This window comes from Dreissena polymorpha, chromosome 1, assembly GCF_020536995.1.
Source record: "Dreissena polymorpha isolate Duluth1 chromosome 1, UMN_Dpol_1.0, whole genome shotgun sequence".
NCBI classification, from domain to species: Eukaryota; Metazoa; Mollusca; class Bivalvia; order Myida; family Dreissenidae; genus Dreissena; species Dreissena polymorpha.
The window spans coordinates 74,103,473-74,175,561 of NC_068355.1; the positions used below are offsets into that span (position 1 = coordinate 74,103,473).

Genomic DNA, 72,089 nt, shown 5'->3' on the forward strand with positions numbered 1-72,089 from the left:
GTGTTAAAAACGTTTGCGCTCCCTAAATTAATTTAAACACTAACAGTTCTCCCAAACAAAGATGGACACATATGAGTCACTCATGCTGGTCTTGTAATGATGACAAAACTGGTCCATATACATTTGTGTCTTGTTCTGATAAAACTGGGCATGATACATGTGTGTAAAGTGTCGTCCCAGATTAGCATGTGCAGTCCGCACAGGCTAATCAGGGACGACACTTTCCGCCTTAATTTGATTTTCGGTAAGGAGGGACTCCTTGAAACTAAAAATACCATAAAAGCGGAAAGTGTCGTCCCTGATTAGCCTGTGCGGACTGCACAGGCTAATCTGGGACAACACTACGCACATGAATTAAGCCCAGTTTTTTCAGAACAAGACACATTAAATAAGACCAAAATCCATAGCATAAGAGCACCTAAATTGCAGGTTTGTTCGGAGATCTAAGCACGAGTATGTGATGAGACTGTTAAGTCTGTTCCTATGATTTTCCAGTATGAATATTGTGTTTCGTTTTGACGGACTGACCGTACGACTGCTATTTGCCACAATACCGGTGACGGCAAACATCGTCAATTTTGTTTCTATAGCAGCGAACTTGCGATTGGGTGAAGGTTTTGTGAATTCAAAGTTAAAGCTATTTACAAATGTCTTAATCATACGATCAGGTTTGTATGCGCGTGTCTGCGACCCAGCTGCACTTACAATATGTATAATAATGTCAAATATTTTAGCTTTCCGTGTTGTGACTGGGATCGGTATGTTGAGTCAACGTATCACTACCGTCACCATGGTAACGTCTAAAATCATTTGCGCACATGAGTGTCTACGCCAGGTGGCGCCTACGTGCAGGATTGCACAATAAGACCGGGGCTAGCAAAGCTGCGCACTGTTCGGAAGTTTTGAACACGAAAAGGAGACAATGAATGGGAACTTCACGATCATTTTTAAAAACGCATCCTACATTTTGGAGTAAACTAACATTAAAATAATATCGCAACGGCAAGGAAATAGATCAAAGTACTGTTGTTGTTTTTTTTAATCTAAACGAGCATTTATCGGGAATGTGCGTTTTTTTATTGTAACGTGCTTGTCGGCACAAATGTGAAAACGATAACATAACGAATTTGCATTGTGTTGGGTGCATCAATTGTGTGGATCATGGATTTAACTTTTAACTTCAACATATTCACGCGTTTCGGCCGTCACATTTTCATCGAATGAAAAAATAACAAGCGATTTAAGCATGACTGTCTTTTGTTTAGACATTTTCGTGTTTAGATTTTTTTTCAAGTAACAATTATTAAAATTGTGTAAAACAAATGACAGCAACCGATTCCGTTCCAAGTAAGAGCGATGTGTCTACAGTCATTTCTTTGTATCACTCTGATGTCGTGAGTTCGAAGATTCGGTGGCTTTTAAAGTGTTTAGATAATATGCTTTGCTGTAGGGGTTTTATCATATAAATATATACTAATGCATAGTGCCAGTTACGCGGTCTCGGTAGTTTTCAGACTATTCTTAAGGGGTCAATATCAAAAACGGGGTCTGTATACAACCCCGCGTTCTAGGCACCTTTAATTACTATGATGTAGAGTTGTAACGATTCACTCATCACTCGATTCAATTTCGATACCAAATGGTTCGATTCGATTATTTTCGATTCGATTCAAATTAAACTATTTGCAGCTTATTTGGCATACTATTTCATGTTTGGTTTGTCCAGGGCATGAATTAATATGTTTGGTATTTGTTATTAACTTATGAATTCATTATGTTGTACATTTAAAGTGTTTAATTTTTGAAATAAAATTTAAAAACGCATATTGTTTTATAAGAAACAAATTTATGTAACAAAACTTCTTGTTGAGTTATTCTTAAATAACATTTAATGCACAATCTATTACATGTGTTTAACAGAAAAAACAAAACAAAAACAAACACGTAAGTATATAAACAACTTCCAGTTGAATTCTTAAAAGAATTCACACAGTTAAGTAAACTAACAGACTGACTGATTTCAACTTACATCAACAAAACACGTTTTGCAAGTTGCCTTTGCATCAAAACCTTCGCGAAACACAAAATTTTCCCATACTTATGATTTTAATTTTGAAGGTGCGTCTTTCAGCGTGGTTTAAGAAGCCATTTTACCGGCTGATGTAATGCTCAGCATGTTATTCCCTCATTCATTGGATGCCATATTGGCTACTGACCAATCACATGACGTATTACACATGAAAAAAATAAGTTTAGACGACGGATTGGAAAAGTAATGTTTAAAATGCGGATCAATCGAGAATTCAGCGAATCGAATCGATATTGGCCGTATTGTAATCGAAATCGACTCGGCGGCGTTTAACCGGTTTTTCGATGCATCGAACCGAAACGTTACAGCTCTACTATGAGAGGGGTGAAGGGGAGGTAATGTAATCAAATGACACAATAAGATCTTATATCGAAAACCACAATCACGTCTGAAATTTACATATTGTATACCTCGCAAATAATGTTGCTTTATATTTCCTTGAACGAGACGTTAAATAAATGACGTATCTATATATAATACTATAGTAGGTACCCCTATGTACCTAAATTCGTGTTAATATCGGATAAAAAAGGGTATGGAGATACATGTATATAAAGTGGGAACCCCATGACCTATTTCTAAATCAGAGACCCCGCAACTGGCGATAATTATATTTGCACTGCTAGTTAGCGATTTTTACCATGCAATATTGTCCAAATTTTAATAAAATAGTAGTTTATAAAATATAATTTTTTTAAATATTAATTTCTCCATTGTAAACTTCATCTACAGACTTGGATATTTATATATTTTTTTAATTAGAATAACTTATAGAATTCAATTAAAATAGTGATTATATTAGTTTGAACAAAATTTCATACAAAAAGTGATATTTTAGTATAATATAGATCAATTAACATGTAGCGACATAACGAAAAAATGTTTGCATTTTTATGTTGTTGTCATTGTTGTTGTTTTTAATATTGAATCTATTATTTATGATATATGATAAGTATAAACTATTATCAATTTTATTGGTTCTATTACTTTCGCTTCAGGTTTATCTGATTGTACTTTTAAATATGTATTCCAATCCATGGTGTATGTCAAACAAATTCGCTTTACAAATCTTTATTGATCAAACGCCCGTTTCTTTCAATAAACATGTAAAATGTATCATTTTGAGGGTTTTCAATGGCAGTTTTTGTCTTTGACGGGCCAATCTAATTACTTTATTATGTTAAAATGACCACAGCGTGAAATGGCATCACGGCAGTAAACAAGCTTTCTGGGTGGCCAAATTTGTTTTTTAAACTAAGAGATTAATGATGATTAAATTTGACATGAGGCCCAAAGCCCAGGAGCGCACTTCGGAGACCAAATATATATGCCTTATGAATGATAGTTTGAGAGAAAAAAGATGTAGAAGTTTTAACTATATACATGTCATTAAAACAAGTACCCCACGTGGTACGGTCGGGGAGATCCGATTTTATAACAAGGGCAATACTTTAAAATTGTTTGCTAAATGACCACGATTTAAAAACAGATATCTAATACCTGGACAGTGCTTTTTCAATGAAGATATAAAAAAGTATTGCGATTATAAGGCCTACACAAAATATTACTGTTGGGGATTCTCCAGTTTTGATCCCACGAGCATTATTTGCACATACAAATACCAAATATCGAGGCTAGGTGATTGAGATGTTTCATTATAAACATATTGGGGAAACAAGCAACCACAAGTACGGGGAAACAAGCAACCACAAGTGCGGGGAAAAGTGACTTGATTTGAACATATTTTATAAAAAGATTCACTTAATTTAAAATACAAATACCAAACCTCTGGGCTTGAAGTTTCGTGCATTGTTATTGCGTTTTCTGTATGCATATAATGTTTTATAATTAAAATAGCCTTTCCGCTAGTCAGCCTTTTTTGAAGGATACAAATAATTTGAACAATCTTGGTAGTGTTTCACCATACAAAATTTATACCAAACAATTTGAAAATAGTTTTTCTTACATATTGCATCACATTCACGAAAATAAGTACATTTCAGTTGCCTTAGCAACCAAGAATTATCAATTAAATTGAATTCTTTGAACAACTATACGAGCCTTGTCCTGAAAAAACTGGACTTAATGCATGTGCGTTAAGTGTCATCCCAGATAAGCCGGTGCAGTCCGCACAGGCTAATCAGAGACGACACTTTCCGCCTAAACTTGATTTTCAGTGAGGAGGGACTTCATTGAAACTGAAAAATACCATAAAAGCGGAAATTGTCGGACACTTAACGCACATGCACTATTCCCGGTTTTCTCAGAACACGACTCATATTGGCCGGCGCATTTCACAAAAGCTAATCAGTGAAGATAATTTTCGCTTTTATGACATCTTTCGTTTAAAGAAAGTCTGTTCTGTTGTTAGCAAAACTCAGGCTGAGGCTGACATTGTCGTACTTGATAAGCCTGTGCGGGCTGGTCAGGCTACCCTGGGAACACACGTAACGTACATGTATTAACCCGCATTTTTTTTACACAGTTAGGCTAATTTATTACTATTTTACACGCAGATTAAGACAAGAAAACGTCTGAAACATCTCACCTTACATCGACTATGGAGGAAGGGAGATGGTGATACACGCGGTACACAGCACATCTCCAAATTTTATCTTTGACCTGTAATCGTGACCTTCGCTTTAGAGGTAGGGGGAAGTTTCACACCGCTGAGGTAAGGAATGACCAAATAATAGTCCGAAAAATCTCCGTCGGAATAAAGAACGCACGCAAATCCATACACTCGACAATACAGACTACAGTATTGAGTTTTTCGCAAGTGGACACGACAAAAACATATGAAACATTAATATTTTTTTATTTAAATCAACACTCTAGATTCCACATAAAACAAGTACAAATCTGATCAACACATATATGAACTACCTACATGTCTTGCACAATTTCGTAGCATAAAAAATATAACTAAAATATTTTGTTCTATTATTAATTGGTACAGAAAAGTAAAACGAAATATCTTTTCATTATAATGCGTATGCCAAAGTTTCAGACTAGACTCTTTTAGTTTGGGTTTGAACATTAAAAAAACACATACCGACAAAATACTAATCAGGGATATAAACTAAATGTTTTACTTAAGTTGTCAGTGTCCTCTATTTAAAAGCGACTGCTCAAACTCTAATTTTGTATTTGTACCATTTTAGAGCTTGTTACTCAACGATAAAGACCAGTAAAACTAATGCCTGATGCATGCAGTAGGAGGGCGTAAATCAACGTAATATGTAATGAACCGTATTTATAACGTATCCATTTCCAGAACGGGCACAAACAATCGGTAATTCAACAACATCAACTTCTCAAGAATGTACGCAAAACGCAAATTTAGACTATCATATCATGTTTGGCACACAAGTGAAAAGTAACACAATTAATCGGACATCAATATTTCCGGACTTTAACCTTCATACGGATTCCGTTTTGTGACTTCAGTACCGCCGCCAACTGCCGTGCAACTTTATGATTAGGGTCCAGCTCGAGATCAAACCTGAAACAGACATCATTTTTATCCTTGAAATAATGTTTTGAAAATTAAAAAAAAACTTAGATGTATGAGTAAAAAAAAATCTGTTCAAAAAGTACGTGTTTTTAATAATATGGGCTATAACAAATGCTATATTCAAAGTTCTAGATATAACAGTTGACACTTCGTATTTTAGAATTTTACATCGGTTTCAGCATAGGCTCAGACTATAACTCTCACACAATTTTTCATGGTATAACTTTAGAGTTACTCAGACCGCTACCTTTTTCATTTTTATCATGGAAATTGTTTATCAAGTATAGAAAATTCCAAACAACTTGATGTATTATTCGTAAATCCAAATTCATTCTTTACAGAAAATTAATCTTCCTGTATTACAAACAGCATTACCTTCGTAAAATTCTAGCTAATATGGTTTTCATTTCGTTCATGGCGAAGTTCTGTCCAATACAGTTCCTTGGACCGGCTGAAAATGGCACAAAAGCGAACGGGTCCCTCTCGTCAATATTTTCCGCTGAAAACCGCTCTGGTCTGAATTCCTGAAAGTTATTAACAAGTCCAATATGTCAAAACTTTATCTGCTAATTCAACATAAAGAGCCATTTCTAAACATGTGTCATTCTTCAATCATAAATGCAATAAATATGGGACCGGTAAATAACATTTTATTAAATCTGGTTTACGGTAATTTCAAACAGTTTTAATCTTGAACCAGATAAAAGTTCAATGATTTTTTTTTTAACTTGATTAATTTCAATCTTCTTCGACGAAATAATGTATATTTTGAATACCACTTAAACTTAAGATAGGTTTATTATAATTTACAAACCAGTAAAAACTAAAGGAGACCATGGCATTGAAATAATTTACCTACCTGCTTAACCCATTACACATTGGGATTGAGGGCATTAATTTTACCTGCCTTCAAAACCCCAACGGACAACGTTGAATCGGTATAGTTTAACTAATTTAAAAACTAACAGAGACCGTGGAATTTATATACACTTGAAACCTTATTACGACCATTGAATTAATATAGTTAAATCTACCTTGGAAACGATATACCTGTGAATCATCCCATACAGTGGAATTGTTGAGCACGTTATAGAGGATGATGTTGATGTTCGTCCCCACGGGAATGTCATACCCTCCCAGCCTCAAGGGCTCATCTGTGACCCGCTGGATGAAGGGCACAGGCGGGTTGATCCTAAGTGACTCTTTTATCACCATGGTGAGATACGGCATGTTGGAGAGGTCATCCCTGGATGGAGAGGGGTGGATATTTTGTTTTTTCAAAATAAATGTAGGTAAATATGAAAATAAAATGTTTGTTTGTGGTAATTTCCAAACGATGCATACATGCACACAATTTTGTATAATTCAGCTTCCATAGCAGGCCCAACTGATGCAGATATGAGCTTTCAAATTTAGATTTAGAGAAGGGTATTTGAGATGAGAAGAATGTGAGGTCTTATTAATTGAAGAATTATCTGTCATAGGATTTTCAATAAAAAATACATTTATTCGCAAACTACATGTACTAAACTTTTATTCTCCGTCAGGCCGGACTGAGTGCTGGCCTGTGAATCAGGATATTGTTTGTTTATAAACTTTGCACCACATCTAAGGCCCTACCCCGCAAATATATTTGGATTAGCTACTAGCTTAAGCATAGCAACTTGGTATTGGTACACCGCTCATAAAGTCTTGACTTGTCCATGAATGATGTTATTAAGCTAACTAACCGCTGTCATATGACTAACATACTTTGTAAAAGGTCGCAATCTAAATAACAACAACAATCTGTTAAGCAGGCGCAGTCAGCCTATATGAGTGGTGTTCTGAGAAAACTGGGCTTAATGCATGTGTGTAAAGTGTCATCCCAGATTACCGGTAGCCTGTGCAGTTCGCACAGGCTAATCAGGGACGACACTTTCCTCTTTGATGACATGTTTCGTTTAAATGATGTCTCTTCTTAGCAAAAATCCAATTTAGGCGGACTGCACAGGCTTATCTGTGATGCCACTTTACGCACATGCATTAAGCTCAGTTTTCTCAGAACATGACTCATGTGGTCAACTAAGCCAACAGATTGGAAAATTCTAGAGAAAGATTAAGGTTGTATTTAATCAAGATCCTAAGTTACCATGTGATATCGTCTAATGCTCTGTCGCCATAGACTTCGTCGATTTCCTCAGTGCAGACGTCGTTGCACTTCCGGATGCCTCGCTATTTCATACAGTATCCATGAAGTGCCGCTTGTGGTCGTATCATGACCTAAGCGGATATCAAAATAAAGTTCTTGTAGGCATCATCAATTGGTTCTACCAATCTTCAGGGTGCAGGATCACGTGCCTTTTTGGGGTTCAACCTTTTAACTTTAATTGATTTAACACGACAGTAATCGGTGCTTTATTTCAAACAAGTTTTCTTAAGAATTTCAACTAGTGCATTAAAGACAGATTTGAATGCTGCTTATGGCAATGTAATATACATCAGAATTACTTTATTTAATAAGCATGTGTTCTTGTTCAAAAATTTCATTTTTACTGCATACATTGAAAACAATTAATGGCCGGATATGCTTCATGCAACATAAAATTTTGTCACTGATTTCAGTCTTATTCAAGGATTTATTCTTATACCTTTAGATATTGGCACAAACTGCAAGAAAAGCTGCCTTTTATGCACTATAGATTTTTGCAAATGTATTTCAATAACTTTGGATATTTGCAAAAAAAAGTTCTTAACGGTGTGATTATATTCTGATCAGCCCGTGTGTAAACTTCTGAAAACCGCGTTGATTCTGCACCCTGTCTTATGGTCTCCGACAAAGCTTTTTGACTGCGTTTAAGGCTGGTTTGACAAATGACAAGTTTAATCATCAGATGCATCATGTATTGAGTGTTTGAAAATACGAATACATGGTGTAGACACTTTGAAATGAGCTTCACTGTGTAAAAAGGGGAATCAAATGAAAGTGCATTAAGTGGTGTCTGAGATTAGCATGTGTAAGTCACACAGACTAATCAGGGTATACACTTTTCCTTTTCATTGTATTTGTTGTTTTAAGGAAGACTCTTCTAACAATATATTTAATAAAAGGGGAAAGCGGCATCACTAATTTAGCCTGTTTACTTTACACACATGCATTGAATCCTGTTTTCTTACATTGCATCTAAAATGGATATTTAGACATAACGCAACCTCTAGGCTTACTCATTTTGATTGGCATCAAATAAACCTGCAGAGAAATCGGAAAAAACGGTATACACTAAATTTGCATCACCAATTGACCTCGCTAATTATGCTAATGATAATATTTTTCACTCTTTAAACAATTAACATATAACTGGCATAGTAAGCTCACAACTACAACGTACATACCTTCAAAAAGGAAAGTATCAACTTCATTTCGAATCTCCATCGACGTCAGTCCGGTGCCAGTGTCGTCTTTAGCCGTGAGCAGGATACCCAAGAAATCCTTGCATTTTACTGGTTGCCCGCTCTCTTCCAATTCTGCCTTCAGAGAGCAAGTGGAATTACTTTAATTATTAATATACGGTTGCATCCATTGAACATTCAGCATTAGAGTAAATCATGGGGAATACGTCATAAAATGGATATTATAGTTATGCCATATACCGTTCTTACATACATGTAGGCTAAAATAAAGAATAAACAAGGGCTTTTTTGAAAACATGCATGCTGCCCATATGGGCTGTCAGATGTAGTGGCAGCCATTGTGTAAATACGTTTTTTGGTACTGTGACCTTGACCTTTGACCTAGTGACCTGAAAATCAATAGGGGTCATCTGCGAGTCATGATCAATGTACCTATGAAGTTTCATGATCCTTGGCGTAAGCGTTCTTGAGTTATCATCCGAAAACCATTTTACTGTGTCAAGTCACTGTGACCTTGACCTTTGACCTAGTGACCTGAATGTCAAAAGGGGTCTTCTGCGAGTCATGATCAATGTACCTATGAAGTTTCATGCTCCTTGGCGTAACCGTTCTTGAGTTATCATCCGGAAACCATTTTTCTAAGTTGAGTCACCAGGACCTTGACCTTTGACCTAGTGACCTGAAAATCAATAGGGGTCATCTGCGAGTCATGATCAATGTACCTATGAAGCTTCATGATCCTAGGCATAAGCGTTCTTGAGTTATCATCCGGAAACCATTTTACTATTTTGGGTCATCGTGACCTTGACCTTTGACCTAGTGACCTGAAAATCAATAGGGGTCATCTGCCAGTCATGATCGATGTTCCTATGAAGTTTCATGATCCTAGGCCTAAGCGTTCTTGAGTTATCATCTGGAAACCATCTGGTGGATGGACATACGGACGTACATACGGACGGACCGACATAAGCAAAACAATATACCCCCTCTTCTTCGAAGGGGGGCATAATAATAACATGACTGATTCAAAAATGTAGCGCACATTGCATGATTTATTTCTTGTTTCATAATGATAGCCGACGGTTATTTACATACTTATTTTTAATAAGCACACTGGACTAGTCCACACAGGGACTACACTTTCCACTTTTATGTTGTTTTTTCCCTTTTATGTTTTATGTTTTTCGTTTAAAAGTCTCTTCAAAATTAAAATTTTCTTAATTAGAAACAATCCCCAAGATGAGAGGAGAAATATTTATCTTCTATGCCCTACACTTGAGATACAAAGGAACTTCTCTGCTCATTGCAGCCCCAAGACATCATTAGAACAGATGTTCTGACCAAGTTTCATGCAGCGTGAAATATAAATGTAACTTTTAAAGTTAACTATAGCCATATTTGGATTTATTCCCCGACCCCTTGCGGCTATGTTTTTCAACAGACAGGAACTATTTTTTAACTGATCCAAGATAGCATTAAAACAAATGTTCTGATCAAGTGGTATGAAGACTGGACAATAAATGTGACTTTTAAAGTGTTAAGAAGTTTTTACTATAGTCATTTGTAGAAAAGTGCCCCGCACCCTGGGGCAATGTTTTTAAAACCTACCAGAACTATTTTCAAACTCATCCAAGATATCAAAGGGACAGATATTCTGACCATATTTCATTAAGATCAGACAATAAATGTTGCCTCTAGAGTGTTAACAAGGTTTTAATAAAGTAATAAATAGCCATATAAGGAAAAATGTCCGCCCCATTGAGGTCATATTTTTCAAGAAACCAGAACCATTTTTGATCTTGTTCAAGATATCATTAGAACAAATGTTCTGACCAAGTTTCATGAAGATTGAACAATAAATTAGACTTTTAGAGTGTTACAGATTTTGACTAAAGCCATAATAGGAAAAATGCCATGCCCCCTGGTGGCCATGTTTTTCAACCAACGGAAACCATTTTCGAACTCATCCAAGATATTATTGAGACAAATCTTCTGACCAAGTTTCATGAAGATGGGACAATAAATGTGGCCTCTAGAGTGTTCTATAGCCATGTTTTTCAACAGACCAGACTCATTTTGGAACTCAATCAAGATGTCATTGGGACGTATGTTCTGACCAAGTTTAATGAAGATCGGACAATAAATTTGGTCTCTAGGGTCTTAACATGGTTTTACTGTAGCAATATTAGGAAAAAATGCCCATGCCAATGGCAGCCATGTTTTTCAACCAACTGGAACCATTTTCATACTCGTCCAAGATATAATTAATTGGGAAAAATCTTGTGACCAAGTTTCATGAAGATCTGACAATAAATGTGGCTTCAAGAGTGCTAACAAGGTTTTAAACTGTAGCCAAATAAGGAAAAATGCCCCCTGGTGGCCAATTTTTTAAACCAACTGGAACCATTTTCGAACTCTTCCAAGATATCATTGGGACATATTTTCTGACCAAGTTTGATGATGATCGGACAATAAATGTTTTACTAAAGCCATATAAGGAAAAATGCCCTGCCCCCTGGGGGCCATGTTTTTCAACTAACGGAAATAATTTTCAAACTCATCCAAGATATCATTGGTTTGAATCTTCTGACTAGGTGTTTCATAAAGATCGGACAATAAATGTGGCCTCTAGAGTGTTAACAAGGTTTTACTACAGCAATATAGGGAAAAATGCCCCGACCCTGGCGGCCATGTTTTTCAAGCAACCATAACCATTTTCGAACTTGTAAGATATTGTTGAGACGAATCTTCTTACCAAATTGTATTTAGATTGGACAATAAATGTTGCCTCTATAATGTTAACAAGGCAAATGTTGATGCCACACAACGCACGACGGACAAAAAGCGATTACAAAAGCTCACCATGAGCACATTGTGCTCAGGTGAGCTAACAAGAGCTGTCAGAGGACAGCGCGCACGACTATTCGAGGGCTTGACAGTATAACGTAAGCCATCATGGGGAAACTGTTCATATTCAATAATTTATTAGACGATCTTTCAAAAATAAAAAAAGGAAAATAAAATTGGGGGGTAGGGGGGGTGAGAGGGAGGTATAATGTGGGGTGTGGTAATTAGTTAGATGATGTTAAAAAAAAATTGGGGGGGGGGTTGGAGGGGTTGGTGGTGAGAGGGGGGTATAATGTGGGGTGTGGTAATTTATAAGATGATGTTTAAAAAAAAATAGGGGGGGGGTTGGGGGGGGGGAAGGGATTCTGGGTAGGGGCGTGGAGTATTGTTTGGGTGGAATTCATTGTGGTATTCTGGTTAGTGTTGTTTTGTCAAAGTAATAATAAAATGTGATCATAAATAAAAAAGTAATTGCAATTTAAGCAAAATGTTCAATTATCTAAGTGTAAAAGGGGCCATAATTATGTCCAAATGCTTGATACAGTGGTCTGCTCTTGTTTATAGGTTGGGGTCATGTTGGTAAACAAGTATGCAACATATAAAAGCAATATGTCAAAGGATATAGGAAATATTTGGGGTAGTACGCAAACTTTAACATAGATTTATCAATAATATGCATATTCTAAGTATAAAAGGGGCCAAAAATTATGACAAAATGCTTGATACAGTTGTCTGCTCTTTATACAAGTATGCAAAATATGAAAGCAATACGTAAAGGGACATTGAAAATATTTGGGGTAGTACGCAAACTTTAACATTTGCTGCATATTCTAAGTGGTAAAGGGGCCATAATTATGAAAAAATGCTTGATAGAGTTGTCTGCTCTTGTTTATAGGTTGGGGTGATGTTGATAAACAAGTATGCAAAATATGAAAGCAATATGTCAAGGGACAATGAAAATACATGCAATTGGGGTAGTACGAAAACTTTAACATTTGCACGCTAACGCAGACGCAGGGGTGAGTAGGATAGCTTCGCTATATATATTTCATATATAATAGTCGAGCTAAAAATAGAGCATCCTTCATGCTGTATTTTATCCAACTTCTTAATTTCTTAAGCTTTATTATGTTGATAAGGTTATATCTTAAAAGAAAAATTAAACCATTTGCAATGAATTATTTTTAAATTGATTGATGAATGATGTTCCTTAGAGTGCGGACAAATCTTTTTTATGAACAAATTAATGTATTGGTCTGATCTTGAAGTTTAATCGTGACCTTATTAGCAGGATGACAGAAAAAACATACAACACGCCATCCTTAAATGTTGGTAATTTACAATAAGTTATTTAAAATTGCATGATAAATGGCAAAACTACAGATCTGACAAGATTATTTATTACAAATTTTTGACAAGCTTTCGTCAAATATACTCGACATAGTTATATAACTGTTATTATAAATTATTTTTATTTGGAAAGAGGTTCAATTCTTAAATATAGGAATAATGATATTTCAATGTACTGCCACATTAACAGTGCTACTGAAATTTTAAAATTGCATGATATATGGCAATACTGACAAGATGATTTATTACAAATTTTTGACCTCTAAGTGTTACACATGACACATTGATATTTTAATATAAAGATGAATGGCAAACTTATAGTCCGGAAAAGCTTCTTTGTGGTCTAATTTGACGTTTAACCTCTATGCATGAACTTATTATTTTAGGTAACGAGGTGGGTGCTACACCCGACATCTCGTCTTATGATGATGACCATTTGTTTTAAGTGACTATAAATTACATAGTGTAAGGGAAACTTACAGTCCTGCAATATCTTACACACAAACATACACTCGACCTTTGTTACTGGTGTATTGAGCTTCATCCATTAAATCTGTCAATAACTTTAAAGGGGCCTTTTCACGTTTTGGTAAATTGACAAAATGAAAAAAAATTGTTTCCGATTCACAAATTTTCGTTTTATTTATGATATTTGTAAGGAAATAGTAATACTGAACATTTAACATGCTCTAAAATATCCATTATATGCATCTTTTGAAGATTTGAAAAACTGAAAATTATAAAGTGTTGCAACTCGAAACGATTGAATAATTTGGAAAGTTCTGTTGTTGTCGTCGTAATATTTTGTGAAACTACAAGGATTGCTTATAAAAGTAAAAAATACATCTGCGCATAGCATGAGCATGGACGGTCGAGTGGTCTTAGCGGGATACTTTTCACTCCAGGACTCCAGGGGTCCGTGGTTCGAGCCCAATTGAAGTTTTTTTTTCTTTCTTTTTTGAATTGTTTTCTTTTTTTTTACTGGAGATTTTTTTTATCAAATGTTCAAATTTATCAATTTAAAGCATTTAATGACAAACTTAAATACATGCCAAAATCTGTGAAAAGGCCCCTTTAAAGAACAAACATTATAAAACAATTGATAACTGATTTAAATGATACTTATTAAATGAATCAACTGTAAATATAAATTATTTTCATTTGGAAATTAGGTACACAGTCTTAATATAGGAATATTCATCATTTCAATGTACTTCCACATTCACAGTGCTACTGAAATTTGTTGCAAACTAACTATAAGTTTTTTTGTTTCCTGGTTTTGTTATAGTCAGTTTAATGATTCTTACTACTTTTTCACTTGTAATATTAATGTTCACAATTCATAGAGTTATTCATACATCTATTCTTAAAAGGTATAATATTGATTAAAGGTGGAAAATCATTTTGACAGAAAATGAAAAATCGCTGATAAGCACTTGATAAAAACTTTGATGCATTTGCCTAAACCGCTAAAGTATTTCAATAACAATTTCATTCGCTGAGAAGAATAGATGTCAGAAATTCTTTACAACAGATGCTCGCACTCTGCCCTATAATGTAAACACTTCATAAAATATTAAGTAATCAAATTACAATTTCTTATCAACATTTGATTTCCCTACTTAAGTTTCAAATAAGTTCATCAAATTAATTTGGTGTTGATATAGACTGGACCCCAAAAAGAAAGCTACCAGTTGCATCCATATTATTTAGTTCCTTTAACTATCAAAACGACATAGTACCAGTTTCTTGCGTCTGTCATCAATTATCTTCTCAGCCACAGAATGCACAAAATCACATGCGCGCTTCCACTTGCGACCGTTCCCGGTTAAATAGTAGATGAAGTCTGGATACAGCCAGAATTTGCTGGAAAAAAAGCCAAAGCTGAGTGGAAGCTAAATGAATAAATTCAAAATGGTCAATTTAAAGTGAAATTTTACAAAAAGCCACAATAAACACCCTATTTAATGGTTGATCTATTCAAAGCCATGTGGTCTAATAAGCCATTTTTTAACAGTGCGTTGCAAGGATCTTTTGGCTCTTGTCCACAAATAAGCTACTATTAAATTTTATTATATATATATATATCCCTCTGATAATAAATTTAACATGCATCATTACACAACACACCCATTACATACACAAAGTGAAACCTATTAACCAGTTCCAATAAATGAGTGGAATTTGTGAGCTCACAAGAATCGATCTGCGAGTAGATTGCCCAGGTCCGACACTGCTTGAATATACGGGTGGTTAGATCTGGAAAAAGTTCTTAACATACATCATTATAGTTTATTAAAACTTTTATGAAAATGCACCTAATTAATACATGGTGATAATATAGTAAACATATTCAACTAGGTCTTCAGTATGAAAGTATAAAGAGTATATCACTTTCATTTAATTATGATGATTTTGTCCAAACTTTCCAAAATGCTAACAATTATGACAGAATAACATTTCTTTTACAAGGTTTTCATAGATATAATAATGTGAAAGCTTGTTTGAATATATGTGCATCACATCGACTGTATATAAATTGAACGGTTTTGTACCCCACAGTTTGACAGTCACTCTTGAAGGAGAATGCGCACTGAAGGATGACGTCCAGAGAGAATTTGCAGACGTCGGAAAACACCTCAAAGACCATGCCGTCTGCTGCATAGCCGCTTAGCTTTTGCTGCAATTGAAAGAGACAACTGGATATCAAAATTCTTTCAACCCCAAACAGTTCTTTGATATTCATTAAAGTAGAAAAGATGGTATGTTTCATGTAAACTCAATCTTTCAAGAAAGCAAAAAGTCCTAGTAGACAAAGTTTCAAAACAAATTAACTGCAACCAGGGCTGTTTGTAACACATGCATGCTCCCCATATGGGCTCTCAGTTGTAGTGACAGCCATTTTGTAAATATGTTTTTTGTCACTGTGACCTTGACCTTTGACCTAGTGACCTGAAAATCATTAGAGGTCATCTGCGAGTCATGATCAATGTACCTATGAAGTTTCATGATCCTAGCCATAAGCTTTCTTGTTTCATCATCCGGAAACCATTTTACTGAGTCAAGTCACCGTGACCTTGACCTTTGACCTAGTGACTTGAAAGTCAAAAGGGGTCTTCTGCGAGTCATGATCAATGTACCTATGAAGTTTCATGATCCTTTGCGTAAGCGTTCTTGAGTTATCATCCAGACACCATTTTTCTGAGTTGAGTCATCGTGACCTTGACCTTTGACCTAGTGAACTGAAAATCAATAGGGGTCATCTGCGAGTCATGATCAATGTACCTATGAAGTTTCATGATCCTAGGCATAAGCGTTCTTGAGTTATCATCCTGAAACCATTTTGCTATTTCGGGTCATCGTGACCTTGACCTTTGACCTGAAAAACAATTAGGGTCATCTTCCAGTCATGATCAATGTACCTATCAAGTTTCATGATCCTAGGCATAAGTGTTCTTTAGTTATCATCCGGAAACCATTTTTCTATTTCGGGTCACCGTGACCTTGACCTTTGACCTAGTGACCTGAAAATCAATAGGGGTCATCTGCCAGTCATGATCAAACTACCTATCAAGTTTCAGGATCCAAGGCATAAGGGTTTTTGAGTTATCATCCGGAAACCATTTTACTTTTTCGGGTCACCGTGACCTTGACCTTTGACCTTGTGACCAAGAAAACATTAGGGGTCATCTGCGAGTCATTATCAATCTACCTATCAAGTTTCATGATCATAGGCATAAGCGTTCTTGAGTTATCATCCGGAAACCATTTTACTATTTCGGGTCACCGTGACCTTTGACCTAGTGACCTGAAAATCAATAGGGGTCATCTGCAAGTCATGATCAATCTACCTATTAAGTTTCATGATCCTAGGCATAAGCGTTCTTGAGTTATCATCCGGAAACCATTTTGCTATTTCGGGTCATCATGACCTTGACCTTTGACCTGAAAAACAATTAGGGTCATCTTCCAGTCATGATCAATGTACCTATGAAGTTTCATGATCCTAGGCATAAGCGTTCTTGAGTTATCATCCGGAAACCACCTGGTGGACGGATATACCGACAGACCGACCGACATGAACAAAGCAATATACCCCCTCTTCTTCGAAGGGGGGCATAAAAATACCAACAAAATATCAATGAATTTACATGTTAGAATAACAAACCAACAAAATACAAAAATAAAACAAGATTTCTTTGCGAAACACAATGCTCCCCAGTAAGCCAAATAAGAAGTTGCTATGTAGTTTATCAGGGTTGCCACCAACCTGGTGAAATAAAATTCCCTGACTTTTCCCTGACCAAATCTTGGTTTTCACTGACTAATTTCGGGACATACTCAGCCTCCTCCTCTCAATACAGCTGACCAAATCCACCAATTTATTGTATCTTTTATTCTTTAACATATACTATTTAACAACTAACAAAGCAGTACTACTTGTACACTAATCTATGCATGATGCAAGGCTATATAGTAGACTAGTGACCTAAAAATCAATAGGGGTCATCTGTCAGTCATGATCAATGTACCTATGAAGTTTCATGATCCTAGGCGTAAGCATTCTTGAGTTATCATCCGGAAACCATTTAAGATGTTGCAAAACTTTAACCAAGGTTAAAGTTTTGGACAAACACAATTAATGAATCACTGTGACCCCATATGGGCTGTCAGTTGTAGAGGCAGCTTTTGAGTGAATACGTTTTTTGTCACTGTGACCTTGACTTTTGACCTAGTGACCTGAAAATCAATAGGGGTCATCTGCCAGTCATGATCAATGTACCTATGAAGTTTCATGATCCTAGGCCTTATTATTCTTGAGTTATCATCAGGAAACCATTTTACTGTTGCGAGTCACTTTGACCTTGACCTTTGACATAGAGACCTGAAAATCCTTAGGGGTCATCTGCCAGTCATGATCAATGTACCTATGAAGTTTCATGATCCTAGGCGTAAGCATTCTTGAGTTATCATCCGGAAACCATTTTAGATATTGCAAAACTTTTACCAAGGTTCAAGTTTTGGACAAACAATGAATCACTGTGACCTTGACCTTTGACCTAGTGAACTGAAAATCAATAGGAGTCATCTGCCAGTCATGATCAATGTACCTATGCAGTTTCATGATCCTAGGGGTAAGCATTCTTGAGTTAACATCCAGAAACCATTTTACTATTTTGAGTCACTGTGACCTTGACCGTTGACCTTGTGACCTGAAAATCAATAGGGGTCATCTGCCAGTCATGATCAATGTACCTATGAAGTTTCATGATCCTAGGCCTAAGCGTTCTTGAGTTATCATCCGGAAACCATTTTACTATTTCGAGTCACTGTGACCTTGACCTTTGACCTAGCGACCTCAAAATCAATAGGGGTCATCTGCCAGTCATGATCAATGTACCTATGAAGTTTCATGATCCTAGGCATTAGTGTTCTTGAGTTATCATCCGGAAACAATTTTACTATTTCGAGTCACTGTGACCTTGACCTTTGACCTAGCGACCTCAAAATCAATAGGGGTCATCTGCCAGTCATGATCAATGTACCTATGAATTTTCATGATCCTAGGCCTAAGCTTTCTTGAGTTATCATCCGGAAACCATCTGGTGGACAGACGGACGGACAGACCGACCTACCGACATCAGCAAAACAATATACTCCCTCTTCTTCGATGGGGGGCATAATAAAAACCCATTGATCATAGCAAAAAGGTGACCAAATCAATATTCACAACAAATATTAAACCCTTGATCCTTGCAGCTTTAGTGAACAAGATGTTAAAGTAATCAACTATAGAAGTCCATGTAAATCATGTGATCCCTGAGGAGTATCAAACTTTGGAACCACGGGGCATGATGATGATCAATTTTGGATTAGAATACATTCTTAAGTCATTTACTATGTTGGTCTTAAAATAAGACAGTAAATTAAAAGTCTTTATATATATATATATATATATTTATTTATTTATTTATATATCACATGACCCCCAGGGTATGGCCAGTTTTTACCTAAGTGCTATGATTTCAATAATCTATGTAAAGAACTTCTAGACAATGCTACACATCAAATATGTTTAGTAAAAGATATATACTTAATAAGTCTATAAAAATCATGTGACCCCTGAGGCATGCCTATTTGTAGTTTTGACTCCTGGGGCATGATTTGAACAATATTTGTAGAGGACCACTACACTTGTTAAACACTCAATATTAATTTATTCTATAAGTGTATAAATACCCTTTTTAACCCCAAAAGCATGAAAGGAACAATCTAGGTAGAGGACCACAACAAGATTATGCTACACAACATATATTTAGTCCTTGATCCTTGCGGTTTCTGAGAAGAAAATTCTTTAAATCTCCTCTTTTAAATTTTTTTAGCTCTGACCACATATACATGCAGAAAATTGGAGCAATTTAAACAGATCTGAAAGAGGCCTGAACAGTGATAATTCTTGTGAATTAATCCTTTCAGTGCGGGAAACGAATGTTAAAGGCCTTTGCAAACAGTTTGGATCCAGATGAGACGCCACAGAACGTGGCGTCTCATCAGGATCCAAACTGTTTGCTATTCTGATAGTATTCTTTGGAAAAAATCGAAGAAAATGCTAATTTTAGAAATCCAGCAGACGACATTTTAGCAGAAGACAAATTTCCCAGCATGCAAAGGGTTAACATAATAGTTCTTTATGAGGAGATGTAGTTTGAAGCGCATTGTTAACGACACACATGTCGCATAACAGAGAGCCACCTTAACACAATAGCTAACCATAAGTGCTTCGTGCTGAGGGGAGCTTTAGCATAACCAAGCAATAAATGTACAATAGCAATTCAGTTATTGCTCATTAAAGAATATGAATAGTTCTCCCAATTGAGTTTGACCATGATGATGATGAAGAGGAGGAGGAGGCAGAGCAGGATGGTGATCATCATTGTTGTCAGCCTATAATCATCACCATCCTCCTCTGCCTACTCCACCTTGACAAAACTGTTGATGTCAATGTGGATGATGACAATTATGATAATGATAATAATAATGAAAGGAGTAACATGATGATGTACTTCTGCAAAGTACTTAGATGTTATAAAAGCTAACCCCAAACATCAAACGGGTTTGATGGACAAAACCAAACTTTATACTATTTATACATATTGTATATAGGCCATGCAATGTTACAATTTTTAACACATGTCATACAGAGCAATATGGGCCACAAATTGTGGAATATGACCACCATATACAGTTACAAACAACTATCAAATATGATGCACTATTCTGCACAATAAGGTATTGTTTAATCACATACGGACACATAATGTCAAATACCACAAGCACATCGGATGCCCTGTTCTTCACAATTAGGTACTGTTTGAGGATGTCAAAGTGGAAGGCAGGTGTAAGGAGGCGACGACTACGAAGCCACTTGTCTCCATTGGCGATTAGAAGACCTTCACCAAGCCAGGTCTGAATGAGACCGTATATGTTGCGGCTCTTCGGGGCTGCCAATGGTGACACATGGTTAGCTGGTAACAGTATGTTTTTTGGATATGGTTTGATTACATGGATGTGTAAAACAATTTAATAATATCTAGTTAACCTCAGGCCAACATACATACATGTGTTCTTTGTTTCTACTAACATCTGGAAACAATATGGAAGGTAAGCCAAACTTTTTTCATAAACTTTTGATCAGATGTGCAATAACATTGTCTGATAAATCTATTTTTCATGTATTTTATTTTGGATGTAAAAGCTTATATAAACCAAATCAATCTTATGTAAAAAAAACACAACAACAACATGAAATACCAAAAAAAGTGTATGGCTGGCACTAGAACAAGTCAAATCTTTTTTTAATCTTCTTTTTTATGAAAAAAATTATATTTAACAAAATCAATCCTATGCAGCAAATCAGATCAAAAACAAAACATGGGCTACCAAAAATAGTTATAGTTGGCACAAGAAAAAGATGGATAAACGTACCTGAACTTTTTAGTATGACCTTTACGGTCTCTGGGTGGACAACATTCACCATGGCGATGACAGGTCCCATCCAGCCCAAAGAAATGAGCGGTCTCTTGTCAGTGTTTTCTCGCATCCATGCCAAGCCGGCCTCGCTTAGGTCCGGCATCTAAACAATGACTTTTTGTTTTTAACTTTTCAATATTGTTTATCCTTCTGCATTGCATATAAGGCCATCTAGTATAACCTTTACAGATAGTTGAATTTGTTGCTTGTGCAGAGCCAGTACTTGGTGTCATTTTTCAAAAGATTTTGGGAACGCTCGAGATGTAAGGCTCTCCACCACAAGCCGCCTTAGGTAGGAATCATATCCACTTAAACTAAGTTCGAGAAATAATCATGTAAATAGAGTTTCCTCAATAGGGAGATGCCAATAAGCCAAATAGTAAAGAAAACAAGCAAATTCGTAGAATTGATATCCCCCGCAACGTATGCTTTGTTTGTGGATGGGTGCAAATCGGACGGATGAACATACTGACAGATGTTTTTCAAGATACAAAGGGCCATAACTCTGGTTTTAACAAATCGTGTACAATGCCATTTGGCATGAATCATCCCCTTATGCATATATATAGTCATACGAAGTTTCAATATAATACGCCAAAGCACTTCCAAGATATGGCTCCGGACACAAAAGTGACAGACGAACGGAGAGCTTGACAACGCCAAAACAATATCCCTCCGCCTCTGGCAGGGGATATATACTCAAACAAAGTTTCAATGAAATCCGCCAAAGCACTTCCAAGAAATGGCTCCGGACACAAAAGTGCCTATAGTAAAACGCATTTTTTCAAGATACAAAGAGCCATACCTCTGTTTTTAACAGATGGTATACAATGCCATTTGGCGTGCATCATCCTCTTATGCATATATATACTCATACCAAGTTTCAATGAAATCCGCCAAAGCATTTCCAAGATATGGCTCCGGACACAAAAGTGCCTATAGTAAAAAGCATTTTTTCAATATATAAAGGGCCATAACTCTGTTTTTAACAGATGGTGTACAATGCCATTTGGCGTGCATCATCCTCTTATGCATATATATACTCAAACCAAGTTTCAATGAAATCCGCCAAAGCATTTCCAAGATATGGCTCCGGACACAAAAGTGCCTATAGTAAAAAGCATTTTTTCAAGATACAAAGGGCCATAACTCTGTTTTTAACAGATGGTGTACAATGCCATTTGGCGTGCATCATCCTCTTATGCATATATATACTCATACCAAGTTTCAATAAAATCCGCCAAAGCACTTCCAAGATATGGCTCCGGACACAAAAGTGCCTATAGTAAAAAGCATTTTTTTCAAGATACAAAGGGCCATAACTCTGTTTTTAACAGATGGTGTACAATGCCATTTGGCGTGCATCATCCTCTTATGCATATATATACTCATACGAAGTTTCAATGAAATCTGCCAAAGCACTTCCAAGTTATGGCTCCGGACACAAAAGTGCCGGACGGACGGATGGACGGACGGACAACGCCAAAACAATATCCCTCCACCTCTGGCGGGGGATAATAATAACTAAGATCAACGTCACACACATAACACAGGAAGGCATTCCAGTAAACAACAGCCTTTACTTGAAAAAAGACACTCAAACGTGTACTGGTGTCGATCCCGTTGAACAGCCAACTATGTTGAATCTTTATATACTTAATTTATTTAATGAATGCAAAGTGTTGCAGTTCGTATTAAAGTTATTATGCTGTTTCTTTTTATCTATCCATGCTTTTACATGCATTGACAAATATGTTTTTAAAATGCAGGCCCCTTCATTGTATTCTTATACATTTATATAGACTATCAAATACTCCAAGACCAGGGTCTTACCGGTACGAGTGCCAAACAAGTATATGTTCTGGAACATTTTTATAACTTTTATGTACATAATCTTTGGATTCTACCATTTTCATTAAAAGTGATATAGTTTAATACAGTTAAATTAATATTACCGTTTTATAACTTTTATGTACATTATCTTTGGATTCTACTATTCTCATTGAAAGTGATATAGTTTAATACAGTTAAATCAATATTACCGTTATGTGTTCTGGCATTTCCAAAACAGAACTTGTAAGGCAATAGATATAGGCCTAAATTGTCAAGAAACTATCTAGTAAGTTTAGATATATACTTATAATAACACACCATACTTTGAAGTTGGAATAAAACATCAATCTTGGAATTAACTGTTTTATTTCAACAATGCTATTTACTAGTAAGCCATTTTAATTGTTGTATTTAATGTTTTTAACAAATCGCCATTGGAGCAAAAAGGTACCATGTGCCTTCTATTTTGAATGTCACATGGTACCTTTTTGCATCAAGGGTATTAGTAAAATAGACACATTCATATACAATTTCATCTTTTGTATTGATATTTCTACAAAAATGTTATTTTGAATGTTTTTTCTTAATTCCCATAAAAATGAAACCTTGTGCATGCATTTATGACCACAGTTTTAAACAACAGGGCCTGTTAGGCCCAAAGTCACTCACCTGAGATAACAAGAGATTATTGGGACAAATCCTTTGACCAAGTTTCATGAAGATCGAAAAATAAATGTGGCATCTAGAGTGTTAACAAGCTTTTACTATAGCCAAATAAGGAAAAATGCCCTGCCCCCTGGCAGCCATGTTTTTCAACCAACCGGCATCATTTTTAAACTCATCCAAGATATTATGGGGATGAATCTTCTGACCAAGTTTCATGAAGATTGGACAATAAATATGGCCTCTAGAGTGTGAACAAGATTTTACTATAGCCAAATAAAGCCATATAAAGAAAAATGCCCCGCCCCTTGGCAGCAATGTTTGTCAAGCAAAGGTTACCATTTTCGAACTCATCCAAGATATCATTAGGACAAATCTTCTGACTAAGTTTCATGAAGATCGGAAAATAAATGTGGCCTCTAGAGTGTTAACAAGGTTTTACTATAGCCATATAATGAAAAAGGCCCCGGCCCCTGGCGGCCATGTTTTTCAACCAACCAGCATCATTTTCTAACTCGTCCAAGATATTATTGGGATGAATCTTCTGACCAAGTTTCATGAAGATTGGACAATAAATGTGGCCTCTAGAGTGTTAACAAGATTTTACTATAGTCATATATAGCCATATAAGGAAAAATGCCCCGCCCCTTGGCAGCCATGTTTTTCAAGCAAAGGTTACCATTTTAAAACTCATCCAAGATATCATTGCGGCAAATCTTCTGACCAAGTTTCATGAAGATCGGAAAATAAATGTGGCCTCTAGAGTGTTAACAAGGTTTAAGTATAGCCATATTAGGAAAAATGCCCCACCCCTTAAACGGCCATGTTTAACAACCAACCGGCATCATTTTCGAACTCGTCCAAGATATTATTGGGATGAATCTTCAGACCAAGTTTCTTGAAGATCAGACAATAAATGTGGCAACTAGAGTGTTCACAAGATTTTACTATAGCCATATAAGGAAAAATGCCCCGCCCCTTTGCAGCCACGTTTTTTAAAGCATTTATACGTTACCATCCAAGATATCATTGAGACCAATGTTCTCACAAAATTTCATGATGATCAGACAATAAATGTGGCCTCTGGAGTGTTCACAAGGCAAATGTTGAAGGCGCACGACACACGACGGACAAAAGGCGATCACAAAAGCTCACCATGAGCCTAAAAAGGTGAAAATTATCCTAAACACAATCACTTTAATTGAAAAGGAAAAAGTACTGTAAAAGTTCTCATTAACCTTAAAGTATAGAGATATTTCTTCAAATATTTCAGGAGAACATGAAATGCAAAATTGTATATGAGATAATCGCCACAATGATGCCCATCCAAATTTGATATTTTATGTCAATATCAAGTAATACACTTCAACACCGTTATTTCGAACACCGATAATCCGAAGTCATCGTTATTTCGAAGTATTTTTCTGGTCCCGAGTTTGGTTCTTCTTTGTTTTATTTAATAATGTAAAATTTCATTGTTAATCCGAACTTCGTTAAACCGAAGAAATCATAAATTCGAAGTGATTCAGTCGGTCCCAACACTATAATTCGCACCTAATTATCAATCTTTAATCCGGAGTCAAAACTGCAAAATACTGAGCGTAATTTCACACCTTTGTCGTGGCGCGTAAATAGCCGATAATTACACCTTTGTCGTCTGCGCGAACGCCGGTGTTCATAGAGAGACATCGTGTATTAGTTAAAAAAAAGTTAATTAATTTCCGAAAATGTATTCATATGTATGTATGTCTGATCATTTGTAGTATTCGTTATATTTTATATGTTGTGTAATTAGACAAAAATAGAAACAAGAAAAAGAATCCGTTTGTTACAAGTGGAAATCTATTGCTATCTGACTAGTTTACGCTTTTCAGTAAGCGTGTAACCGAACCATGCGAATTCCACAACGTTTTATTTTACAGAATCTAAGAAGTCTTCGGTCAAATGTCTATTTCGAATTATCGTTAATCCGAAGTTTTTTAACGGTCCCGACGACTTCGAAATAACGGTGATGAAGTGTTCATCGCTTTATTGAAGACCTGTCGTGAGTTTCCAAACAAGAACTCTGTCTCCATGCCAGGTATCTTGTACAGGACGATGACCCTGCGTCGAAAGTTCTGGAACCACTTGAGCAGCATCACGGTCAGGCTCACAATGAGGCAGGTCAGAGCAATCCACAACCACAAGACGTTCAGAACAGCCATGGTCTAATAATCTGCTGAATAGAAATGAGACAATGTTTGGGTGTAAAAACAGCAATTTGGATATCATTTCAATCCATGCAATGACCGGGGTTGTGCAAACTTGCGTTTAGTATAAAACCTTTTAATTTTAGCGGCAGAGTTATTGTCCTGCTATTGCATCTGTTTTGTAAGTAAAACTAGTACTTGTTGTTTCTGAAGACACCTTGATTAAACTCCTTAACTGCTAATTCCTCTTCAGATCTCCTTCCTCTGACTCATTTTGTATGATTTTAATGTCTTCTCTAGAAGAGACTCAAATATCTTAAAACACAATTTTCCCACACAGCCAGGGAAAAATCGTTTTTTTACCGAATTCACATAAAATGCTTTATGTTTGAAAACATAACACGTCCACAATTGTTGGGCAGAACCATCATTGAATAATCTTATTGTATTTGTAGTCTAATAAATGATATTTTTTATTTACATTAAACACAAATCTAGTGATGGACATATCTTATTAAAATTGCTTTAATAATATTGCCATATTTAAAGTATGACAAAAGCTGTGATTTTGCAATAACAGGAAGTCTTTCTTAAAGTGGACAATGTTTGTAGGCCTATTGCACAGGTACTTGCTAGTTCTTCATGAATGCATTAAGATTTTAGGAGTACATACGTACACTAGTACAGATCTACCTAGAAAAGGCATTAACCCATGTCCAATGTAAATAGAAGATAGACAAGAGGGCCAAGATGGCCCTAGTTTGCTCACCTGAGAGGAGTTGGTTCATTCAATCTTTACCAAATGTCATCATTATTTAACCAAAACTCTGGCGTATGGAGTGTTGTTTTTGTAAGATTTGACCTGGTTACCTATAGTTTGAGTTGACCCCCTTACCAAACATCAAACTTAATTGCTTACAAAAATAAATATTTTGACCAAGATTCATACAAGAAATTGCCAAGCAATATTGTCCCCTACCAGTGAAACTCCACCATTGTCAATAAAAAAAAATCTTTTTTAATTTGTTTCCATTGCAACCAGAATTTTGACGTAGGAACAAAAATAAAATGACGTGCATAATCTCCATATTGCCATCTATCCAAGGTTCAAGTTTCATGAAAAAATATGAAGAACTTTTAAAGTTATCGCAGGATCCAGAAAAGTGTGACGCAATGACTGACTGACAGACAGACTGACAGACAGACAGACGGAAAGCAAACTATAAGTCCCCTCCGGTTTCACCGGTAGGGGACAAAAATCTGAAACAAAATTGTGACCTCTAGAGTGTTAACAAGGATGTTGTATAATATAATGAAAATTTGGACAATCTAAGGGCAATAATTATGGCATTAATTATGTGATTTTGCTCATTATCAAACTTGACCGAGATCTTTCAGCAACTTTGATAAAGAATGCTTAAGGAATGTAAATGCTAGAGTGTTTACAAACCCAAATGTGGACGGACGGCGGACAAAGACCAATCCTAAAACCTCACCTGAGCAATCAGGTGCGCTCAAAAGTGTGTTTCATCGATTTTCCAATTTGTCAGAGAAATCAATAAAACCAATGTATTGACTAAGTTTCACGATGATTAGTCATAAAAATGTGACTTCTATAGTGTTCGATCACAAGGTTTCTCTCCAGTCACGTTAAGGAAAACTGCCCCACCCCCTTTCGGCCATGTTTTTTTACTGATCGGGACCATTTGAAAACTCATCTGAGATATATATAAAACCAATCTTTTCACCAAGTTTCATGATGATTGGGCAAATAATGTGACTTCTAGAGTGTTCACAAGCTTTTTTTACTATATTATAATTATAAGAAAACTGTCCCCGCCGGCAGCCATGTTATTCAACTGATCGGAACCATTTTTGAACTCAACTCTCGTGTCAAGGAAACAAATGTTCTGACCAAATTTCATTAAAATTGGGCAAAAAATATGACTTCTAGAGGGTTCACATGTTTTCACGATATACATATAGAGAAAAATGCCCCGCCCACTGGCGGCCATGTTTTTTCACCGATCTGGACCATTTTCGAACTCGTCCGAGATATCAATAAAACCAATGTTTTGACCAATTTTCATGATGATAGGAAAAAAAATGTGACTTCTAGAGTGTTTACAAGGTTTCTATATAGCAAAATAAGGAAAACTGCCCCGCCCACTGGCGGCCATGTTTTTCAACGGACCGGACCCTTTATTAAACTCAACCAACATATCATTAAGGCAAACATTTTGACCAAATTTCATGAAAATTAGGCCCAAAATATGACTTCTAGAGTATTCGCATTTTAACACTATATACATATAGCGAAAAATGCCCCGCCCAATGGCGGCCATGTGTTTTCACCGATTTGGACCATTTTCGAACTTGCCCGACATATCAATGAAACCAATGTTTTGACAAATTTTCATGATGATTTGGGCAAAAATTGTGACTTCTAGAGTGTTAACAAGGTTTCTCTATAGCCAAATAGGGAAAACTGCCACTAGATACATATAGAGAAAAATGCCCCGCCCACTGGCGGCCATGTTTTTTCACCAATCTGGACCATTTTCGAACTCGTCCGAGATATCAATAAAACCAATGTTTTGATTAACTTTCATGATGATTGGGCAACAATTGTGACTTCTAGAGTGTTTACAATGTTTCTCTATAGCCAAATTGGGAAAACTGCCCCGCCCACTGGCGGCCATGTATTTCAACGGATCCAAACCACTTTTGAACAACATATCATTAAGGCAAACATTTTGACAAAGTTACATGAAAATTGGGCATGAAATTTGACTTCTACAGTGTTTACAAGGTTTTCCGTTTTTTTTACCTAGTGACCTTGTTTTTGACCCGACACGACCCAATTTCGAACTCGACCGAGATTTCATTGAGACAAAGCTTCTGACCAAGTTTCATGAAGATCGAACACGAAATATGGCCTCTAGAGTATTTACGAACAAATGTTAACGGACGGATGGACGTACGACGGACAAAGACCGGTCACAAAAGCTCACCCGAGCAATCAGGTGAGCTAAAAATGTCAATATTGCAATGTCCTTGAGGATGCATATCATTTTTTATTAGAATGTTCCTTATATATTGATATTAGGAAATTGTATATGAATAAATATTATTGGAAAAGACCAAACATGATACAATTTATTGAATTAATGCAATCGGATAATACAAGTACCAACAGAAACTTAGCTATTTATGAACATAAAGCATTTTATCTATCTATGTATCTATGTATCTATGTATCTATCTATCTATCTATCTATCTATCTATCTATCTATCTATCTATCTATCTATCTATCTATCTATCTATCTATCTATCTATCTATCTATCTATCTATCTATCTATCTACATAAAGCATTTTATCTATCCATCTATGTATCTATCTATGTATCTATCTATCTATGTATCTATCTATGTATATATCTATGTATCTATCTATGTATCTATCTATGTATCTATCTATCTATGTATCTATCTATGTATCTATCTATGTATCTATCTATGTATCTATCTATATATGTATCTATCTATGTATCTATCTTTGTATCTATCTATGTAGCTATCTATGTATCTATCTATGTATCTATCTATGTATCTATCTATGTATCTATATATGTATCTTTCTATGTATCTATCTATGTATCTATCTATCTATGTATCTATCTATCTCTGTATCTATCTATGTATCTATCTATCTATGTATATATCTATCTCTGTATCTATCTATCTATGTATCTATCTATATATGTATCTATCTATCTATGTATCGGTATGTATCTATCTATCTATCTATCTATCTATCTATCTATCTATCTATCTATCTATCTATCTATCTATCTATCTATCTATCTATCTATCTATCTATCTATCTATCTATCTGTATCTATGTATCTATCTATGTATCTATCTATGTATCTATCTATGTATCTATCTATCTATCTATCTATCTATCTATCTATCTATCTATCTATCTATCTATCTATCTATCTATCTATGCATCTATCAAAGAAAACATGTTGCAAAATATTTATCCCAAATATAGCATATATTTTTGTGTATTTTTAAGATGTGATTAATAATAAAAGAACACACAGTGCCACCTGCCAAACGAATCGGTACTATAAATAATATGTACAGTATAATTGTTGTGCGCGAGTTGTCTCCCTGCGTCAGTTGGACATGAAAAAAATCGCTTCTTTTTACAAAATTCATTTTTAGTGTAAAGATTTTAACATATTGAGATACATTCTATATAAAAATATCTGCTTATATTACAGACATGTTGCAAAACATTGATCCCAAATATAGCATTAAATTTTTGTTTACTTTAAGATGTGATTATTAACAAGAGATGTGTTTGTCAGAAACACAATGCCCCCCTGTTGCGCCGCTTTGAAGCCATATATTTGACCTTTGACCTTGAAGGATGACCTTGACTTTTCACCACTCAAAATGTGCAGCTCCATGAGAAGTAAGTAAGAGATTGAATGGAGAAAAAAAAAATATTTATTTTTTTACCTTGAATGATGACCTTTACCTTCCACCACTCAAAATATTCAGCTTCAGGAGATACACATGCATGCCAAATATCAAGTTGCTATCTTCAATATTTAAAAAGTTATGGTCCATATTCAAGTTTTTGACGGATGGATATTTGACATTTGACCTTGAAGGATGACCTTCACCTTTCACCACTCAAAATGTTCAGCTCCAGGAGATACTCATGCATGCCGAATATCAAGTTGCTATCTTCAATAGTGAAAAAGTTATGGCCAATGTTGAAGTCTTAGGACGGAATATTTGACATTTAACCTTGAAGGATGACCTTCACCTTTCACCACTCAAAATGTTCAGCTCCAGGAGATACACATGCATGCCAAATATAAAGTTGCTATCTTCAATAGTGAAAAAGTTATGGCCAATGTTAAAGTTTTCGGACGGACTGACAGACGCCATATATTAGACATTTGACCTTGAAGGATGACCTTCACCTTTCACCACTCAAAATGTGCAGCTCCATGAGATGCACATGCATGCCAAATTTCAAGTTGCTATGTTAAATATTGAAAAAGTTATGACCATTAAAGTTTTCGGACGGACGGACGGACCGACATACTGACTGACGGACAGTTCAACTGCTATTATGCCACCCTACCGGGGGCATTTAAAAAGCACACACTTGTGACCTGCCAAACGAATTGTGCGTTTACCCTAAGTAAATAAAGCAAAAATGTCTCGCTTGTAAAACTTGCACAAATATTACAAATAACTATTCTAGCGGGCACTATTAGATGCGCGTGCATCTTTACCGGTCACTATTACAAATAACGGACCCGTGTAGTTTATATACGCAAAGAAGAAAAACATTTATGTGAGGTATAATATTGACATAATATTATTATGATTTATTATATATATCGTCCAGTCACCAATTTCGGTCGATGGTAGATTTATTGCGCTTGCGCTCTATCCAAGTGACGAATGACGTCATCGTTTTGTGTGGACATAGCAAATGTCAACATTGACGGCTACTCAAAGTGTTTATCAAAAAATAAGGACATAACCAGTACAGATTTTAATTTTAATTGACTACCATCGACATTTTGATCATTTTTGCTATTACTTTTTTTTGCTCTTTTTACAATAATATCATAAACATAAAGAAACTTCGTTTTTGATAGTTCCGAGTAAGCTGAGGCCTGCTACAGTCACTACTATTTTAATGTAACTGTAAGGCCAACCCTCGTGAAATATTTAGGTCTGGAGTCAATCGACCGAAACAGGTGACGCAGTACACAACTTTCCTCATATGTTTTCATAGCAGAATCTTGATGTTATGGAAAAAAGGGAAAGCACTTGAACGATCTCAATAAATGAATTTATGGAATGTAAATAAGTCTTGCTGTGCGAATTTTTTATTTTGCCGACTTAGGCCAGCATTTATTTTTTATTTTTTTTTTGCGAAATTTTTCCAAAAAAATGAGCCGGGGGATAAATAAAAATAAAAGCATGAAAAGTCAGCAGTCTACCAAAAAATATAAATAAAACTATTTAAACCGATTATTTTATTTTTTTGAAAATTTAAAATTCAGCCAATTTTACCTTATGTATACTTGCATTAACCTTTAAGTGTTTTATATATCTCATTACACTGTTGTAGAAGCTTTTTATAGTAATAGTAAACATATTTTTATATATAGACTATTTATAGGTAAAAGCACCTTTCGGATGTATTATACTATATAGCTTCAATAGAGACTATTAAACACGCCAGGTGTGTAGTGTAGTATAGTGATCGTTAAACTTTTGTTGAGTGTATATCATGTGTGTTTATAACAAATATAGCATGCATTTGACTTAAATAAAATAGGCTTGAACACTTTTTACATTGTTTACTAGCTTTAAATAACAACCAACTTTGTAACTTTCATCCATGGGTGGAATATGCACACTAAAAATACTCTTTAATATACAACAGACTTGCTTTATATCATGATAATTTGTATCAATCATGAGAAAAAAATTAGCCACATAACAGGAAATTTGATCTTAGGGCGATTGCGACCATTTTGGCTCCAAATGAGCAGTCTGATCAGGATCCAAACTGTTCAACATAATTGTCATTCAGTCAGTACTTCTAAAGACGTTAAGCGAACACTTTGGATCCTGATCAGACTGCGCTTGAATTGATCTTGATCCAAACTTTGTGTAGTGAAAGTTCTAGTACATAAAATGTGAATTTTTCATTTAAAAAACCGAGAGTTATAGACTTATAAAAACATGTGCTGCATTTCATTTTATATTCAGAGAGAGTTATAGTGTTTATATATGTAAAGTGAACACAAGGGGCATGACTACAATATTTGGTGTGTAACATCGTTATGAGGTTCTCTTTGAAAGTTGTTCAAATCATGCAGAAAATTTGCCCTCTCTAGGGGTTACTGTTTTGCTTATAAATATAAATTATATATTCATTCTCTGAAACCGCAAGGCCCATTGGTTTGTTACGTTGCATGCCAACCATATAGTGGTTCTTTGCTACGTTTCCTCAAAGCATGTCTCCGTGGCCAAAACTGTTTGCGCTTCAGGGGTCAACTGATTTATATAGATTAATGTATTTAATAATCCCTAACAACACAGAAACCGCAAGGGTCAGGGGATCAATATTTGGTGTGTATAACATGTAAGTGTTTTCTTCTTCTAGGTGTGATCAAATCATAAATTTGGAGTAAAAAATAACCCATCCTTGTTTCACATGATTAATATTTATTTATATAATAAAGAGCTTAAACAAGCTTATTCTCTCAAAACGCATGGGTTAGGTGATAATTATTTTGTATGTAACATTGTATGGTGGTAATCTTCGTAGTTTTTGTATCATGTCCATTGGCTTCACATTAACCCCAACAAAATATTGAGGTAAATAAAGACACAATATACCTAGAAACCTAGATTTATTTCATTGAACATTTTCTTAAGTGAAAGCCGTATAAAGAATTAAATAGTACATGTAGCAAGGATTTAAATTGTTCGAGACGAATTACTCTGCTGACTGTATATAATTTACCTGCAAGATTAATTATTAAGATAAAACAACTTTTGAACTATGTAATTGTATATTTTTAAAATAGTATTTTATTTTAATAATTTCATAAAAGACTCACAGTATTGTCAAAATAAAATAGTGTAAACTTTTGCACATATTATTTTGTTCCTCTCTAATTCACAGTTTAAGTTCAAATGAAAATTTGGAATGTGTTGTCTGTATTATTTTAAGGAGAAACAGCAATGACATTTTCTTGGATATATAATAAACAGAGAGAGCTATATAAATGTGAAGATAATAATAACCCTTGGAACAAATACATAGAGCCAATTGAGCACATTTATCAACAGAGCCTGAGGTGTGATAAATTTAATTGCATTTCTTGCAGTACAAATCCTGCAGTATGAAAACATTATGTACAGTTGATAGAACATCATATTTCGGCTAAATAATAACTCATTTTTTGAAATATACATTAAGATGTATTTCTGATTTACAAAACTGATCAAAAAAATAAGAAATAAATTCCATTTACTTTTTCATGACATTTTGAAAGCCAAACTTCGTTTTGTCTGTAGAAATTCAATAAAATGAACTGATCCAAACAAAGGGACGTAACTTGGTCAAAAGATACCAGAAAAATGGTTAAAATGTTGATATAAAATAGTTATACAGTTTAATATATGGAAAAAAATTGTTTTGAGTTAATGAAGAATAATCAGCATGTTAATTTGCTACTGTGTCAAGAAAAATAATTAAAACTTTATTGTGTCTTTGACGGATATACGAACATCCGGACCCAATGTTATTTTCTTCAGAAGCTGAGTTGCATACTTTTTTTCTAAATAAAGAACATATATGGGTGGGTGGGGAATGGGATTATTGATGCAATTACCTGTGGTTCAGTCCTCATGTTCATTATAAAGAAAAGTAAAGTAGTACTTCTTGGACATTTTTGGGATGTTGATTTTTATCTATAAAAATATTTCAGAATCTACATTTTAATAAATACGCATATTTATTAAACCTTCCCAAAACTTTTTAACACACCGAAAAATATCGATGGTGACACCTCTGCATCATCTGCAAAACTCTTATTATTTTTCATTTCGTATCACATAATATGGGAATGATGTCAACAATGGTGTTCTGAAGATTAACTTTTCTAATTGAACTTGTTTCTGCTCCGTTTTAAATTAATTTGATTTTAAAATATGCTACATTTGTCTCGTTGTTGTTAATGTCCGCCTTTTCGGAAATGCAATGTGAAAATCATATGTTAAATACTCGTCGATTGGCTAATAGCGTGGTATTGGCTGCAATGATCAATGAAAACCGCTGACGAAACAACCCGTATTATAAACACATTTTGAACAACACTTTCGGCAATCTGCGGATTATTTTTCTAGTTTTGGATAAAATACCAGGTCGGCGGGTGAAATGTAAATAAAACAAGAGCACCACCTTGTGGGTGAAGACCGCTAATCTATTTTCTTTTTAAAGGTGAAGGGACTCTCAATTTAAATCACAAAGGAGGGAGAGGTGGAGTGAAAGGGGGTGTATAGTGTGGGGGTAGTATAGTGTGGGGGGGTGTAAACATTTATTACATTATCTTCCAAAATGCGGGAAAATATGCAAAAAAAAAATTCGGGAGGGGGGGGGGGGATTCTTGGGTGCGATGGTTGTTGGACGGTATTTCAAAAATAAAATAATAAAAATAAATATTTGTATTATTTAACCGTTAAAAAATACTTGGGGGTGGGGGGGATAATGTGAGGGTGTGGTGGTCATTTGTGAGATGATCTTAAAAAAAAAATAGGGCGGGGGGGGGATTCGGGGGGAGGGGGGAGGGCACAGGGGATGGTTTGGGTGGAGTCTATTGTGGTATGTCAGGTAAGAGTAGTTTTGTCAAAGATTCAATCAAATCTAATCATAAATAAAGAAGTTATGGTAATTTTAGCAAAATTTAATAATTTTACCTTGAGAGTCAAGGTTATTCAAAGGTCAAGGTAAAATTCAACTTGCCAGGTACAGTAACCTCATGATAGCATGAAAGTATTTGAAGTTTGAAAGCAATAGCCTTGATACTTTAGAAGTAAAGTGAATCGAAACACAAAATTTAACCATATATTCAAAGTTACTAAGTCAAAAAAGGGCCATAATTCCGTAAAAAATGACAACCAGAGTTATGCAACTTGTCCTTTTACTGTCTCCTTATGATAGTTTGCGAGTGTTCCAAGTATGAAAGCAATATCTATGATACTTTAGGGGTAAAGTGGACCAAAACACAAACTTAACCAAATTTTCAATTTTCTAAGTATAAAGGGGCCATAATTCCGTCCAAATGCCAGTCAGAGTTCCATAACTTTGCCTGCACAGTCCCCTTATGATAGTTAATAAGTGTTGCAAGTATGAAAGCAATAGCTTTGATACTGTAGGAATAAAGTGGACCTAAACACAAAACTTAACCAAATTTTAAATTTTCTAAGTATAAAAAGGGCACAAAATTCTGTCAAAATGCCAGTCAGAGTTACATAACTTTGCCTGCACAGTTCCCTTATGATAGTTAGTCAGTGTTGCAAGTATGAAAGCAATTATTGAATAGCTTTGATACTTAAGGAATAAAATGGACCTAAACACAAAACTTTAAGTATAAAAAGGGCACATAATTCTGTCAAAATGAACGTCAGAGTTATCTAACTTTGCCTGCCCAGTCCCCTCATGTAGTAAGTAAGTGTACCAAGTTTGAATGCAATAGCATTGATACTTTCTGAGAAAAGTGGACCTAAACGCAAAACTTAATAAGACGCTGACGCCAACGCCGACGCCAACGCCGACGCCTAGGTGTTGACAATAGCTCATAATTTTTGTTCGAAAAATAGATGAGCTAAAAAACGAAAGTGACTTTAATTTTTATTTGTATTTCAGTCATTGAAATTCAGATTTAAATCTACAAGCAAGTCGGGCTAGTACTATGGGAATTTGAACAAGACCGAGTCAGATTTTACTAGCCTAAACATTTTTGTTAAAAATGCAGATAAACATAACATAAAACATCCAAAGAAGCATTCATTTATTCAATCTTTAGAATACAATACATATCTCTTATTAATTTCATCCTCATCCAAGTTAGCTTCCTCGTCATCTGAGCCAGCCTCTTTCGGATCCTGAAATATGAAGAAATTAATTTCACACACGGATTTCAATCAAATCACAATTATAAATATATACATCAAGTTTAGGTAAAAAATTAGCAGAAATGTATCCCATATATCCATGTGAAAGAGAGAGCAAACCTGAACCACCAGAAAATATATAAGCAATTAAGTGCCAGGTTATTCTACAAAAAGCCAGTTGACAAATACGTCAATCACAGTTACCTCAGATTCGCATTCCTCAACAACGTTCTTGAATGACAACTGTTCGGCCATTACTCTTTGTGTCCCGAACGCAAAGCAAAACATTTATTTTACATTATAGTAATCCGGTAACCACAAAACCATGCGCTTTATGCGCAGTTATCCAATTATCGGCTGATTGCCCAGCACGTGTGCGCAGTGTGTTAAAACATAAGTGGCTGTTGATTTAAGCGGCTCAAAACTTTGTTTACAAATATTGAAAATGAAAGTGGAACTCGTTTTCTTTTTAATGAATTGTACAAGCATGTCGGGCTTGTAATATTGGATTTTCTACAGGCCCGAAAGAAAAAATACTAGTTTTTTGCTGTCGGACTAGTGCGAATTTCGACGACTGGACTATTTGTCAAAAAATAGGGTTGGGCGCTCCGGTAAAACAAATAATACAAAAATGCTGGCCTTATTGTATTAAATCTAAAATATTTTCGATTATTTGTAACATCGACCGAAACAGGTGACTCGAGGATAATTCATTACTCAAACTTGACTTCTCAGTTCTCGCTCTCTTGTTGAGTCGCCTTTGTTGTTTTTGATGTTACAGTATCATTATAGCATTACTTGTTAAACAGAACATTTAAGTTAAATATAGAGCTAGTATAAATTCTAATAGATTCTAAATGCTGTTATCCAACAAAATTTGTCCTTGACCTTTTCATGTATTGATACTATTTTACCAACTTTAGACTAAACTAAACTATTATGTCTAGAAAATCGATTTCAATCAAGACACGTGAGACACATTTCATTCATGGTTTTGGCCTTTACGAGGAAATCTTTAAGCTGTAGGTTTGTTCCCATACATGCTCAAACTTTGAGTTTGAGTCAAAGCATTACAAAGACCTATAAAATACAGGTCTTTGGCTTGAAGGAGAAGAACGTATTTTTTCGTAAGGGTACGTTTGATAAAGATTTTTCAAAGCAATGAGCATAAACTACAAACTTTCCAGGTATCACTGTGGCATAAAAATTGTGTAATTTTTTAATGTAAAGCAAATACAAAATATTAAACTTTGTTCGAAAAAAACACAACAATCATGAACTTTGCTATCAATGTCTGAATTATTTAAAAGGGGCATAACTGTGCTTGTTATATTTCTATGAACAAGGGAAACAATCTCAGTGTACATCATTAAAACAACCTTAAAGGGACTTGTACTCGTAATAGTGTGAATGTTACTTATATCGACATTCGCGCAATATTAATTCATTACGTAGTTTGTTAAAGCGACTTTTTGAAATCTCAGCATATATCAACAAATTAGTTGTGGTGATTTTTTTCTTCAGCTAGATCTTCTTAAACTCATAAGGGACCTTTTCACGGATGTTGGCATGTATTGAAGTTTGTCACTAAATGCTTTATATTGATAAATGTTAAAACATTTGATCTAAACAAGCTCCATTAAAAATTTAAAAAAGAAAAAAGCAACCCTCAACTGGGCTCGAACAACTGACAAACTTACCCCAAACTCCGCACATAGATTTGACTGGAAACAGCATAGCTTGATCTAATCACAGGAGTTTGAAATTCTATCCATATTTAGCTAATCTAATGGCTAAATAATAAAAAATAGAGCCCTATATAGCATATAGACTACATACTATATAGGGGTATATTTTTATTATTTAGCCATTAGATAATGAATAGCTTTGTGGATAGAATTTCAAACTCCTGTGACCAAATGTATGTGAGAGCAAGCAACGACAACTCTGCGTGGAGATTGAATCGTTTCGCGTTGCAAAGCTTTATAATTTTCAGGTTTTTAAATCGTCAAAAGATGCAGCAAATGGATATTTAAGAGCACTGTAAATGGTCAGTACATGTATGACCGTTTCCTCACAAATACATTACTACAATGAAAATTAAGGAATCTGAAACTTTTTTTAATTTTATCAATTTACCAAAACGTGAAAAGGCCCCTTTAAGTACACATCGAAATATACCTATCTTGAACGTAAGGCGGACATGATCTTCTATAAGCCTGAAAGACATTGGGTTGCATGTTGTTACTGCAACTATGAGTCGCGTTCTGGAAGAACTAGGCGTATGCAGTCCGCATTGGAAAATCCAAGACGAACTATTTTATGGTATTTTTGTTTGGAAAGAAGTCTATTCTTAGCGAAAATCTGGGTTAGGAGGACAGTTTTGTCCCTGATTAACTGTGTTGACTGCACAGGCGAATCTGAATCGACACTTTACACACATGCATTCATTAAGCCCTGTTTTCCAAAAAACAAGGCTACCGTAATCACGATCTGCAATAAGTCTCACCGACCTATGTCTGTACATCCATATCGATAACATTTTAAGGAGAAAATAAACAACCACAAAAAGGATGAGCGTGTTTCTAAAACGCGCCCTTGACGGGTATGGTCATATTTATGATATTGTGAAATATAGGGTCAATCCGGGTAAACTCGGACACTTTTCAGCTCTCATCAATAGCCATGTTTTCATAAGACCTACACAACGTTATATTTCGGACTATTAAAGGCTACCGAAAGCATCAAACGGTTTCTCTCGGATTTTATCGTTATGTGCAGACGTATCATTTGCGGATCTATTATAAATTTTAAGCAACTGTCGTAACCGCGGAACCTGAAAAACTCGGACGAGGAAGTTAATACTCGGACACGACGTGGAAAATTTCGGACACGTAGGGAAAAGTCGGACAAATGTAGGATTTCAAAAAAATCAATATAGGCTATCTCCAGTAATCACTCATTGTATAAGATGGTAACAGAAAGTTAATGGATACATACTGAAGTTAATGTCTCTAGCAGATATTCGAAACGATAATCCAACAAAACATTCTTGGTGGTGGTAAGTCTTACTAACATCTAACTAGCCCAACACAAATATCTACGCTATTAAGCAAATTCTGGTTAGCAAAATGCCACAACTACGTGGATTTTGCTTTCATTTTTTTATTTAGTTTATTTTTTCTTTTCTTTTCTTCCCTCTTCTCCTTAAGAGCTACAGCAGCTTTCTTCTCTGATATGATTTCTTCACTGGTTAGGAGACGGTGAGAGGTAATGGCAGTGCGCTTTTGAGGCGGATTTGACTTTGCGGGAGGTCCTGGGACAGAAACGCTGCCTCAATGGCTGCTGCCACTTCTGGAGATGACGGTACGACTCGGTTCGGACTGCCATCGGGTTGGCTGAGCTGCGGACTACCAAAAGCCACTTCGAAACATACTTGTTTGCATTTCATGTATTCACTAGCGGATCCAGGGGTGGGGCTTCCGACGCAGTCGCCCCCCCCCCCCTAACTCCCCCCCCCCCCCCTAACTCCCCCCCCCCCCCCAATCGAAAAAATCATCTCGGACCGTATGCTATTGAAATGATACCATTTATATTTGCTAAAATGACTTAACGGATCGTTTTATGGAACAAAACAAAATGTAGCTTTCATCAAAAACAGTACATAACTTAATGCATTTAACGAAATATCATGACCAAGATGTTTTAACATATTTTTACTCGGTTTGTATGTATGAATGTCTACGTCCCATGGCATTGATATTGTGTTAACTGTACAATTTAAACATTCGTACAACTAAGGTTCTTACCAGAGTACACGATATCACATCTGTGGAAATGAGATCCACCAGCTGTGTCGGATCACTGATGTCCAGGATTTGGGACAGTTCAGCATCAACATCTTCCGCGGTCTGAATTTTGTTATAAAATGTAAAGCATGATAAACATGAAAATATGTGTGTGTTTAAATGCTATTCCAGATGGAAAAATAATATTGTTTTAAGCTAACTACCGAAAAGACATATGTTTATTATGCGATGCTAAGAAAAGCAACACGAGACTTGGCTTGTCTCTAACAATACGGCCTAAAAATATTTTATCGTAAACTCGGCATTTAATAAAGGTCGTTATGTCTTGTTTCTACTATTATTAAGTATACGATACGTTTTTATAATACCATATATTCACCTTGGCTGGGTTATGTAGATTTTATAAAATCATAAGTTGATTCTGTTTACCTACAGGCAACAACGCGCTTGTCGACGGAGCAATGACCTCTCTAGCCGGTGCTTGAGTATCAGTCGGGATGCTTGGCGCGAAGGCAGAGCAATGGACTGCAATAGGATTCAGAGGATGAATCCCACATTCCCGGAACCCAATCTTGATGTTGGACGGAACCACTGCGTTATCCCAAGCAACGCGAAACAATGAGGGGGAATGACCACTTATTGACGAGGTTAAGTGCATTCTGTGTCAAGAACTCTGAACAGGCACTGTTGTAATACTTGTTCAGAGGTCCAAACACAGACCTGTCAAGTGGCTGAATCTAGTGGGTCGTGTGTGGCGGCAATGCGAGCACGTGGGCGTTCTACTCCATAGCGCACTGCAGCAACCCGAGCGTCTCGTGCGAGCTGTGCCCATCCAGAATGAGTAACTGGGGACGCTCTGGGCCAATAGCCGGCAGGAACATGCTGAGAAACAACCTCTCTCCAATATCGTCGGTCATCCATCCTTCCTTTACATAGAACCAGCGGGCACCAGGATGAGCGTCGGCGTTGTTAAATCCATGGAGAGATTTGCTCGTTTTCCCCTTAACACTGAACATTGGTGGCGCACGCTTCCCCCGAGCGTTGACGCACACCATCACCGTTGTATTTGTAGACCTGTTACTTGTTCTGGAAACACAGGGCATCTTTTTCCCAACTACTTGGACAGGATCGTGCTCAAAGAATTTTCCCAACTTATCGCAGTTCCACAGTCGTTGGGGTTTATCAGAAATGTCCAGCCCTTCAAGAAAAGTGCCTCAATTGGGAAGCGCTGAGGTACGTACAAGCTGGAGAAAAAAAAACGCCACTAATACAATATCGATGTGGTAAGAGGTGAAATCTTCAAAGAATTATTTTTTATTAATGGCAACATGAATTTAACGTGTAGTTTTTGTCTATAGGGCCAAAAAAAAGATTCTGTGTTTCGGGCAACCCGACCCTACCTAGCAGAACCCCGCCGATCCTAAAGTTTTTAAAGCCGAATTTTCCGTGAAATTTTAAGTCAATAGCGCTTTATTTTCATGGGAGGTATAAACGTATAAACGCATATGGCGTTCGGAAACATTGTCGAAAATGTCGGCAATTTTACGTGTTTTTCAACCAAAACTGCAAACATTCTGCGAATGTTTCGTGTTTTTGATGTTACGACTTCGTTCAATAAGTTACAAACGCATCTCCAATGCCACGAGCAGACATTCTCAAAAGTGTCGGACGTGACCGACGTTTAAGACAGGGCCGATTGAAAATGCTTTGGTGCCGATCCAAATGTCCCATTGATAATACAAGAGCAACAATACTTTTATTTTAAAGAATTAAAATCTGAAAATAAAAGAGAGCTTAAAATAAATATGAGCAGTAAACATTACGTCGTATTTTTTTTACATTCATAAAATGTTCCTGCGCATGCGCAGCTAAAACTTTGGTCATGTGTTTTCCATGTTTGAATCTCTCTCGAGTTTCTGATTGGTTGGAACTATTGCCACGTGACTGTAAGCGTTTTGGTCTAAAATGGACACGGAAGGTCGCCTATTCAAGGTCGACAGGTCATATTCGTTTTCAATATTTGATTCTCTCTCAAGTTTCTGATTGGTTGGAACTATTGCCATGCGACTGTATGCGTTTTGGTCTAAAATGGTCACGGAAGGTCGCCTATTCAAGGTCGACACATCATATTCGTTTTCAATCGTGGAATCATTTTCGAGTATCTCATTGGCTGGGACTATTGACACGTGACTGTAAGCGTGCACCAACGCCACTCGGCTATTGGATTTCTTCGTCGCTTTGAAATTGGAAAGGGTGTCATATTCGCTCTTCATAGCAGCCGGGCGGGAACGGGCAATGCTCGGCCAGTCATCCGGAACGTCCGATGGAGTGGCATATTCGCTGACGTCACTTATTTGGTAGCTTACATCACAGATATTGTAGTGCAGGGAATCTTTTGAATTAACGAGGGGGTCAGTTGATTCAGAAATGCCGTCGGATATGCTTGGTCGATGGTCCTCGTTCGCTTTCCTGTAAGACAAAAGCTCAGCATGATGTCGTTTATATTACATCATGTCAATGTACCTTGTAAAAGTTTCGAGTTTCTGTTAAGAACTAATTAAAATTCACACTCAAAGAAACTAAACTATAAGGCCAAAATGGCGGTATGTCATGTATTTGAATACACGTTAACACTTACTACAAAAATAGCGAATAGATGTTATTAATCTAAATGAGGATTCACAATATGCTAATTACATATTAATAATAAATAAAAATGAACCACGATTTGGGAAAACCGGGTTTAACGCATTTGCTGTCGAATCAGGCCAATCAGGGATGACACATTTCGCCTAAACTGGATTAACGTTAAGAAGATATGTTATTTAAACTGAAAAAAGTGTGAAATATTGTGCGGGCTTCACCCAGGCTTATCTGGCAATTAACTTTACGCAGATACATTAAACCCCGTTTTCCAAGAGCGCGGCTACAATAAATGAGACCATTCCGGGCATATGTATCGTCAGTAGCGAAAGGGCCCCATTCACTTTCAATTAATTACACCAGGACTTCCCATGGCTCAAAAATGTCTTAAGCCAAATTCACCTTGAAATTACAACATTCTTCTCTTTTTGGCTATTTTTAGGTTTTTATACACAAATCAGAAAATACCTTTTGATTTTACAGCAGACGAATACTGCGAATGCAACTGCGGTGGCAACTGCGACCCCAATGATTGTGACCGTTGATATAATAATGATGTTTTTCATCGTAGTTTTGCCTGTAAAAGATTCAAGCAACATGTTATTTTCTCGTATATATATTATTTCAGGTATAAGATATACTATTTATGATAATTCTTATACAATATATAATATATTTAAACAATATTATATTATTTAATATACATGTATAATATATTATATATAATATATATTCTCTGATATATAATATATAATATGTGATATACAATAATTAAAACATTTGTATATAATATTTAATATATAACATAAGTACACATTCGCCGTGACAAAATGGTATCCATCTAGCGATCTGATGGAGGGCCCGGGTTTGATCCTAGTGAGAATTCTATGAGTCCAGTCTGAAGGCACTAAGTCATGGTTCTACCCAGAACACTGACTCAAGATGCCCTATGCTGTTGATGCAATCGGTCATAAAGGAGAAAGCTGGAAGCGTAATTCTAGCATGTATACAAATACGATATTATTAACAGTTTTACGGTAATTATGATGATCTTATAATTATAATACAAAATGTGTAATACGTATAATTGAGTGAAACAAATAAACGTACAATATTAATGCGATAAAGGATTCGAATAACATAAATGCACAAGACAAGACAAGACAAGACAATTTATTTTGTAAATAAAGGCCACCGGCCCAAAATACAATATACAGACATGTCATATTTAACATGCATGAGTTGTGAATAGTTTTATGTTTAAACTTTTCGCATTAACATATATATAAATAATACAATTTTCTTCAATGTAAGATCATTTTTTGTTTTCATCAGATTAATAAAATCTATTTCTTCTCTGTTTCCTGTATACCAAGAAAAAAGGTGAATGTTACGTTCTTCGTGAAATTTAGAACAATAAAAAAATACATGAAATTCGTTTTCAATGACACGTGTGTTTTCTACATTTAGACAATGTATACAATATCGAAGACCATGCTCTATACCAAGATGTCGTCCAGTTTCAATAAGAAACTTGTGGTTGGAACATCTGAACTTTGCAAATGCTTTTCTATAAAAGAATGGTATTTTAAGCGAAAGATATTTTTCTGGTTCAAGCAATGATTTATACATTCTATATGTTTCACATCTAGACGAGTCGAATAAACTCCCTGACCATTTTTGCGTGTTACAACAAATAAGGCGATCTTTAAACAGTTGTAAAAATACATCAACATTGCCAACATCTTGATACACCCAGACATAACCAAATCCATAATTAAATAACAGATTTTTTACAGAAGTAGCCCAATTTGTCCTTCCGATTTCATCCTGGCGTTTTAACATATTATAACAATTTTTTGGATATCTATGCAATGGCATATGAATAAGTTTACACCAGTATTTAACACACTTGAAATGATATTCTACACATAATTCTAATCTACCAACCTCCCCTAGGGCCATGCAATTGTTTGTTGACCTATTCAAACCAATAAAATCTTTGCAAAATTGAGCCTGGACTTGTTCTATATTTTCAGAAAGGGTATGACCCCAAATTTCAGCCCCGTATAAAAGGATCGGCTTAACCATTGAATCAAAAAGTTTAAAATACTCTTGAATGTCAAATTTTCCAAAATAGCCTTGGCAACTTTTTATGGCATTAATAGATTTTTTTGCTTGCATTGCCAACTTAGCTTTAGCCTTGGACCAACTTAATTTAGGAGTAAACAGTAGACCCATGTACTTGTACACTGACGTGACATTTACATGCTTTCCATTATAGAACCAATTTTCATATGACCGCAATGGGCCACCATTTCTAAATACAATTATTTCGGTTTTCTTTTCATTAACAGTCATGCCACTCATTCGACAAAAATCAGAAATACCATTTAATTGACGCTGTAGTTCAATAGCCGTTTCAGAGCAACTCGCAACATCATCGGCAAATAATATACATTGTATATTTGGTATGTCATCCGTAATAAAAATTCCTTGATGACCCTAGTCACGCAGGTAAAGGGATAACTCATTTATGAATAAATTAAAAATGATCGTGCTAGTTACGTCCCCTTGTCTTGTGCCAATGTTACACCTAAAATCAGTGGTAACATTGTTATTTATGACTCGCACGCGACTCCGTAAATTAGAGTACATAGAGACAAGGACATTATAAAGTTTTCCTTTTAAACCTATTTTCTGCATTATGTCAAATAGTTTATGGTGCAATATACCATCATAAGCCCTTTGAAAATCAACGTATAATACATAAAACCTTCCTCCTGGCTTAGTTATATATTTTTGTACCATGCTTTGTAATACGAATATGTTATCAATTGTAGAATAACCTTTCCGAAAACCTGATTGCGACTCATCTAGTTTGCCAAATTCTTCGGCCCAAGTACACAATCGTGAATTAACAATATTTCCAAATATTTTATACATTACATTTATTAAAGAAATACCTCTATAATTTGTCGGTTCCAGTTTAGAACCGCATTTGTGTAAGGGAACAATAATGCTTTCGCTCCACATGTCAGGAAAACACCTGTATTAAGAATATGATTAAAAAGAGAGCAAAATACTGGACATATAACATTAGCCGTGTTTTTATAAAACTCTGCCCCTATACCATCAAACCCCTGCGCCCTTCCCATTTTTAATTTATTAATACTTCTCATTATTTCTTCTTGTGTGATAGGACTATTTAGAACTAAATCATATTCAGGTAATGCAGCTTCTTCAGAAGTTGCAATCATGAGCATATTTTCTCGATATAATAAGTGATTAAAATAATTTAACCAATCACTTTGTTTGATTTGTTGCTGATAACTACAATGTGAAGCTTTTTTATAATTTGCACTTTTAATTGTTTGCCAAAATAAATTTGGATTACTACGTGCTTGGCATAGCCTATTTCTCATATTGTGTTGGAAAATATCCTTCTTGTTTTTACACATTTCTTTAAAATTTCTTTTTTCGTTTATGTAAATTTGCAAATCCCCCCTTGAGCTTGTGACCCGGAATTTTCTCAAAGCTTTATATTTACAATATTTCAAATTATCACATTCATTATCCCACCATGGTGTATCTTGCCGTTCATAAACGTTACGTTGTTTGGTTCTATTATGGACTTTCATGTTTTCTGCAGCAGTTTTATAAAGTGATACTATTGTTTGAAGAGCCTGGTTCATATCTACAGTAATTTGATGAAAAATGTTGTCTTTGCATAAGTTATACATATTAACAAAAGTCTCAATAAATCTATCCCTAAGCGTATCATTCCATTTAAATTTATCAAGTTTAATATTATCATCAGTGATGTTACTTTGAATGCTACGGGAAGAAGGTAAATCAACATTCCTGTTGCTATTTTTTCTATGAAAAATCATAGTAGCGCATATAGGGAAATGGTCAGATTCATCAAAGGATAAAATATTAAACTTCGTAACAAATTGAAATAAATCAGTTGAAATAATGTGATAATCAACTAAACTCGCTCCATTTTGTGTAATGCATGTAAACTCACCATCAGGGTCACCAGTAACACGCCCATTGAGTATATGAATTCCATGAGCACAGCAGAGTTCTAATAAAGTATGCCCGAATGAATTATAAATATTATCCTTATTATTTCTCGGCATCTCAAAATCATCTGTAGTGTAGTCTACCTCTGAATTAAAAATAAAGTCAATGTTATCTGCAGGAATGTAGTCCAGCATAGTTTTAGTCCTAGCATTTAGATCACCTGCAAGATATAACATACAATCGGGATATATATTTTTTAACAATAAGAGCTTTTCGTCGATATAAGTAATTCCGTTTGTATCATCTCTGTGTTCGTATATCGGTGACCCTTCTGGCGAGACATATGCAATGTACAAAATAATATCAGATGGACAATTGAAACAGCTCACTTTCAAATAAAGTACAACACAATCAATAAAATCCGAACAAATTCGTGTAACTAAGCCATCTTTTGTTAAGTGACTTTTTACAAAAACTGAAATACCTCCACTATTACGTAAAGCATTATTTTGCCTAACTCTGACATTATCAAAGCAACAATATCCTTCTAATAAATCATTAAACTGTCCGCTAATATCTCCCCACGTCTCTAGTAAACCCAGAATATCGAAATTTGTTAAGACATTTAAAACAAAACAGTTATTTACAAACTTCTTTAACCCGCACACATTCCACGTGCAAATATTTATGTTTATTTTTGGGCCTTGACCCACTTCCTAGTCAACACCAGTTGCATCGCCCTCCAAAAGAAAGTCCGTCTCCGATTGGCTATCCCCATCTGCTCCATGGTCACGTGATATATTGCTGTCAACACGTCCCGATTCATGTTGACCACTTTGCCGGTTATTCCCCTCTGCTCCATGGTCACGTGATATATTTCTGTCGACACGTCCTGATTCATGCTGACCACATTGCTGGCGATCAGCGTTGCGTGACTGTCCATATTGTCTCACTCCACGAATTCGGCAAGAGTTATTCGGTGGCGGGATTTGCTGGTGTCGATCCGCGCTATGTACCCGTGAATTGCCTATACGCTCGACCGATTGTGTTACTTCATTAAACTTGTACACGTCTCCGTCAATTACAAGTTTATCGAAGCGTAGCGATGCAAATTTTCCCTCGTTTCTGGCCGTGACTAGTTTATGCGACAATTGTCTTCTGTGTAATTGGACTCTTTCAGTAAAGTCCTCTCGTACTGAGAATTGTGATTGTGCAGTTAGAGTTTGACGCGCCGTTTTAAGAATCGTCTCTCGATCCTTATATCTGGAAAATTTCGCAATTATTGGGCAGTTGTCTAATCGCTGACTTCCAACCCTATGCGCCCTTTCAATCTCAACATCATGCATATCTGTCAGCCCAAGTGTGTTTGAAATAAAGTGTCGCACCTTCTGTTCAGTTTCTTCCCAGCTCTCACTCACACGCCCATTAAGGTTCATGTAAAGTCCCAAAATGACCCCATATAGATGAAATTTTAAAATATAAAAATGATCAGTTATACCCAAAATAAGTTAATGAAATTTACATATGGTTGCAATAATCACATTTTTATTCCATATATGTACACAATTAAAAAAAACACTCACAAATGGTAGTAATAATGTAATTATTATCAAAAATATTGCAACGTATGGCAAATTCTCAATTTCATTAAAAAAACACAAATGCACCAAATAAAAACACCAACAGTATACGCAAGTTATATGTAAGGTACTCCGAGCATTGAATTGCGTCAATACAGCCCCACAAAGACACTATGCGTATTTCAAAATGAACATGTCAATGCCATGAGTCGCTATTTATAGATTTTGGAAAAATACTAACTTTCTGCGCGCATAGCATGCGATCAATAAGAGTTATGATCTTATAAAATAAAATTAATGAAAATATATCATTTTCATAATATCTCCATAACAATGACACTTACTTGAAACGCACTATTTGAAAAGAATCTTGATATAATTGACTCTCCTCCCGATTTAATTTCATCGGTCGTCCATCTTGGTCAGAAATGTGTATTGATTCGTATTTGCGAATTTGTTAAATATTGCTTATATTAAATATTTACTTTATAACATAACTTGAAATTACCTCATAAACAAATTATACAAATTTTAGAACAAACGGATCGTGAGTAATTTATCCATGATCGATTTTGAAACGAAATATTTTTCGAATATACTTCCGGCAAATAATGGCTTCCTGAACAAGTAAACATGACAAGACAATAACAAATGCACTTTTTCATCGATGACAAGGTTTTTATAGAAATGTAAGTGTTCAGTTGGTTTAATATGTGCGTGTGCCCAACATTTGTATAATTCATTTTTCCGATCCCACAAATATTATGCCTAGATCGTTAATTGAAATATTGTTATGTCGACTTCCTTGAAACCGGATGTTTTATGCCCCACATGTTTAATTAACGTGTATGGAGTTCGAGATGTGACATAAACATGTTGTAATTTGTTTTAAGGTAGCCAATTAGTCGTCTTTCCGAGTCCTATATATTTCAAATGAACAATCAAAGTGTTTTCCCTTTTGGTAATATAGTTTATTTTTTGTAATTGTGTCATTTTGTGACTATAATGAGTACTGTATTGCGAGAAAATAAGTAATTTTGAAAATGAAGGTTCACTGGTAAGTCCACCATACTTAAAGTAGTTCCCAATTATTGTGTTAACTTTGACATTTTTTTTATGTTTTTCTTTTCCTTATTTAAGGATTGTTGGTGTGTGTTGTGTGGACTTTTCATTTGTAGTACCTAACATTAAGTGTATACAATATTTTGACCAAAGGAATTTGTTCAATTTAACTCCGTTTGTTATTTTGATAATTTCATGCATGCGCTGTATATTTCTTCAAAAGCAACATTTTGTATCATATCTTTTTTTATTAGCATTTTCTTATATGTTCTACAAGTGTTTACGAGGCTATTGACTTATAAATTGAATTTATTGCCATAATATTTATTGAAGTATTTCTATGTGAAGAATACGCCTTTTTACACTTTACATGAACCTTAACACCGAGAAAACGTAAATTGTTTCTGCGTGAATGACCCTCGAGACGATCTAATTTGGATGACACATTTGAAAGCTCCTGTTTCATACTCATATTCTCCTGTCGTAACTGCTCATTTTCGTTTTTCAATATGTTCACAGTGTTACTAATATCGTTTATTTTTACTGTTTATAGATGAGAGATCATTTTTCAATTCCAATTTCATTTCACGTAAAAAATTCATTACCTCAGAATCATTGTCCGTTTTGTTTGATCTAGTTCTTGAGGTTCGTTGTGATGACTGCGGCGGCGGCGGCGGTGTTTCCGACGCAGGTACCTGAGCAAACGATAGCGTTTGCTGTCTGGTGTTCTTTGTGACCGGTCCTGGATTTTTTCCACATCTCCACCCAGTAGTGTTAATAACGAGAGGGCAATTGCAAGCCGCAAAACTACACTAACGCACTGCCTTTTAACACACAAAACACGCAGTTTAAATCCAGTTTTAAACGGCATTGAGAACAGTCCTATTCTTATCCGGTACAGTCCGATATCTATCCCCATTTTCGCTAAATTTGCTAAAATTTAACAGAGCACAAAAACACGTGCAGCCATTATCAAGGGACACAACTCTAGATTTAGAATAAAACAACATTCTATCTGCGATTGCAAATTTCGGCAATTCGCTATATTGTACAGTTATATATATATAATAGTATATATTAATAGACTCGCTCTGGGAAAACGGGGTTTAATGCATGTGTCTTCATATGTTAATCTGGGGCGACACTTAACGCAAATGTATTGAGTCCAGTTTTTCCCAAACGAGTTTAAATTTAATACGTAACGTCTACGATTTAAAAGAAAGAATATAATTATATGTTTGTAGATATATAATAAGAAAAGTTTCTTAATTATATTGCGACATTGTTCCAAAAATTAAAAGAAATAAGTAAAAACTTGAAAAGTAAATAAACTTCTTGCCTAAAATCAAGCAGAAAAATTCCTCCTGAAACACTGGTTTATTTTGATGTTAATCTCTGTATCTATGACAGTTGAATGACTTTACCACGAAACAAACTTCTTTATACATGTACCCAACTGAGACGTAATATTGTTAACCAATTAACGTATGTCTACCGCCGTTGGTAGTTTTGAGTGAAAAATTAAAATGATCTGTTCACAGTTTTCTCCCGTGACACTCTGAGTAAAATCTGACAGTTGAATGGGGCCCGCTAACGGCTCCATCAAAACAGGTGCTAAATATGTTAGTTAAAAAACTTAATCAATTATTATCATGGAAGTACACACTAACGGCTTTCAAATATCGAAGTTTTTAACACCAATTAAATGAAATAAAATTATAGTTTCCCTTTGTCATGTAAAGATAATTAAATAAATGATATTTATGTTATTTTTATGACTTAATATTAAACACATTCTGACATTACCGGGGTATGTGAAATGCTGAACTTAACTGTATTTTTGAGCTTTTATATGCTGATGTTGCTTACATATAAAGTTAATATATCGGTATTCGTATGCGCTTCATTATACGAAACAAGCACTATTGTTTACCACCACAACAACCAACACTTGTCTGGTACATATTTTGTTATTTATCGGAATGTCTATACATGTAATACTTATTCCACATACGCATAGTATGGGAGTATTCAAATTGGTCACAAGTCGTTAGACAAGTTCAAAGCATAACTAATTAATCGCATTAATTATACAATACTGGTGTTGGATTGCCAAATGCCTAGTAGAAAGTACATTTCTTTTGAATAATTTTATAGTAGTTTTAAATAAAAAGTTTAACTTTATTATATACAATACAAACACGTGTTCTTGACTACGAACAACTAAACATGAAAAATTGAAATTATCTAATGATAAAACAATCAATTGCCTGCCCTCTTGACATATTTTTCAAAAGTTGTAATGTCAAATTATATATGTGTTCTAAAACTGCTTTATGTGATAACATATGAGTTCTCGGTCTAAAGAAAGCACACGATGGTGCTGCTCAACACAGTGAAGGAAATCAACGAGCGTCTGTGACAACTTTTGGCTTTTGGCATTCACTGAGAGCGTAGGTGTCACATTCTGGCTTGTGGCATTCACTGAGAGGGTCGGTGACACATTCTGGCTTGTGGCATTCACTGAGAGCATAGGTGTCACATTCTGGTTGTGGCATTCACTGAGAGCGTAGGTGTCACATTCTGACTTGTGGCATTCACTGAGAGGGTCGGTGACATATTCTGGCTTGTGGCATTAACTGAGAGCGTAGGTGTCACATTCTGGCTTGTGGAATTCACTGAGAGCGTGGGTGTCACATTCTGGCTTGTGGCATTCACTGAGAGCGTCGGTGTCACATTCTGGCTTGTGGCATTCAATGAGAGCGTCCGTGATTCATTCTGGATTGTGGCATTCACTGAGAGCGTCGGTGTCACATTCTGGCTTGTGGCATTCACTGAGAGAGTTGGTGTCACATTCTGGCTTGTGGCATTCACTGAGAGGGTCGGTGACATATTCTGGCTTGTGGCATTCAATGAGAGCATCCGTGACACATTCTGGCTGTGGCATTCACTGAGAGCGTCCGTGTGACATTCTGGCTGTGGCATTCACTGAGAGCGTCCTTGCAACAGTTTGGCTGAGGCATTTACTGAGAGCGTCGGTGTCACATTCTGGCTTGTGGAATTCACTGAGTGCGTCCTTGCAACATTCTGGCTTGTGGCATTCACTGAGAGCGTCGGTGTCACCTTCTGGCTTGTGGAATTCACTGAGAGCGTCGGTGACACATTTTGGGTTGTGAAATTCACTGAAAGCGTCCGTGACACTTTCTGGCTTGTGCAATTCACCGAGAGCGTCGGTGACACATTTTGGGTTGTGGCATTCACTGAGAGCGTCCATGACACATTTTTGCTGTGGCATTCACTGAGAGCGTCGTTCACACATTTTGGCTGTGACATTTACTAAGAGCAACCGTGACACATTCTGGCTGTTGCATTTACTGAGAAAGTCGGTGACACATTTTGGCTAGTTGCATTCACTGAGAGCGTCGGTGACACATTTTTGCAGTGGCATTCACTGAGAGCGTCGTTGACACATGGCTGTGACATTTACTGAGAGCAACCGTGACACTTTCTGGCTTTTGCATTTACTGAGAGAGTCGGTGACACATTCTGGCTGTGGCATTCACTGAAAGCGTCGGTGACACATTCTGGCTGTGGCATTCACTGAGAGCGTCGGTGACACATTCTGGCTGTGGCATTCACTGAGAGCGTCGGCGAAATATATTGGTTTAAGGCATTCACTGAGAGAGTCGGTGACACATTTTGGCTTATGGCATTCACTGCGAGCGTCGGTGACACATTTTGGCTGTGACATTCACTGACAGCGTCGGTGACACATTTAGGCTTGTGGCATTCACTAAGAGTGTCGGTGACACATTTTGGCTGTGGCATTCACTGAGAGCGTCGAGAACACAATTTGGCTAGTGGCATTCACTGAGAGCGTCGGTGACACATTTTGGCTTGTGACATTCACTGACAGCGTCGGTGACACATTTTGGCAGCAGAATTCACTGAGAGCGTCGGTGACACATTCTAGCTTGTGGCATTCACTAAGAGTGTCGGTGACACATTTTGGCTTGTGGCATTAACTGAGAGCGTCGGTTACACATTATTGTTTGTGGCATTCACTGAGAGCAACCGTGACACATTCTGGCTTGTGGAATTCACTGAGAGCGTCGTTGACATATTCTGGCTTGTGACATTCACTGAGAGCGTCGGTGATATAAATTGGCTTGTGGCATTCACTTAGAGCGTCTGTGACACATTGTGGCTTGTGGCATTTACTGAGAGCAACTGTGACACATTCTGGCTGTGGCATTCACTAAGAGCGTCGGTGACACATTCTGGCTTGTGGCATTCACTGAGAGGGTCCTTGCAACATTCTGGTTGTGTCATTTACTGAGAGCGTCGGTGTCACATTTTGGCTTGTGGAATTCACTAAGAGCGTCGGTGGCACATTTTGGGTTGTGACATTCACTGAGAGCATCAGTGACACATTCTTGCTTGTGGCATTCACTGAAAGCAACCGTGACACATTTTGGCTTGTGGCATTCACTGAGAGCGTCGTTAACACATTCTGGCTTGTGGCATTCTCTGAGAGCGTCGGTGGAATATATTGGCTTGTGGCATTCACTGAGAACGTATGTGACACATTCTGGCTTGCGGCATTCACTGAGAGCAACCGTGACACATTCTGGCTTGTTGCATTCACTGAGAGCGTCGGTGACACATTTTGGCTTTTGACATTCACTGAGAGCGTCGGTAACACATTCTGGCTTTTGACATTAGCTGAGAGCAACCGTGACACATTCCGGCTTGTGGCATTCACTGAGAGCGTCGGTGACACATTCTGGCTTGTGGCATCCACTGAGAGCGTCGGTAAAATATATTTGCTTGTGGCATTTACTGAGAGCGTCGGTGACATATTCTGGTTTTGGCATTCACTGTCAGAAACCATGACAGATTCTGGCTTGAGGCATTCACTAAGAGCATCGGTGACATATTCTGGATTTTGGCATTCACTGAGAGCGTCGGTGACACATTTCGGCTTGTGGCATTCACTGAGAGCAACCGTGACACATTCTGGCAGTGGCATTCACTGAGAGCGTCGGTGACACATTTCGGTTTGTGGCGTTCACTGAGAGCAATCGTGACACATTCGGGCTGTGGCATTCAATGAGAGTGTCGGTGACACATTCTGGCTTGTGGCATTCAATGAGAGTGTCGATGTCAAATTATGACTGTGTTATTTACTGAGAGCGTCGGTGAAACATCTTGGCTGTGACATTCACTGAGAACATCGATGAAGTTATCGGCGTGTGATATTTACTGAGAGCGTCGGTTACCCATTTTGGCTGGGGCATTCACTGAGAGCGTCGTTGACATATTTTTTCTGTGGCATTTTCTGAGAGCGTCGGTGACACATTTGGGATGTTGCATTTACTGAGAGCGTCGGTGACACATTTTGGCTTGTGGCATTCACTGAGAGCGTCCGTGACACATTTTGGCTGGTGGCATTCACTGAGAGCGTCGTTGACACATTTTAGCTGTGGCATTCACTGAGAGCAGCCGTGGCATATTCTGGCTTGTGGCATACACTGAGCGTCGTTGACACATTCTGGCTTGTGGCATTCACTGAGAGCGTCGGTGACACAGTTTGGCATGTGGCATTCACTGAGACCGTCGGTGACACATTTTGGCTTGTGGAATTCACTGAGAACGTCCGTGACACATTTTGGCTTGTGGCATTCAATGAGAGCGTCGTTGACAAATTTTAGCTGTGGCATTCACTGAAAGCGACCGTGACACAGTTTGGCATGTGACATTCACTGTGAGCGTCGGTGACACATTTTGGCTGTGGCATTCACTGAGAGCGTCGGTTACACATTTTGGCTTTTGGCATTCACGGAGAGTGTCCGTGACACATTTTGGCTGTGGCATTAACTGAGAGCGTCGTTGACACATTTTGGCTCTGGCATTCACTGAGAGCGTCCGTGACACATTTCGGCTGTGGCATTTAGTGAGAGCGTCCCTGACACATTTAGGCTGTGGCATTCACTGAAAGCGTCGGTGACACATTTTTGCTGTGGCATTTACTGACAGCGTCGGTAGCACATTTTGGCTGTGGAATTCACTGAAAGCGTCGGTGACACATTTTGGCTGTGGCATTCAATGAGAGCGTCGGTGAAATATATTTCCTTGTGGCGTTCACTGAGATCGTCCGTGACACATGTTGGCTTGTGACATTCACTAAGAGCGTTTTTGACACATTTCGGCTTGTGGCATTCACTGAGAGCGTCGGTGACACATTTTGGCTGTGGACTTCACTGGGAGCGTCGGTGACACATTTTGGCTGTGGAATTCACTGACAGCGTCGGTGACAGATTTTGGCTTGTGGCATTCACTGAGAGCGTCGTTGACACATTTTGGCAGTGGCATTCACTGAGAGCGTCGGTGACACATTTTGGCTCGTGGCATTCACTGAGAGCGTCGGTGATACCTTTTGGCTGTGTCATTCACTGAGAGCGTCGGTGACACGTTTTTGCTCGTGACATTCACTTGGAGCGTCGGTGACACAATTTGGCTTGTGGCATTCACTGAGAGCGTCGGTGACACATTATGGCTTGTGACATTCACTGAAATCGTCGGTGACACATTTTCACTGTGGCATTCACTGAGAGTGACGGTGACAAATTTTGGCTTTTGGTATTCACTGAGAGCGTCGTTGACACATTTTGGCTGTGGCATTTACTGAGAGCGTCAGTGACACATTATGGCTTGTGGCATTCACTGAGAGCGTCGGTAACACATTCTGGCTTGTGGCATTCACTAAAAGAGTCGGTGTAACTTTTTGGCTTGTGGCATTCACTGACAGCGTCGGTGTCACATTTTGTCTTGTGGCATTCACTTAGATCGTCCGTGACACATTCTTGCTTGTGGCATTTTACTGAGAGCGTCGTTGACACATTGTGGCTTTTGAAATTCACTGAGAGCGTCCGTGACACATTTTGGCTGTGACATTCACTGTAAGGGTCGGTCGGTAAGACATTCTGGCTTGTTGCATTCACTGAGAGAGTCGGTATCACATTCTGGCTTGTGACATTCACTGAGAGCGTCAGTGACACATTCTGGCTTGTGGCATTTACTGAGAGCGTCGATGACACATTCTGGCTTGTGGCATTCACTTAGATCATCGGTAACACATTATGGCTTTTGGCATTCACTGAGAGCGTCGGAGATACATTTTGTTTTATGGCATTCGCTGAGAGAGTCGGTGACACATTCTGGCTTGTGGCATTCACTGAGAGCAACCGTGACACATTCTGGCTTGTGGCATACACTGAGAGCGTCGATGACACATTCTGGCTTGTGGTATACACTGAGACCGTCGGTGACACATTTTGGCTTGTGGCATTCATTGAGAGCGTCGGTGACACATTTAAATTTGTGACATTGACTAAGAGCGTCGGTGACACATTCTGGCTGGTGGCATTCACTAAGAGCGTCGTTGATACATTTTAGCTGTGTAATTCACTGAGATTATTCGTGACACATTTTGGCTGTTGCATTCACTAAGAGCGTCGGTGTCAATTTTTGGCTTTTGGCATTGAGTGAGAGCGTCCATGACACATCTTGGCTTAGGCATTGACTGAGAGCGTCGGTGAAATATATTGGCTTGTGGCATTTACGGAGAGCGTCGGTAACACATTCTGGCTTGTGGCATTCACTGAGAGCGTCGGTGTCACATTCTGGCTTGTGGCATTCACTGAGAGCGTCAGCGACACATTCTTGCTTGTGGCATTTACTGATAGCGTCGGTGACCCATTTTGGCTTGTGGCATTCACTGAGAGCGTCGGTAACACATTCCTGCCTGTGGCTTTCACTGAGAGCGTCCGTGACACGTTTGGCTTGTGGCATTCACTGAGAGCGTCGGTGACACATTCTGGCTGTGGCATTCACTGAGAGCGTCGGTGACACATTCTGACTGTGGCATTCACTGAGAGCGTCGGCGAAATATATTGGTTTATGGCATTCACTGAGAGCGTCGGTGACACATTTTGGCTTATGGCATTCACTGCGAGCGTCGGTGACACATTTTGGCTGTGACATTCACTGACAGTGTCGGTGACACATTTAGGCTTGTGGCATTCACTAAGAGTGTCGGTGACACATTTTGGCTGTGGCATTCACTGAGAGCGTCGGGAACACAATTTGGCTAGTGGCATTCACTGAGAGCGTCGCTGACACATTTTGGCTTGTGACATTCACTGACAGCGTCGGTGACACAATTTTGCTGTGGAATTCACTGAGAGCGTCGGTGACACATTCTAGCTTGTGGCATTCACTAAGAGTGTCGGTGACACATTTTGGCTTGTGGCATTAACTGAGAGCGTCGGTTACACATTCTTGTTTGTGGCATTCACTGAGAGCATACGTGACACATTCTGGCTTGTGGAATTCACTGAGAGCGTCGTTGACACATTCTGGCTTTTGACGTTCACTGAGAGCGTCGGTGATATAAATTGGCTTGTGGCATTCACTTAGAGCGTCTGTGACACATTGTGGTTTGTGGCATTCACTGAGAGCAACCGTGACTCATTCTGGCTGTGGCATTCACTAAGAGCGTCGGTGACACATTCTGGCTTGTGGCATTCACTGAGAGGGTCCTTGCATCATTCTGGTTGTGTCATTTTCTGATAGTGTCGGTGTAGCATTCTGGCTTGTGGAATACACTTAGAGCGTCGGTGGCACATTTTGGGTTGTGACATTCACTGAGAGCATCAGTGACACATTCTTGCTTGTGGCATTCACTGAAAGCAACCGTGACACATTCTGGCTTGTGGCATTCACTGAGAGCGTCGTTAACACATTCTGGCTTGTGGCATTCTCTGAGAGCGTCGGTGGAATATATTGGCTTGTGGCATTCACTGAGAGCGTATGTGACACATTCTGGCTTGTGGCATTCACTGAGAGCAACCGTGACACATTCTGGCTTGTGGCATTCACTGAGAGCGTCGGTGACACATTTTGGCTTTTGACATTAATTGAGAGCGTCGGTAACACATTCTGGCTTTTGACATTAGCTGAGAGAAACCGTGACACATTCCGGCTTGTGGCATTAACTGAGAGCGTCGGTGACACATTCTGGCTTGTGGCATCCACTGAGAGCGTCGGTAAAATATATTTGCTTGTGGCATTTACTGAGAGCGTCGGTGACTTATTCTGGTTGTGGCATTCACTGTCAGAAACCATGACAGATTCTGGCTTGAGGCATTCACTGAGAGCGTCGGTGACATATGCTGAATTTTGGCATTCACTGAGAGCGTCGGTGACACATTTCGGCTTGTGGCATTCACTGAGAACAACCGTGACACATTCTGGCTGTGGCATTCACTGAGAGCGTCGGTGAAACATTTCGGTTTGCGGCATTCACTGAGAGCAACCGTGACACATTCTGGCTGTGGTATTCAATGAGAGCGTCGGTGACACATTCTGGCTTGTGGCATTCAATGAGAGCGTCGATGTCACATTCTGACTGTGTTATTTACTGAGAGCGTCTGTGAAACATCTTGGCTGTGACATTCACTGAGAACGTCGGTGAAGTTTATCGGCGTGTGATATTTACTGAGAGCGTCGGTTACCCATTTTGGCTGGGGCATTCACTGAGAGCGTCGTTGACATATTTTTGCTGTGGCATTTACTGAGAGCGTCGGTGACACATTTGGGATGTGGCATTTACTGAGAGCGTGGGTGACACATTTTGGCTTGTGGCATTCACTGAGAGCGTCCGTGACACATTTTGGCTGGTGGCATTCACTGAGAGCGTCGTTGACACATTTTGTCTATGGTGTTCACTGAGAGCGTCGGTGAAATATATTGGCTTGTGGCATTCACGGAGAGCGTCGATGACATATGTTGGTTTGTGGTATTCACTGAAAGCGTTTGTGACACATTTCAACTTGTGACATTCACTGAAAGCGTTCGTGACACACTCTGGCTTGTGGCATTCACTGAGAGCAGCCGTGGCATATTCTGGCTTGTTGCATACACTGAGAGCGTCGTTGACACATTCTGGCTTGTGGCATTCACTGAGAGAGTGTCGGTGACACATTTTGGCATGTGGCATTCATTGAGACCGTCGGTGACACATTTTGGCTTGTGGAATTCACTGAGAGCGTCCGTGACACATTTTGGCTTGTGGCATTCACTGAGAGCGTCGTTGACACATTTTAGCTGTGGCATTCACTGAAAGCGACCGTGACACATGTTGGCATGTGACATTCACTGAGAGCGTCGGTGACACATTTTGGCTGTGGCATTCACTGAGAGCGTGGTTACACATTTTGGATTGTGGCATTCACGGAGAGTGTCCGTGACACATTTTGGCTGTGGCATTAACTGAGAGAGTCGTTGACACATTTTGGCTCTGGCATTCACTGAGAGCGTCCGTGACACATTTCGGCTGTGACATTAACTGAGAGCGTCCCTTACACATTTAGGCTGTGGCATTCACTGAAAGCGTCGGTGACACATTTTGGCTGTGGCATTAACTGACAGCGTCGGTAGCACATTTTGGCTGTGGAATTCACTGAAAGCGTCGGTGACACATTTTGGCTTTTGGCATTCACTGAGAGCGTCGGTGAAATATATTTCCTTGTGGCGTTCACTGAGATCGTCTGTGACACATGTTGGCTTTTGACATTCACTAAGAGCGTTTTTGACACATTTCGGCTGTGGCATTAACTGAGAGCGTCCCTTACACATTTAGGCTGTGGCATTCACTGAAAGCGTCGGTAACACATTTTGGCTGTGGCATTCACTGACAGCGTCGGTAGCACATTTTGGCTGTGGAATTCACTGAAAGCGTCGGTGACACAATTTGGCTTGTGGCATTCACTGAGAGCGTCGGTGAAATATATGTCCTTGTGGCGTTCACTAAGATCGTCTGTGACACATGTTGGCTTGTGACATTCACTAAGAGCGTTTTTGACACATTTCGGCTTGTGGCATTCACTGAGAGCGTCGGTGACACATTTTGGCTGTGGACTTCACTGGGAGCGTCGGTGACACATTTTGGCTTGTGGCATTCACTGAGAGCGTCGTTGACACATTTTGGCAGTGGCATTCACTGAGAGCGTCGGTGACACATTTTGGCTCGTGGCATTTACTGAGAGCGTCGGTGATACCTTTTGGCTGTGTCATTTACTGAGAGCGTCGGTGACACTTTTTGGCTCGTGGCATTCACTGGGAGCGTCGGTGACACAATTTGGCTTGTGGCATTCACTGAGAGCGTCGGTGACACATTTTGGCTTTTGACTTTCACTGAAATCGTCGGTGACACATTTTGGCTGTGGCATTCACTGAGATCGACGGTGACACATTTTGGCTTTTGGTATTCACTGAGAGCGTCGTTGACACATTTTGGCTGTGGCATTTACTGAGAGCGTCAGTGACACATTATGGCTTGTGGCATTCACTGAGAGCGTCGGTAACACATTATGGCTTGTGGCATTCACTAAGAGAGTCGGTGTAACTTTTTGGCTTTTGGCATTCACTGAGAGCGTCGGTGTCACATTTTATCTTGTGGCATTCACTGAGAGCGTCCGTGACACATTCTTGCTTGTGGCATTTTACTGAGAGCGTCGTTGACACATTGTGGCTTTTGGCATTCACTGAGAGCGTCCGTGACACATTTTGGCTGTGAAATTCACTGTGAGGGTCGGTGAAATATATTGGCGTGTGGCATTTACTGAGAGCATCGGTAACACATTCTGGCTTGTTGCATTCACTGAGAGAGTCGGTATCTCATTCTGGCTTGTGACATTCACTGAGAGCGTCAGTGACATATTCTGGATTTTGGCATTCACTGAGAGCGTCGGTGACACACTCTGGATTGTGACATTCACTGAAAGCGTCAGTGACACATTCTGGCTTGTGGCATTTACTGAGAGAATCGTATCACATTCTGGATTGTGACATTCACTGAAAGCGTCAGTGATACATTCTGGCTTGTGGCATTTCCTGAGAGCGTCGATTACACATTCTGGCTTGTGGCATTCACTTAGATCGTCGGTAACACATTATGGCTTGTGGCATTCACTGAGAGCGTCGGGGATACATTTTGTTTTGTGGTATTCGCTGAGAGCGTCGGTGACACATTCTGGCTTGTGGCATTCACTGAGAGCAACCGTGACACATTCTGGCTTGTGGCATACACTGAGAGCGTCGATGACACATTCTGGCTTGTGGTATTCACTGAGAGCGTCGGTGACACATTTTGGCTTGTGGCATTCATTGAGAGCGTCGGTGACACATTTTGATTTGTGACATTGACTTAGAGCATCGGTGCCACATTCTGGCTGGTGGAATTCACTAAGAGCGTCGTTGATACATTTTAGCTGTGGAATTCACTGAGACCATTCGTGACACATTTTGGCTGTGGCTTCACTAAGAGCATCGGTGTCAATTTTTGGCTTTTGTCATTGACTGAGAGCGTCCGTGACACATCTTGGCTTAGGCATTGACTGCGAGCGTCGGTGAAATATATTGGCTTGTTGCATTTACGGAGAGTGTCGGTAACACATTCTGGCTTGTGCCATTCACTGAGAGCGTCGGTGTCACATTCTGGCTTGTGACATTCACGGAGAGCGTCAGTGACACATTCTGGCTTGTGGCATTCACTGAGAGCGTCGGTGACACATTCTGGATCGTGACATTCACTGAAAGCGTCAGTGACACATTCTGGCTTGTGGCATTCACTGAGAGAATCGGTATCACATTCTGGATTGTGACATTCACTGAAAGCGTCAGTGACACATTCTGGCTTGTGGCATTTACTGAGAGCGTCGATGACACATTTTGGCTTGTGGCATTCACTTAGATCGTCGGTAACACATTATGGCTTGTGGCATTCACTGAGAGCGTCGGGGATACATTTTGTTTTGTGGCATTCGCTGAGAGCGTCGGTGACACATTCTGGCTTGTGGCATTCACTAAGAGCAACCGTGACACATTCTGGCTTGTGGCATACACTGAGAGCGTCGATGACACATTCTGGCTTGTGGTATTCACTGAGAGCGTCGGTGACACATTTTGGCTTGTGGCATTCATTGAGAGCGTCGGTGACACATTTTGATTTGTGACATTGACTAAGAGCGTCGGTGACACATTCTGGCTGGTGGCATTCACTAAGAGCGTCGTTGATACATTTTAGCTGTGGCATTCACTGAGAACATTCGTGACACATTTTTGCTGTGGCATTCACTTAGAGCGTCGGTGTCAATTTTTTGCTTGTGGCATTGACTGAGAGCGTCCGTGACACATCTTGGCTTAGGCATTGACTGAGAGCGTCGGTGAAATATATTGGCTTGTGGCTTTTACGGAGAGCGTCGGTAACACATTCTGGCTTGTGGCATTCACTGGGAGCGTCGGTGTCACATTCTGGCTTGTGGCATTCACTGAGAGCGTCAGCGACACATTCTTGCTTTTGGCATTTAGTGAGAGCGTCGGTGACCCATTTTGGCTTGTGGCATTCACTGAGAGCGTCGGTAACACATTCCGGCCTGTGGCTTTCACTGAGAGCGTCCGTGACACATTTGGCTTGTGGCATTCACTGAGAGCGTCAGTGACACATTCTGGCTTGCGACATTCACTGAGAGAGTCGATGACACATTTTTGCTAGTGGAATTTACTGAGAGCGCCGGTGACACATTCTGGCTTGTTGCAGCAACACATGATATATTTAACACAATATATCGCCATTGTGAAGGTAGCCAAAAAGGCGATATATCGTGTTAAATATATCGTGCGTCGCCGCGACTGTCAAGAAAAAGATCAAGTTCGCCGCGACTGTCAAGAAAAATATCAAGCATCGCCGCGACTGTCAAGAAATAGATCAAGTATCGCTTCGTGTGTCTAGTGTCGCGTTCAAAGGGCGACACTAGACACACGAAGCGATACTTGATCTTTTTCTTGACAGTCGCGGCGACGCACGATATTTTATTTTTCAAATATCGCCCATATTATCCGAATATCGTGTATCGCGGTCTTACCGCGACACTAGACACACGAAGCTATACTCGATATTGTTTTTGACAGTCGCGTTGAAATATTGCTGTAATAATATCGCCTGTCCACTGTCAGGTTTTTTAAACGGTGTTACAGTTTGTTTAACCATTTATTATTAATATTGCTGCCATCGACACACTTAAACGATTATTCTAGCATTAGTAAACCGAGTACAGATTAATTTATTTTCATAATACTTTTGATATATTGACAACGATATATATTTTAAAACTATTCAGAAATTTGAACAATGGAGTAGAATTTCTATCAATTTTTAGATAATATATCATTATAATCTGTATCATTTCCAATAGGATTGCAGATTTATAGATAACGTTTAACTTCAAGTAAGACATCAATATGAAACCAGAAGATTTATTTTCAGAACATGTGTAATCATCATTTATAGGTTATCCAGATTATTGACGAACAACATTAATGTCCAGTCTATTGATACCTTTTATGATGCTTTATCAAATAAATTATCGGCATAAATAAAACTGCATACAGTGCAAACAACAATTGTATAATATTCATATTGGCTAACAAAAACGATTTTGAAGGGCGAAAAACGTTTGTTTCGTATTGCTTAACAGGGTTCCAGATATAATATAAATGTCTATTATATAATTATAGTCAGATGAAGTTCACACTGTTACTTTTGTGCATGTCAAATATCACCCCCGGAAACCCGATATGCTGTGAGAAGTTGGATGTGCTAGGAGAAGTTGCCGATAGATTTCGATGAATTTCGGTAGGGTAAGTACATCCAATTCTATAATTATTCAAAGGCATTTTTTAATTAAAATATATGTTGGTGTATGCAAAGGAGGTATTACCATGTATGTTAGGAAAATCCTGGTTATTAATATTCAGGATTTATTGAAATATGGCTATTTAAAGTCGACGATGCAGGGATTTGTCCCATATTTAGCACTTTATTTACATTTTTTTAAAGGTATGCCAGTGAAAAGGTTTTTGCACCGACAATTATATTAACCAATGTCCCGACTAACATATCCGCCTAGGTTTCTTAAAAGAAATTCGTATTGGTGGAAAAATTCGACTTTACATTCAACATGTTGATGACAAAAATGATATGACATGGTGCTGTACAAAGATGTCGAGATATGACATGAGTGCAGTTCATTTATAAACTTAAAAGCTCACTATTACAGCTGATTGATGCCAACTCTGATGCATTGTAGATCATTTTCATTGAATTTTGAGGTTTTATATGTGCATTATATCCGTTCTGAAGCTAGGTTAATTTCTAGTTTATTTGTATCTTTTTTTTTATTGTTTGAAAATCATTGTAAATGTAAAGCAATTGATTCATACAGGTAAACATATACGTCCGGTAGGTAATCTAAACATTTATAATATTTTCTGCCTATAGCTCCAATTATGGGTAGACTTTCATAAATGTAAACTAAATTTGGATCTATTATACATGACTTAAAGTTAACAGCTTTGCAATCTTTTCCGACAATGCACGCGTGTAAATGTTTGTTTCTTTTCGTTCTTTTTGGTAATAATATATGCAAAATGTAAACATTTATTTTCAAAACCCAATCCACGCCTCCTTCTAATGTGTATTTGCATAGATAACACGCATTTTCGTGTTATTATACGCGACACGAATTACCGAAATCTACCCAAATCTACCGAAACCTTCCCAAATCTACCAAAATCTACTTAAGTCTTTGTAAAAAGAATTATCTTGCATCATGTTTATGTGATGGGTACTGGGTGAATGTTTGATTAGGTTCCATTTACTGTTAATATTCAACAATTATCTGATTGGTAGACATTAACAGATATAAGTTTCATAATTACAATTTTAAATAATATGTAAACAATATTAGATAAGAGTTCTTAGCAGATCACACGCTAAAAGCAGTATTATGCTTTGTCGAAGCAACTAACCCCCATGTATTTTAGTAACGGTGTGTTGTCCGAATTCTTAAAGGGTAATTGTCTTGATTGTTTTATAAAAGAATGTCAAACGAAAATAAAACATCCCAACCATATGGAGCTAAATATATTTAAAGTTAACTTAATAACAGTTACATTTAGCAGCTTTATATGTAGAATATTTATAAATGGTCAGTAATGGCTCTGTCCGTAAATTTTCAAGTCGACACCGTTACGAAGAAAATTTCATCTACTGCACGGGAATGATACGGGGATACAAGTTTTTCCGAAAAGTAAACACTTTTTTCAACCTTTTACGTCATAATTAAGCAATGAACAGAGCACAAAAAATGTGAAAATCATCAAAAAGTAAGTAAAATATTGAACGTACTTTTATTCAGTGTCAACATCGTTCTTCCATTTTCTTTACTATTTCCACTTCCTGTTCTTTTATGATTTTCAAATATTATGTATTCTTAGATGCCACAAAATAATGTGTGCGTAACGTGTTTTTGAGACAAGTAGCATGGTGTTTGTGGATGATCAAAAGCATGAATGTCATCACCGTTACAGTCCACACCGTCACGCTGAATGATTAACGGTGATGACAACATCGTAACGGTGTGCACAAATATATACAAACATTATTTTGTGAATAAACTTCGTTTTCATATCGCCGATTGTTTTTCAAACAACATCGTAAATTTTACATGGAATTTATCAGACAAAAAATTAAGAATTAATACAATTGGAATCAGTTCTGTCAGAATTCCCGAATGTCATAACCGTAACGTTCCACACCGTTACGCGGAATGAGAAACGGTGTAGACAAAATCGTTACGGTGTGGAGAAATTTATACAAACAATATGATGCGAATAAAGTACGTATTCATATTGCCGATTGTCTTTCAAACAACATCACACATTTTACATGGAACTTATCTGACATACTTTCTAGTAAAAACACGATGCGAATAAACAAGAATATGAAAGTATAAGATAATCTGTCCACACCGTTACAAATGTGACAACACCGTTACGCCGCATAAAAAAGAAGACTTTTATATACATTAAGATTCAACAAAAACTGCAAACGTGTTTTAACATCAGAAAGTCTTCAACAAGGTGACCAATGAAAGAATAATTTAGTATATAAACATGTACTCAAACATTTGATAGAAATTCTTATAGTCGTAAAACGTAATTAAAATGTGTATTTACACCGTTACGCACTTAATTTTCTGATAAATTAACTGACGATTTGGAATCGATGTAATAGCCACTCATGATCACTTCATACAATTAAACAACGCCATAAAATTCATTTAAATTAAGTTGAAATAAAATAATATTATCAAACAAGTATTTATGTCCGTAACGGTGTTCTTTTAACAGCTTTTGACGTGTGTCAAATAAGCTTTTATAATCGCGATCTGGGTCACATTAGGTCGTGCACAGCTTAGGTTGACGTCCGTCTGACATATACCTAACTGATAAACGGTCTGTCGACACTGCTTTACTAATTGTGTTTTTGAATATATTTTTTTATTAAGAATGGAACCTAATCAAATATTCACCCAGACTTACTATTGATTTGTTTTATGCTTCATCTTTACACGAGACAATGTAAAATGGGTAGATCTGGGAAGATTTGGGTAGATTTAGGTAATTCGTGTCGCCCTTGTAAAATAAGATTACAGTATTAGTATTGCGTATTGATCTGAGCTTTACTGAACTAAGGATATCACTGTTTGAACGTATTCATTATTGCAAATCAAGGTAAAAGTAATTTTATTGAATATTGGTTTTAAATCTTACCCAAACGCTCTTAGTGAACTTTGATTATGCGATGGTGTTATGGAATTTGTATTTTGTTTATTAGCGCCACCTCAAATGTATTTTTTGGAAGGTGATTGGTCACGAAGATCCGTCTACATTTTTAGACACATGTATCTGTAATGCGTGCTTAATAAAAATGAATTTTACAAGAACAAAATCGTGAGAGTATATTGTCGCCTATTTGTCCACTTCCATATCCATCACACCTTCTTTTCAGGGCTAAAATTACCTATGGATAAGACCACGGCGTTTCAATTTAATGATGTGTTTAATATTTAAAGGATCGTGACATTTTCATAATTCAATGAATAACACTCTGTAAAAAATAAGTTGTATGTTCATTATTAATTCATGATTCGATTCATGGGAAAAAGAATCTGGTTCTGCATGGTAATTTTGCATCATTCTGAAAAATTATATTGATAATTATTTTGAATGTGACATTGTATGGCGGTAATCTTCGTAGGTTGTGTATCATGTCCATTGGCTTCCTATTAGCCCCAACCAAATATTGAGGTAAAAGACACAATATACCTAGAAACCTAGATATATTTCATTGAACATTTTCTTAAGTGAAAGCCGTATAAAGAATTAAATAGCACATGTAGCAAGGATTTAAATTGTTCTAGTATAATTACTCTGCTGACTGTATATAACTTACTCGCAAGATTAATTGTATATAGAACACAACTTTTGAACTATGTAATTGTATATTTTAAAATAGAATTTTATTTTAAAATTTCGTAAAAGACCCACAGTATTGTCAAAATAAAATGGTATAAACTTTTGCACATATTATTTTGTTCCTCACTTATTCACAGTTTAAGTTCAAATGAAAATTTATATGGAAAGTGTTGTCTGTATTATTTTAAGGAGAAACAGCAATAACATGTTGTGGATATAATAAACAGAGAGAGCTATAAAATTGTGAAGATAATAATAACCCTTGGAACAAATACATAGAGCCGATTGAGCACCAGGGCCCTTGCTACACTTTGGGGGATTGGGGCCGGGGCCCTTAGAGGGGGGAATTTCACGTCGTTTTCGGCGAAAAGGGGAATTGTACAAGATCTTTTCACCAATCATTCAACACATAATATTGCTCTATTTTAACGTGATTAACATAAATATACATTTAATCAAAGGTTTATAGCAAGATACCAGCTCGCAACATAGGTATCAAAGTAAAAAATAAATATTTTTTTTGTTTTGGAGGGGGGAATTTTTAGGTGAAATAAGGGAAAAAAGTATACTATTTTAAGGTGGGAATGGGGCCGTAGTTCGGCCCCAAAAACGGCCAAACGAGGGCCCTGAGCACATTTATCATCAGAGCATGAGGTGAGATAAATTTATTTGCATTCCTTGCAGTACAAATCTTGCCGTATGAAAACATTATTTACAGTTGATAGAAGATCATATTTCGGCTAAATAATAACTCATTTTTGAATAATAATGTCAAGAAAAATAAATAAAACTTTCTTGTGACTTTGACGGAAAAAAGGAACATCGGGACCCAATGTTATTTTCTTCAGAAGCTGTGTTGCATACTTTTTTCTTAATAAAGAATATATATGGGTGGGTGGAGAATGAGATTATTGATGCAAGTACCTGTGGTTCAGTCCTCATATTCATTATAAAGAAACGTAAAGTAGTACCTCTTGGACATTTTCGGGATGTTGATTTTTATCTATAAAAATATTACAGGATATGCATTTTAATAAATACGCATATTTATTAAACCTACCCAAAACTTTTTAAAACATCGAAAGTTATCGATGGTGACACCTCTGCATCATCTGCAAAAACTCATTATTATTTTTAATTTCGTATCACATAATATGGGCATGATGTAAACAATGGTGTCCTGAAGAATATCTTTTCTAATTGAAATTTTTTCTGCTCCGTTTTTAATTAATTTGATTTTAAAATATGCTACATTTGTCTCGTTGATGTTAATGTCCGCCATTTCGGAAATGCAATATGAAAATCATTTGTTAAATACTCACCGTTTGGCTTATGGCGTGTGATATTGGCTGCAATAGCCAATGAAAATCTCTGACTCTTTACAAGTCGAATTGGCACAACGAAACAACTTGTATTATAAACAAATTTTGAACAACACTTTCGGCAATCTGCGCAATTTTTTTTCTAGTTTTGGATAAAATACTAGTTCGGCGGGTGAAATGTAAAAAAAAAAACGAAAGTGACTTTTATTTTTATTTGTATTTGTCGAAAAATAGGGTCGGTCGCTCCCGTAAAACAGATTATAAAAAATGCTGGCCCTATGCTATGTATCTATAGAGTATAAAGAGATCATTTCAGTGTGCCAACCCAATTATACTATACGAATCTTGGCTATATTGCACTGCTTTTAGATTGATATTCATTATATGCGTTATATATAATTGTCGCAAAAAATAGTGTATTCAATATACTGAAACTGCCAGTTTATATTTATTTCTGTTTCGGATATGTCATTGTATTTGTCGAATCTGACACGAAACGCAAATTGCTAGTGTCCTGTTATCTGGGCGTAGGTACGTTATGTTTTGTAAAGATTTATTAAATTATTTTGAATAGCACACGTAGGATGCAAAAAGGTGTGTGCTTGTTATTTGCTGTGCGGTTCCACTTACCGATTTTTTTCAATGCCCAAAACACTAGCGTAAATGTAATTACCCAACTTTTGAAATAAACTTATCAACTCATATATTTTATAAAATTGCATCAACTTTTCACATACATTCAAAAGGAAATATTACATGTGGGTGCAATCATTTGCTCTTAAAATGTTAAGTTTATAATTATAACAATATTCATTATTGTTTAAAATATTTTATCTATATACACCGTCCGATTGTTTAAGTTTTCTAAAACCTTCTTTAAAATATCATTCAAAGTTATTGTTTTTTTCTAACGAGGCTTTGTTTTCTTGCAAAAAAAAACAACATTTTTTTCTATTGAATAGCTTGCATGGACACTCCTTGCGTGCTCAGCGTTCCGATATTTGCACAAACAAAAATTCATTTTGAAATAGCATATATATTTATGATTTTGCGCTGTTAAATAATGCTCTACATTCAACAGTTTGGCGCCATAACGAAACGAAAATATATATATATAAAAGATCCAGGGTTTTGTATGCTGGATTTAATTCAGAATTAATTAACTGCCATACAAATTGTATGGGGTGTATTGATGAAATTTGGTAACGTCCTCGTAAACAGTTTACCTATTGCCAGTATTGCACGCCTCTGCATGTGTGCACTGTTTACAATCCATACATTGTAAAGGCCTGTAAATCAAGCATTACGGTACGTGCTGAAACACAAAACATGTCTCGAAAACCGAAACTATGTTTAAATGCCATTGAATAATAAATTAGATTTAATCTTTCTATAAACACCCATTACGAATCCTCATATTAACGTGCGGCCTTTCCCGGATCTCTCAGCTTTCTACAAATCATATGACACGATATAGATATATATTGTTTTGCTATTAACAATTTATGGATATAATAGCTGTATTTAAATACGGATTTTGATTGTGGATGCATATAGACTAAACCATATGCGATTGCAATCATGTTTATATGTCTAATATGATGATTGTGCCATACTTAAAAATTGACCAATTGCTGAACATAATGTTGTGTTTTTATTGTAAATAAAGGCGGACTTGTTGCATTCTTTGACGAACTTACGAATAGCGAATAAAACTGGAAGAACAATGTGCCGTTGAAATATTATGAAATATTTGTGCGGTAAATACAACATATGTTTTCAGATGTATTAGGCTGCTCGCTCTCCTTAATCCATTTATGCCTAGCGCCTAGAATAAAGGCCTTGGCAAACAGCGTAGACCCAGATGAGACGCCGCATGATGCGGCGTCTCATTAGGGTCTGCGTTGTTTGCTTAAAGGAATTTGTGTAAGAAATATTATAAATATAGAAATAAATATAATCGACATCCCTAATTTTGGAAATAAATTGATCCAATTTAGAAGGATGGGAGAGTCCACTAGGCATAAATGGGTTAATCTGGCTTATAGTGTTGTCCCTACTTGAAACGTATTTTGGAAATGTTTTGAGGAACAAGGTTTTATTTTCTTCTAATGATATAATTATTAATGTTTGTGTTTAGCAAATACAATTTAAACTACATACATACCTTGATATGAGAGCAGAATTCGAAAATGGTTCCGGTCAGTTGAATAGCATGGCTGCCGGGGGAGGGGGGCAGTTTTCCTTATTTGGCTATAGAGAAACATTGTAAACACTCTAGAAGTCACATTTTATGCCGAATCATCATGAAAGTTGGTCAAAACAATGGTTTTATTGATATCTCGGACGAGTTTGAAAATGGTCTAGATCGGTGAAAAAACATGGCCGCCAGTCGGCAGGGCATTTTTCTCTATATGTATATTGTGAAAACATGTGAACACTGTAGAAGTCACATTTTTAGCCCAATTTTCATGAAATTTGGTCAGAACATTTGTTTCCTTGATATGAGAGTTGAATTCGAAAATGGTTCCGGTCAGTTGAATAGCATG

General features: G+C 37.1%; 1 protein-coding gene and 1 pseudogene across 3 annotated transcripts; both read right to left on the bottom strand.

Moving 5' to 3' along the window:
* Positions 1-4,890: 4,890 nt before the first annotated feature.
* LOC127835260 (ultra-long-chain fatty acid omega-hydroxylase-like) lies at positions 4,891-40,561 on the bottom strand (annotated as a pseudogene).
* Positions 40,562-42,204: 1,643 nt separating this feature from the next.
* On the bottom strand, positions 42,205-51,039 carry LOC127835322 (uncharacterized). Of its 3 annotated transcripts, none has more exons than XM_052361688.1 (3): positions 50,380-51,039; positions 43,572-43,680; positions 42,205-42,929 (listed from the first exon to the last, which is right to left on the bottom strand). In XM_052361688.1, the coding sequence occupies exons 2-3, from the start codon at positions 43,667-43,669 to the stop codon at positions 42,341-42,343; spliced, it is 687 nt and encodes a 228-aa protein (XP_052217648.1). In that variant the 5' UTR covers positions 43,670-43,680; positions 50,380-51,039; the 3' UTR covers positions 42,205-42,340. The 3 variants fall into 3 exon arrangements, with proteins under 3 accessions (XP_052217648.1, XP_052217656.1, XP_052217659.1); XM_052361696.1 differs by lacking the exon at positions 50,380-51,039 and adding an exon at positions 49,057-49,737; XM_052361699.1 differs by lacking the exon at positions 50,380-51,039 and adding an exon at positions 47,617-48,069.
* Positions 51,040-72,089: the final 21,050 nt, after the last annotated feature.

Bases quoted from the DNA above. Each gene is read 5' to 3' on its own strand.
- LOC127835322 (XM_052361688.1), bottom strand. From the start codon at position 43,669: ATGAAAAACATCATTATTATATCAACGGTCACAATCATTGGGGTCGCA. The intron at 42,930-43,571 runs GTATTTTCTGAT...TTTGTCTTACAG, and splicing joins GTCTGCTGTAAAATCAAAAG to GAAAGCGAACGAGGACCATC.